Source organism: Lynx rufus, unplaced genomic scaffold, assembly GCF_022079265.1.
Source record: "Lynx rufus isolate CCGP_SWC_20201006 ecotype Redwood Valley unplaced genomic scaffold, mLynRuf1.p SCAF_3, whole genome shotgun sequence".
Lineage (NCBI taxonomy): Eukaryota > Metazoa > Chordata > Mammalia > Carnivora > Felidae > Lynx > Lynx rufus.
Genome location: NW_025814845.1, coordinates 63,548,642 through 63,620,730, shown reverse-complemented (window position 1 = coordinate 63,620,730; position 72,089 = coordinate 63,548,642). Strand labels below are relative to the sequence as shown.

The window sequence follows — 72,089 nt, the reverse complement described above, 5'->3', positions numbered from 1 at the left end:
TCAAACAACTAGGAAATGAAGGTATTTGCAGAAGGAATCACTATGTAAATATCGGCTGTTCTCTGGTGGCATGGTGGCATCGCTGGGTCCTTCCTAACGGTGGCCAACTGGAGGAATGAGACAAATCGGGATCTTTTTACCCTCAGAAGATGTCAACATCTTGAGCCACAGAATGCTTCCAAGGGGAACATCTTGCCTGACCCTGTAATTAGACCACCTTGAACTTTTGTAAAACCTATTTAAACTCCTCTTTTGTTGCCCAAGTGCAGCCATATTGAGTCATTTTTCACTCAAGAAAAAGTGTCACATTTGCAGTTCTGCCCCTTCTATTTTGATGTTAATTTTAGCATTACCTGTGTGGATTGCGGGGTTTTGATCCAAAACAAGCCCTGCTTGGAATAGAACAGAGGCGGCTCTCTGACTCACTTAACAGTTTAAAAATCAAGCATGTGAATAGCTTTGCCATTTCTCAGTGAACAGATCCTGGCAACAAAGCCTACTGTGGTGTTCTTTCCTAATAATTTTCTGTATGATGATCTGACAAATTGCCTTTCAAAAATCCACGGCACAAAGATGGCATTTGCCAGCGAGTCTTTGGGAAGAATTTGCTATTATCAGAAGCAAGCATGATGCAAATTGTCCTCTGTGTTAGTCAGGGGGGGCTTGACTTTGCCTTTTCATTCTAAGTCAGTCCCTTTAAAATATTAACTCATCCCGGTGAGCAAAGACCTGCCTTTTTCTGAACGTTCACTTCTCACACCGCCTCACAGGCAGGCGTTTTCTTGTTTTTCTTTTCTTTTCTTTTAATGTACGATCTGGCCTGTCTAAGGAGACACCAAAATGCCAGAGCAGTGGAGCGAATAATCGGCATTTACTCTGGGCTCTGCCGCATTTTCGAACCAGAAGGACGACAGAGTTGAATGAGTGGGGGTCTCTCTGCATGTGGCTTTGTGCAGCCGGCCTGCCAAGCATTGCCATTCTAGCCCTGGAACCTGTGCCAGACTGTTAATGTCTTAATGCTTATTCAAGTGTCAGGGAGCGCTGGCAGATGTCAGACAGAATGGGAGGCTGTCAATAAGGAAATTACTTACATTCACAGGGTGATTGCCGCAGTCTGGCAGGTAGCGTTTGAAAAGAAGGAAGCAGAGGGGAAAAAAAAGAAGGTGGCACCAAACAGCTTTGGGGGAGGGTCCTTTGTATCTATATCTAAATTGTTTAAAGATATTTTATTTTCCTGTTGTTTCTAGAGCCAGACTCCAGATACAGTGGTCTCAGGTCGATAAATACGCAAGCAGTTGTTTTCTGTTTCTGGAGACTTAAACAGAAGAACTGCACCACTGGGGCCTTTTGTTTTTGACACACGACAGATAATTCAGGTTCTTTCCTGAGCAGCAGAATTCCTTTCGCTGGTCATTGGGAAACACACATATGGTTTCTCATACTTTATATATTTCACTCAACACCTACTTACGACCTACTATATGCTAGGTGTGCTAAATAGCCCAATGACTAAATGTACACAGGAGATTTATTTTATTTGTTATTTGTTGAAAGTTTATTTATTTTGGGAGAGGGACGGAGTGAGTGAGTGGGGGAAGGGCAGAGAGCGGTGGGGAGAGAGAGAATCCCAAGCAGGCTCTGTGTTGTCGGCAAAGAGCCCGACTCGGGACTTGAACTCACAAACTGTGAAACTGTGACCTGAGCCAAAGCCAGGACTCAGATGCTGAGCAGACTGAGCCACCCAGGCGCCCCAAGAAATATATTTTAAAACTCATTCGTTACATTTGAGGGAGGAAAAAGGCATCCTCTTTGCTGTGTGGTTTTAAGATTAAGAATTTGAACTAAGTAGAATCCCGCCCATGCAGATCTAAGCGTGCCTGCCTGCTTCTTTGCCTGCATGATGAGGGGGACTTGAGGGCATGGATCTTCTGGAGAAAGAGGCTTGCTTGCAGGCAATCTTGCCTTTAAAAGCTTCTCTTAGTTCTGGATTTGCCATGGTGATTCTATTTATTGCCTCCTTATGCCTGTAAAGCTCTTTTCCTGCCCTGTTTCTTTACTGGGCTTTACACCCCCACCCCCAGCCCCACTCCTCTACGTATGTATGTGTGTGTGCTTGGAAGGGGAGGGGGCAGAAATATCATTGGCATTAGTCAGTGCTCAGACGCAATGGTCTCATTACAAGGGGAAAAGTGCACATGTAGTTACAAAACGTACCTTTTAAATGAAAGGTCAGGACCCCCAGAATCACCCTGGAAACATGAGACGCCTCCAGTGTTTATCTCTGATGATGACAAAAACACCATTGCATTTAAAGGGGAGCATGGCAATTATATTCATAGTTAATGGTGGCTTTTGGAGCTGTCTACACTTAATGTCCCATATCCCCTATTTAACATAGCTCCCTTTAATAATTCAGAATTTCTCCCAGAAGAAGTAGAAGAGAGGAAGTCAGGCACATGTGTTAGTTGCTTCTAGACTACCTAAAGGAAAGCAAATATTTTACTAATGGAAACTCCAGGACTACAGGTGCCCAGGAATATAGGCATTGAGGACAGAGAACTTTTTCCCAGAGCACCTGAGTCAACTGAACTCCCGAAAGATACTGCTGCCAGGACTGGACTCCATGAGAATCAAACCCCAAACCCACTGGCTTAAAGGTGTGTGTTTTGGGGGGGGAAGAGGGGGGGCAGCTACAGGCCAGACTTCATCTGGACAGGGAGGTGGCCCTGGCCGATCCCCATGGACCCCACTCCCCACTGCCTTTCCTGGTCAACATAGCTCCTCTCCCTGCCCACAGATGAAGTGGTGTGGAGTTTGGGTTCTGGATGAGAGTGTGCTCATGGCCACATCAGCACAGCCTCCCATGAGCACCCAGCCTCCCTGCTGGTCTTGCTATGTACTCATGGATTGCCAGGGTGCACACCTCCATCAGTTTAACACTAGTCCTGGATGAGGCTCCCGGCCCTTTGAAGGGCCCCCTGACCCTTTGAAATGCCCTCCCCAAGAAGGCAAGGGCAAATTTCTGTCTGAAAAATCTGGTGTCACATAACTCATCACAGCTTTCCTTCTTTTCCTTGCTAAGCTGAAGCAGAGAGTAATCAGGCTGGAAACTCTCTGTGGCCCACATACTAGCTTTGAAACATCTTTCCTCATTAGAGCTATATGTTCTCCACCCACACCCTCACAGTCCTTACCCACCTACATGATGTCAGTCCAACCCTTTCTCCTATATGCTGCAATATTAAACTCTGAGTAAAAGAGCATGCAAATCAATCAATCAATCAATCAATCCAATGCCTAATGCTGAAAGAAATACTTAAAAACACAGAGAAACATGCCATCAGCCAGACATAAGCAATATCATGACAAAATCCTGGAGCTGTCGGGAAAACACCACAAAGCATTAAGTTTCCTGTATGCATTTATTTTCCCAGTTGGTTACTTACAATATACTGCTCATTTTGCTGAAGCACTCTATTTTTTTAAAAATTAAAATCCATAGAGGGGTACCTGGGTGGCTCAGTAGGTTGAGCATCCAAGTCTTAATTTTGGGTCAGGTCATGATCTAACGTTTCTTGAGTTTGAGTCTACATCTGAGCTCTGTGCTGACAGTATAGAGTCTGCTTGGGACTCTGTCTCTCTGTCTCTCTCTCTCTCTCTCTCTCTCTCTCAAAATAAATAAACTTAAAAAAATTAAAATCCATTGCATTTTCAAGTTATTTTCTTTTTCTCCTCTATCCTTTCTACTTTTATGCTTGCTAAATTTATTATTCTAAATCTTTATGTTTCCTTTATCCTATTTTTTAAGTGGATACTGGTCAAGGAGTAATGAGAAAATTAAAAATAACAAGGCCATAACTATCATTAATTAAGTAGTTACTAAGTGCTGGGATAACCTTGTGAACCATTACCCCTATTTTACTGGTGAGGATTAAGGTTTAGAAATGTTAAGCAACTCTTGTTTTGTAATCCCAGCTCAAAGGTCAAAGTTCCTCAGGAACTACCCTCAACTAGGACAGATACCTCTTTAAATGTTCGTATAATCTTGTAACATCTTGTACATTTCCTTCATACTTCTTAGGAGAGTTTGTAACGTTACATTTATTTGGATAATTAATTGATTCAAGAATTTCTCTCCCAAGACTCTGAGTTAGAGGATAGCAGAAACCACGTCTGTTTTTGCTGTTACTGAGCCTGATACACAGTAGGATTATAACACATATTGAGTAAATGAATATTGGAAGGACTTGCTTAGTGAGTAAATGAGTTCTTATCTGTCCAATTCCAGAATTCAAGAGGTTTAGTGTAGGCAGCTAGGCTGCTGTTTTAATGAAATCCTAGGTGACAGAATATGCAAAGTTCTATATAAAGTGCAACATTAAGTCCTGCTAGCTGAACTGCCTGGGTTTAATCCCTGACACCAGTAGTGGATTTTTTAGGCTGTTTCATCTTGGACAAATTACTTGACCTCTCTGTGTGTCGATTTTCTCATTTGCAATAGAAATAATAATGAACTCACCTTATATAATTATGAATCTTAAATAAATGTATAACTCCTCAGAAGAATACCTGGTATTTAGAAAGTTTTGTATATGTGTTAGATATTATTACCATTCAGGAATTTAGCACAGGAAAAAAAAAACTCATTCAAAGAGTCCTATGTGATAGTATTTATTCATTGACTCAAACCCCCAGTTCTTGTCCTTCCTAAAGGAGGATCCTAGAGATTTAATCTCAAAGATGTAGCTCCAGGTTTTTCACTGTCAAACGGAAAACACCCAACATGAGTCCATCTTGAGATTTTTACTTTAAAAAACAAATTTTTTTTTTTAACATTTAATTCATTTTTGAGAGAGAGAGCACGAGTTGGGCGGTGGGTAGGCAGAGAGAGAGGGTGACACAGAATCCAAAGCAGGCTCCAGGCTCTGAACTGTCAGCACAGAGTTCGATGTGGGGCTTGAACTCATGAACTGAGAGATCATGACCTGAGCCGAAGTCGGCCGCCCAACCCACTGAGCCACCCAGGTGCCCCAATTACAAATATTTTTAAAAAAAATATCTAGTATCCTTCCATTGGGCCCACATGCTGCACAATCTTTATCTGTAGTGTGGAATGAGGCAGAGTGATCAGGGGCCTGACCCAGAGGCCCTCAGTCCCATATTTCATCACAGCCTGCCCCTTCTTGACTGTCTGGTCTCTGGGAAGTCCTTAACTAGTTTTTGTCTTCTTTCCTCAACTAGAAGACAGAGATGACTTCAGATTGTTGCAATGGTTAGATGAGATAAAGTTCTAAAGAACCTGATAAGTCAGAAATGCTTAGTGAAAGTTGGTTTTCTGTTGCCTCCTGCCTTCTTATTTTCCTTTTTATAGCTACCCAACCAGGACTTAACCAATACTCTGCTGTCCTTTTGTGCCTCCTCTGATCATTTTTTCAGATGACCCTTCCTATGGCCAGGGCCATCAAGTGGCCCTTTCCACCTTCACATTTTCTAGGTCCTGCCAAGGCTCGAAGTGATAGAAGCAGAGTAGTAGAAGAGTTAGACATTCAATCAAAACACCTGAGTGGGAATTTGTCTCCAGTTCTGCTTCCGAGTGGCTCCTTGATTTTGAGCAAGCTATTTAACCTTTCTCTGGGTTTCCTTTCAGGCATCTGTAAAAATAAGACTCATTCTCCACGATGCATATTTTGGAATTGTGTCTTCCTTCCTGTGTCCTATCTGTTCGTATCTGTGTCATAATGGCAGCCACAGTGGTACTGTTTTCAGTTTACCCTTTTCAAAGCCTTTCATATCTATTGTGTTATTTGGTAACCGTATCGAAATTGTGAGGGATTCCAGGTGGGCTGTCATCTGTTTCCAGATAAGGAAATTGAGTTAAGAAAGAGAGAGGATATATGACACGGCAACATCACAGAGAGCCTAGAATCCAGACATATTGTACTGTGGCCTGTCAGACTTTCCGGGGATGCATGTCATTGGGCAAAGTGCTGGCAATGCAGCAACCGTCACCTACAGTCACCTACACAGGCAAAGGTAACTGATAACTAAAGCAATAGATGCTGATGAGTAAACCACAATTCCTTTTCATTTTATTGATTAGTCTGCGAAGAAAGAATCCCTTTTTCTTGGGTGGAATTCATTGTGTGAGGTCGTCCCATCTCTTACATGAAGAGCTTCGTCCCATTCTCTTCCATGAAGAGCTTCATGAGAGAAAGAGATTAATTTTACTTTGACATCATTACTTGAATTTTATGTAAGCACTAGCCTTGGGATGGATGTCTTTCAACAAGGGTTTCTTTAGATTCTAAATTATTCATGTTTTCTGGTATTCTAAAATTTTGAAATTCTGTAGGACAACAAAAATCAAAGTTGGAAATTAGCTTGCTAAGTTTCCTTCTGAATCCATGTTTTAGGTCTGGGGCTATGAGAAGTACACAGAGTTTCAGTTTCATTTTTAGTGAAATTGAGACATAACAGAATTTACTCCAAAGCTGTGCAACAAGAATAAGAGAATAAGAATGTCTGGGTTAGTTTGTATTTTTCAAAAAATCTACATTTTCCTAGGACTTTTGACAAGGGCTTTAAGGAACATTCACATTTTTAAACATGTGTATTCGCACAGTTTAAACATTGATAAAATGGGAAAAGGTGTCTGTCGTGTGAGAAGTGTCCTTCCTGTCTGTCCCTCTTGCTGTATACCGCCTACCTACTTCCCATCTCCTCCCCAAATAGCTAACCACTTATCAGTTCCTTGTTTATCTGCTTAAAGATCTTTTTCACGTACGAAATAATACAGTACAAATATATGTGCCTTCTTGTTTTACCCTTTTATATACGTTATGGCATACACTGCATAATAACCTGTACCTTCTTCCACTAAGTCTATGAGCCGTGCATATCAGTACATCGTTTCCTTATTCTTTCCTATTATCCTTGCAAACTGTTTGATTCTGTGAATGTATCAGAACTTACTTATCCAGTTCTCTAGTGGTGGACAGTTAGTTACTTCTGATCTTTTCCTTGAGGAAATGAATAGCTTTGTTCATGCGTTATTTCACATAACGAAAGGAGCGTATCTTTGGACGATTTTCCTTAGCTGCTATTGGTGGATCGAAAGGAATGTGCATTTGTAATCCTCCACAACAGTGGATTTTTGCTAATCTGATGAGTCAAAGAAGAAGATATTTTGCTATAGTTTTAATTTACATTTTTGTTAATATGAGTCAGATTGAGCATTTTTCCTTTGTGTAAAAGCCTTTGCAGATACAAACTCGCGTGCTTGATCATTTGCTGATTTCCTCTTGGTTGTTGATTGTTTTCATTTAGTGCAAGTACAATAAATAAGCATATATTTACCATCTCTAAAGTTTGCTATGGGGTAGGCTTCTCTTTGAGGAGAAAGTGGCCATTCTTATCTCCCTTGTATTTAAAGCTACAGATGATTAGTTTTGGCAAACCCTAACGAATCATGCATCTTTTTATCATTTTTAAGATTTGGCCAAAGTTGAATTGGAACAAATAGAAATATAACTATACCCAAAGTCCTTATCTTTCCCCTGCATCCCCCCATATGGTTGAACTTTTCTCATTATATTTCAAAGACACAATTACAACTGAGACAAACTCCTAGTCTTTCTTCCTTCGTGAGTAATTTCAGAATCATTTCACCAGTCCTTATGAGAAGAACTGGAAGAACTGATAATGTGAAAAGAAAAAAAAAAAAAAAAAGGAACAGAATCTGTCTGCAACAGAATCAATCTAACACGACAGCTAAATGATTGCTCTTTTTTTCCTCTCTTAGATATTTGAAAACAATTATTTTTCCATTGATATATTATTTTCAGAAATTTGAAAAATTGTGGCATGTTCTGAGTTTGCTGAACATGCTATAAAATTAGCCTATTGACTTCCCAAGACATTAATTAGAAGAAAAGGGAAAGCTAGAGTGTGAAAGGAGAATGAGACTGCCTATGCACTGAATATTAATGAATTGATTGATTCAGCGTGTATTATTGAGCTGCAGTTATGAGCCAGGCTTTCTACCGGACCCTGAGGATGTGTATTCGTAAACAAGAAGGGCATGCCCTTCTCAGAGCTTGTGTTCTAAACCAGTCCCTCTGTATCCTGATTACAGTGAGATTCACTTGGGGAAGCTTCACAACAGTCCAGTGTCTGGGCCCATGACAAGAAACTTCAGGGGTGCGAGTTGGGAACAAATATTTTTCAAAACTCCCCAGATGACACTAAGTGAAGCTGGAGTGGAAAATCACTGGTGAGCTATACCCCAGAGATGGCTGCGAAACCACAAAGTATTTTGAGGAGGAAGTGGTCATGGAAATTTTGATATGATGTAACGTGAGCTGCATAGCAGCGACTTTGAAGCGTTCTTGGTACAATGTTTAACTTATAAGCAATAAAGCCTTAAGACCGGCATTCCAACTTAGAGATAACTTGGAAGATAGAAGAACAGGTTAAATGACACCTCCAGGAAAAATATCAGACAAACCCAGATTGTGGTACTTTCTCCAAGACTAATGGCCTGGTTTCTTTAAAAAAAAAAAGTCAATGTTGAGAAAAGCAGAGACGTTTGGGAGTGAGATGGGGACTGATACAGATTAATAGAGAATAACGAAACAACCACCAAATATAACACCTTGATTACATCCTCATTCAAAAAATCTTTGGGAATAAGTTTTGGGGACAATTTAGGAAACTTAAGTATTTAAATATATACTAGAAGATAAATGATATTAGTTAATATTGTTGATTTTTCATAGGTGCTTAGATATATTATCTACATACAAGAATGTCCTTATTTTCAGGAGATGTATGCTAAAGTATTTAAGCATTTAAATTTAAGGGTATCACAACTTTCATGTGGTTTTTGAGCAACACATATAGATAAGCAAATATAGTCACATTTTTTTTCCAAAAAATCTTTTTTATTTATTCATTTTGAGAGAGAGAGGGGGAGAGAAAGAGAATCCCAAGCAGGCTCCACGCTATCGGTGCAGAGCCTGATGCAGGGCTGGAGACCATGAACTGTGAGATCATGACCTGAGCCGAAATCAAGAGACTCGGTCGTTCAACCTACAGAGCCACCCAGATGCCCCATCATCACACTTTTTTAAGGCATTTGAAAGAAAGTGAAGTATTAAAGATGAGACAGGCTGCTGCATAGTGATGATAATTTAATTAACTACCATTGATTGTATGTGCCAGATATCATACTAATGACTTTATATGCATATTAATTCATTTTAAAACAGGCATTATTATTTTAATTTTACAAATGAGAAAGCTGAAGCTTGTAATAAGGAAACAACTTAAGTTCACACTGAGCCAGAATTTGAACCAAGTTCTTCCTGTTTCCATTGTGGGTGATCTTGATTATTAGGCAGCATTGCCGCACCTCCAAACTGTGCTGTAACCACTTATGTGGTAATGGAAAGCACACAAGCTTTGAACTTTCTTCAATTACAAGAGTTGTTGCAATGCATATCCATCTAATGTTTATGTGTCCGCTCTATGGACTGGGTCCTCCTTAGTTAGACCATAGTTAGGCCCACCTGGGTCCAAATCTTGGATCTGTCATTTGTTAGATGTCTGTTCTTAGGCAGTTTTTAAAAACATCCCTTGGTTTTAGTTCCTCTTCTGTGAAGATGGAGATAATATTAAGCGCTTTGTAGGATTTTTATCCAGAATAAATATATACAGAAAGCACTTAGCACAATTGCTGACATACAGCCAATCCTTAATAAATGTTGGTCACCACCCATCCCTCTACCTTTTTAAAAATTTAGTTAGAAATGGGGCGCCTGGGTGGCGCAGTCGGTTAAGCGTCCGACTTCAGCCAGGTCACGATCTCGCGGTCCGGGAGTTCGAGCCCCGCGTCAGTCTCTGGGCTGATGGCTCGGAGCCTGGAGCCTGTTTCCGATTCTGTGGCTCCCTCTCTCTCTGCCCCTCCCCCGTTCATGCTCTGTCTCTCTCTGTCCCAAAATAAATAAAAAACGTTGAAAAAAAATTAAAAATTTAGTTAGAATTAAATGACTCATGGTTATACGGAAAAACTCCTCATGCTCAACGTGATTGCCAGGGCTGGATCCTGCAATCATTAACTATCAATTTGGCATCAGGGACCATGGCTTTGAATCTCTAAAACCTGCAACAGAAGAATGCAACTCATATTCACAAATATGTGCTTATTAGTATTAAATCATCAGCATAATAGTCATTCTGATTCATTTATTAAGGCCGTGAGTTATCAGACCTCTGCCTTCTTTTAATTAGTAACACCACAACACTGATAGAAGCAGGTCGTCATGAAGCTGAATACTTCAAAACGAGCTCTATCTGTCCTTGACTTAGGTAGCTGAGCATCTGACATCTTATGAGTCTAATACATGGGCACAGAGCAAAGGAAAGCCCTTTCAAAATCTCTCTTGGAGCCAGCAGGCACACACTGGCTCAGAATAGCCCTGGACTGTTCCATGTCCCATAGGATCTATAACTCCACCTACTTTATGGACAGGCTGGTTTGATAAAAGAGGAATATTTTAGGGAAAGTGGGTTTGGTGAACTACATAGTAGATCAAAAGGTAGCAATCTTTTCACTTATTTATTTATTCAATAGGTATCGAACACTTACTATATACCAACTATTGCTGTGGGCATTGGTATTATAGATAAGGTCTTTGATCACACGTACTTTTTAATCCTAATTATTCTAGTAAAATTTTTATTCCAAATTTAATTCCAATAGTAATTACATAAACGGATAAATAAGATAATGTTAGAGAGTGATAATATGATCCTAAGGTTTCTTTGAGGGGCCTCTTCATTGTTAGAAACGACCTAGAATTAACACCTATACTGGCAATATTCATGACTGACTCCTTGGCCTTCAGGTCTTACTTCAAGAGAAGCCTTCCTTGACCCCCGCTCTGAGAAGGCCCCATAGCTGTTCTCCATCTTAGGAATGATCACTGTCTGTGATGATTGGTTATTTCCCTGTTTTAAGCGTGTCTTGCCCACCTGGAAGGAAGTGCCATGATAGAAGGAACCTTGTCTGTTTTGCTCTCGTTGGGTTCCCAATGCCTCTTACAGGATCTGGACTGTGGAAGTTTCTCAGTAAGTATCTGTGAAATTAGGGCAACCAACCATTCCAATTTGCCTGCAACTGAAGATCTGCCCAAGACTTATGGTTTTCAGTGCTAAAACCAGCACAATCCCAAGAAAATGGGCATGGTTGGTCACCCTACATGCAATGCATATATGTTGAATAAGAAATTAGTCCCAGACCTTCCATTATTGAAGTTGAATGTCAGGTCTCATTAAACCAGACCCAGAGCAGAGGTGTCACTATGCTATGATGCGATTACTTGTAGCCACTGCCTCCAGTGTGGCCACGGCTTAGGGAAAAGTGAAAGAAGCTTCCCAGGGACTCTCAAATGTCATAGTCACTATAATAATGTGCACATTGAACTCCAGGGAAAGGATATGCCCATAATCATAATGTTAGTGGGGTTGGGTCAAGTCTTTCACTCACTTCTGATCCTCTTCAAGCCTCTTGGCTAGCTGCTATCTAGATGGAACTAGTCTAAAAACTAATAATTAAAAACTTAATATGAAGGAGCATTTGACAGCTAGAAAACACCTCTGAAATCATCTCATCCAATTCCCTCATTTTACAGTTGAAGAAACTCTGAATCTGAGTGTTAAGTTCTTTAGCGGAGAGCCAAGCTTTATAGGATTCTTTTTCTTTGTTCCCACGCTAACGAGAGTCCTTTTGAAATATTGGTCACTGCTCTTGCTCTCTAGGTGAGAAAATGTGTCCCTTCCACTGTTTGCTTTCAACTAGCTGTCCTGTTTTGCATTTCTTTCCTCATTTTATGTGCTCTGGAACAGCTTCTGCTTGCCCTTTTGGCAAATGACTTTTTTCAATATACTGGTTGTTTCTCCTCAAAAGAATTCCTATTTAACAGGTTCAAATATTCCCTCTTCCTTGAAGCATGGGTTGATTACTCTGAGATTTGGAGTGAAAATTTTTCAGCACTATGTGGTTTGAAGAAGGAAGAAAGAAAGAAAGAAAGAAAGAAAGAAAGAAAGAAAGGGAAGGAGGGAAGATGAGGAAAAGGAAGGAAAAAGGAAAATCTAAAAACTTCTGTAAAAATTTCTAGGGCCTAATAAACAACTTACTTGTCAGGTGAGAATTTCCTGGAGCTTATGTCATTGAGATATACATTAAAGGATTGGCTTTGGCATTATATATGGGTTTTTCCTTACCAAGGGAAAGACATAGATCAAAATTCACATTCATTTTTATTTTGTTTTGTGTTGTGAATCAAAAAATGATAATATGTCTGCCATTAGCCTTAATGCAAGACCAGGGGCAGGACTAACCCAAGTCGCATCTATTTAGAGATATTTTAAAAACATTCTGTCCTGGTTCAACTATTTTGGGAAAAGAATACAACTTAATGTTAGCATTTAAAAATTTTTTTTAATGTTTATTTATTTTTGAGAGAGAGAGAGAGAGAGTGCAAGCAGAGGAGGGGCAGAGAGAGAGGAAGACACAGAATCTGAAGTAGGCTCCAGGCTCTGAGCTGTCAGCACAGAGCCTGATGTGGGGCTCAAACCCACAAATTCAAGATCATCACCTGAGTCTAAGTCTGACACTTAACCAACTGAGTCACCCAGGAGCCCTAATGTTAGTATTTTGGAAGTTAGAAAGTTTGGATTCATGACTGCCTTTTGTAATAGCTGGTGTTTAACTTTTAACTTAGGAAGGAAGGACATTTCAAAAGGAGTTTATGAAATCTTTAAAAAATCACAACAAAACAAAACTTAAGACAAATGTTTTATTTATCTGGGGAAACTTTATCCAGACTGAGATATTTTATTTGACCCTCTGTTATACATTTCATGCTATGAGAGGTGTGAGGTTCATACCTCCATAGAGAAGGCCTTGTGTTTCTCAGGCCTATTTCCTTACAAGCTTTTTCTTAGGAGATAATCTCTTTTAAATTGTTGAGCAATAGTCTGGACCAGAGAATTCCTCTTCTTTTCCAACTCTTCCCAAACTCCACATCTATAAGTAACAGCAGTGTCCTTCCACCCCATTGACTCATCCAAACACATCTCCAAACACATACTTTGACTCTCTCAATAGACCTGAAGTAAATGGACCAATCCACGAATAGGGAGACCTGTCAATACATTCAACCTCCACTTTCCTTTATTTCTTGACCACTCTTCAGAGGCAGCTAATTGGAGACAATTATGTGAATAATTGTAGATTCTAAAATTATCACTAGTTAATTCCAGACCCTGGAAACGTTAATCATATGCTAGTGGTGTTAGTCTGCAGGAGATTCGACTTTAAAGCAGGCTTCAGTCAAGAATCAAAGCTCTTTTGTGTGTTTACTCACAATATGCATCACCGTATGAGAGGGGATACATGCAATTACATCAGAAAGCAATATCAACCGTGTGAGATGTATAACATTATTTACCAAATTTTTCACAACTTACACTTTTGTATAGTGAGACCAAATGAAACTCTCTGGACTTTTGGTTGACAGTTACACTTTATAAATGTGATTACTCAGTGCACAAAACAAGGTAAAACAATAACTTTACCATTATAGATTTCCTTAAAATGTAAGCTTTAAATATGGACGTTTAAGGTTATGCAGTATAGCCATATGAAAATATCCAGCTTTAATTACAAAAATTGGGGTTTTTTTTGAAAAACTTAAAAAATAAAATAAAATTATAAAACTTGTGTACTCACCACCCACACATGATAATAATGGACATTTTGTCATAGCTGCTTTACATCTTTCTTTATGAAAGAAATCAAACACTATACAAAAAATTGAAGCCCTCTTTGCCTCCTATCCTAGTCCCCTCTCTACCCCTTTCCAGAGACAACTGTTCTAATTCACTAGTGAAACACACTGAAACTATATGATCTGTTCTCTTTGTTTTTGTGCAGAAAATCTATTTAGCATTATGTTTTCTATAACAATATCTAAACATATATATGGAAATGCTGGCTTTACTATGGAAATAATATTATTCAACTGTCAAAATAAATGTTTGGATACTTTACAAAATTAAACTTCACAAAATTATCTAGAAATCACAACTATGCTGTAAATATTTTTAAAAAAATGATATAGTCTTATGAAAATCAATCATTTTAGTAGATGAAAGAGAAAATACCTTAGGTGTATGTTTTCATAATGATGACAGTAACTGCTTATTAGAGAAGCTTTTTTCATCGACATAATTTCTTTTTTTTTTTAAGTTTATTTTAAAGAGAGGTAGAGGGGCACCTGGGTGGCTCAGTCGGTTGGGCGGCCGACTTCGGCTCAGGTCATGATCTCGCGGTCTGTGAGTTTGAGCCCCGCGTCGGGCTCTGTGCTGACAGCTCAGAGCCTGAAGCCTGTTTCAGATTCTGTGTCTCCCTCTCTCTGACCCTCCCCCGTTCATGCTCTGTCTCTCCCTGTCTCAAAAATAAATAAACGTTAAAAAAAAATTTAGAAAAAAATAAATAAAGAGAGGTACAAAGGGAGAATCTTAAGCAGTCTCCATGCTCAACACAGAGCCCGATGAAAGGCTTATTTTCACAACCCTGAGATCATGACTGAGCCAAAACCAAGTCAGATGGTCAACCAACTGGGCCACCCAAGCATCCTGATCAACATAATTTCTCGAATATACTTTATGGAGTCTGATTGATAGTTTACAACATGGTTACTTTAAAGATAAAGCAACTAAGAGTTTACTATTTTATTATCTTGAATATTAAATAAGACAAATGGTAATAGCAATATTTAGAGAATTCTAATGAAAAATATGAGCAATTTCTAGAGAATTCTCCTTTATCATTTCCTCAAGGAGAATTTAACAGAGAAAGTTTGTCATCAATATTTGAAAACAAATTGTACTTATACAATGTCAAAGTAGCTTCATAGATTTCACCCTTGCAGAAATAATTAGGAAATAAAATCGTGTAGTTTTTGAAGTTTTGGGCTTATCATCCAGGCTCTTTGACTTGCATAACTTTGTTATTATCTTGTTGGATGGTCCTGGAGAGATCATTTAATCTCTCCAGAATTCAATTTCCTTTCATAAATGCCTTGGTTGGTGGCATTGGGGTGGGGAAAGATTAAAAGAGATGGTCATTAATATTTCTACCAGTTCTAAAATTTTATTATTCTATTATTAATTTTCTCCCTTCTCCTTTCCCATTCAATGTTCTAGGACATAGATTGGTAATTAGTCAAAACTGAGGGGATCTTCTAGCAAAATAATCAGGCTTAACTTTAAAGGGTAGATGGGGCACCTGGGTGGCGCAGTCGGTTAAGCGTCCGACTTCAGCCAGGTCACGATCTCGCGGTCCGTGAGTTCGAGCCCCGCGTCAGGCTCTGGGCTGATGGCTCAGAGCCTGGAGCCTGTTTCCGATTCTGTGTCTCCCTCTCTGTCTGCCCCTCCCCCGTTCATGCTCTGTCTCTCTCTGTCCCAAAAATAAATAAAAAAAACGTTGAAAAAAAAAATTTAAAGGGTAGAAAAATTTGAAACAGAAAACCTTTTCTTAATTCTTTATAAGATCAACTTATTCACAAGAAAGCAGACAAAAACCACTAGAAAGAAAAAATAGAAATACATTTATATTTACTACTCACTATAAAGATTTTATAAGATTAATACTTATCTAAATAAATTCATGTTAAACAAAGTTGAATTTATACTCAAAATAGCATTACAGGGGCGCCTGGGTGGCGCAGTCGGTTAAGCGTCCGACTTCAGCCAGGTCACGATCTCGCGGTCCGGGAGTTCGAGCCCCGCGTCAGGCTCTGGGCTGATGGCTCAGAGCCTGGAACCTGTTTCCGGTTCTGTGTCTCCCTCTCTCTCTGCCCCTCCGCCGTTCATGCTCTGTCTCTCTCTGTCCCAAAAATAAATAAACGTTGAAAAAAAAAAATTAAAAAAAAAAATAGCATTACATCTTGTCAAAATGATGCACGTTGCAGGTTATGAAATATTTGTGCAGAAAATAATAAGTCACTATATATTATGTAACCAATGGAGATGATGAGATTGTCTCATAACCTTATGATCAGGCCAAGGTATATTATTTCTCAATACCAATATCCCTCCTGAGGGTATTAGAAATAATTACTTCGTATGAGTAAATGAGAATTGGCAAATGAGTGAAACAGTAATGCTGATAAAGGAAAAATAATAACTTTGCCTTTCAACAGTTCTTATCTAGTATAAATGAAGATACCGTAATTTTTTACACCTCCCTAGGGGATTTTGAAAACCTGCTACATTTCCCATGTGGTCGTTACATTCTTTTGTACAACCTTAAGTAAGGTCTGGGAGATAAAAAGTCATGGTGATACAGGATCACATGGATCTGTGGAAGAGAGTTCCCTGGAGTTATCTTTTCTAGTCAATTCCTTTGTCCTTTGGAGTATCTTCTTAGCAGAGTCGAATGAATGACTATCGTTAATATTTTTGGTGATCCCAGGAAAGGAAAATATATGCCTCTGCAATGACAACTGTCAGAAATGAATGACCCTCACAGACCCAATGTTCTCCCTAAATGAGATAATGGATATGAAAGAACATTGTCAACTATAATAAATGCTGGGAATTACTATTGAGATGACCATTCCAAGACTGACCCAAACATGTGTTTCATCACAAAAATCCCTTCTAAATGGCAGGGGGTGAAGGTGTTGACGGAGCGGGGAAGGGAGGGATTCGGAATCTTGAATATCTACATCTTTGTGTCTTGCCTTCATCATCCTTCTCCCAGGTTCCAGGGAAATGCATGTACACAGGTCAATGCCAAACACATACACACTTTGCATTACTATGAAATTCCAGTGTGGTCCCCAAGTGAGCTAGGTTGGCCCACAGACAGAATTCCTTTTTCTCAGGGTAGAAGTAGGAAGAAGGTATGGCACCAAACTTGCCAAGCAGCGTCCTTCACCCTTTCACTCTCAGCAATCCGATGATGAGGAAAGGGAAATCCAGGAAAATCACACTGAAAAGGAAGGGGAAAATAAGGGGTTTTCTCTGAGGTCTGGGGCGAGGCTGATCTAATTTGTCTGCCCAACATCTTGCACAGTAACTTATCCTACCATTGCAGCCACGTGGAAGAGAGAGTCCAAAGACAGGGGATCCCCAAAAATGAGTCCTATGCCTCCAAAATATTTTTGTCTTGACTTAGCCATACCACTATAGTATTTCATCATCCTGTGTAAAAGGGGTGGGGATGGGGGGTGGGATAGTTATATGTCGTATTAACAGACCTTGCTTAGGTCATATTAACATACCTTGCTTAGGAACTGTTAAGTGATGGTTTCCAAATTGCATTTGATCACTCTCAATGTTTTGCTTTATAAAATTCTTATAAATTTTTTGGTAAAATGCAAGATAGACAATGTACATCATACTTAGTGGGTTTGTCTTCCTTGGTTTTGAAAGTGAGAAGGCCATGGTTGTGGTCTAGATTGACTATTGGTAAGTAGGGTGATCAGTGCCTTCATTTTCTTACATGTATAAGCGAGGGCTAAAAGTCCTTATCCTTAAACTGTTCATCTCCATATTCCAGATGACATTGAGAAAGTGAAATGAGAGAAAATGTCAAAGTGTTTTGGAGAGTTACTCGGCCATTTCACAAGGCCTTTTAAGATCCAGAAAGAGGGATTCAATGCAGAAAAAGGCTGCTTTTCTACCTCAGACATCTTTAATATTTTTCTTACACTGAAGCTGTGACCTGTTCCTTTATTCTTTTCTCTCTTTAGTCTTATTTTGCGTTATGCAGCCTCATTTTTCTTTCACACGGCAAATTTTACATATTTGAAGGCAGTTCACTTTGTGAGATTTTCATTTAAAGTTCAGGTGTTGGGGCGCCTGGGTGGCTCAGCTGCTTGAGCGTCCCACTCTTGATTTCGGCTCAGGTCATGATCCCAGGGTCAGGGGATTGAGCCCTGCATCAGGCTCCGCACTGAACATGGGGTCTGCTTAAGATTCTCTCTCTCTCCCTCTCTCTCTCTCTGCCGCCATTCTGTCCTCCTCTCTCTAAAATAAAAATAATAAATAAAGAAAACAAAGTTCAAGTGTTTTAAGAAAATATTAAACCACAAATAATATTAAACTTGTGTCTCAAATAATAAACATTGCTTTCCAATGAAAACACTTGGCCTCTAGCTTAAATACATATATCTACTAGTTTTAACAGCAATATCTTAGAGATGTAAAATGGGTCAAATTAATGGTATATTTTTTTAGACAGGATTTCACAAATCTTATAGTAAGTAATTAAATCCATTTTATTTTTTAAATTTTTTAATGTTTATTTTTTAAGAGAGAGAGAGAGAGTAGGGGAGGAGCAGAGAGAGAGGGAGACACAGAATTGGAAGCAGGCTCCAGGCTCTGAGCTGTTAGCACAGAGCCTGACTCGGGGCTCAAACCCATGCACCTCAAGATCATGACCTGAGCCAAAGTCGGACTTAACCGACTGAGCCACCCAGGTGCTCCAGTAATTAGATCCATTTTAAAGGGTAGGAAGATGGGAGCACTGGAATCAGAGAGATATAGGTATAATTTATGGCTTCTTCAGCTGTACGGCCACGGTAAGTTATTTACCTTCCTCAGTATCATTCCTTCATCTCAGAAATGGAGAAAATAGTACCTACCTCTCAGAGTTTGGGCAAGGATAAAAGATAATGTAAGTTAAAAAAATGTAACACAAATATGGTGAAATACTCAACACAACGTAAAAGGAGTGAAAATATCAACATGTATCAACATGAATAGATGAGCAAAGTCAAATGTTGGAGGGACAACATTGAGAAACATAAATAAAAGTAAGAGTATATTTAGGTAAATACACTCATGTGGTACTCACATAAAATAATACCATCATTGTTCATGAAAGGTGGGTTGAAAAACACATACTAAATACAGTGTGAAAGAGTCAGTGCTTTTGGGATGGTGGAAATAGGATTTTAGATGGGAAATAAAGGAGACTAATGATATAAAATAAATACATTAAATATAATAAAATTTAAAAAAGAGTATTGGACATGAATTAGTCATGATGATTGCTCTAATTTTGTGCACTTGAGATCCAAGAGGAAGGGAAGAGAAAAAAAATGTTTAGCACAGGGCCTGCCATATAGTCAAAGCTTAATATAAGTGGCTACTTTTATCATTTGAGTATCCTACTCAGCAGGGCTTTATTTGCATCAATTTGACTGGTATTATTGAGCTTACCAACATTTACAGGGATAAGAATTGAGCCAGTGGAGTCAAAAGACCAAGAAAGAAACTATGGGAAGTAGAAAATGGAAAAAAAATATCTTTTCATGATAGAGAATAATTGATACAGAATCATAACAGCGATTATTTATTGAATACTTACCATGTACTGGGCATTCATTAAGTCAACCAACACATATTTATGAGTGCTTATTGTGTTGGACATTATTCTAGACATTGGAAATACAGCAGGAAAACAACAACTACAATGACAACAACAAACCATGCTGTTATGGGGCTTATATTCTAGCAAGGGGAGAGAGGCAATAATAAGTAAAATATACAATATGTTAAATAGTAGTAAATTCTATAGAGGAAACAACAACGAAAGATATGGAGTGAGGGTTAGGGAAGGCTTCTCTAAGGGACATTGCTCCAAACCCATTTCACATATTATCTCTTTTAATTAATCTCACACACTATGAAGAATTTACTTTTATAAACTATGATTGCTACCTTCATATGAGTAAGTTGGGGCCCAGAGTCCTTCAGGATCTCTTGTAAGGTTTGATAACTGGCTAAATGATAGGACAGGATCAGAGTTTGGGCCACATAGCTCTGGAGCTGTCCCTTCATGTATTACTTCTCATATGGGGAGCTAGAAGGGGCTCTGGGAGATCCACCAGTATGGAGAGCAGGAATGTGGTTTGGTAAAACATTAAATCAATATTACTGTAGTGTCCCTTTTAGGTTTGAGAATCTAAAGTAAACATTTTTTGTTTTGGTGGGAAAAAAAAAACTTAAGAAAGAAAAACTGGGCAAACTCTTCCAGGGTGGGGGGTGTATCCAGAGGTTATTAAGGCTATGTCAAATATTTCCACTAAGAAATCCTGATTTAGTCCAACCCTTTTAATTAATTGCTACAGGCCAGGGAACCTCAATATTGTACATAACTTGCACAACCGCAAATGGCTTGTTTGTTACAGAACCAGGATGGGAAAACTGATCTTGAAAGCCAAAACAACCAGCACAACCACAATAGTTAGGCTGGGCAGCCAAGAGCCTCTGTGGCTCTCTGCATGGCCGCCTCCTACCGAGCTCTTTTGGCTGAATGGCTTCTCCTTTAAACTTCCGAGAGGCTTAAAGTGAATTACTGAGTTGGGGAGACCCATTTGCAGAAGAAAAGGAGAACGTATAATTAGAGGAAGAGAAGTGAGAGGAGGCACAGATGAAGCTAAGAATAGGCAAGGTGAACTTCAAGATGACTGTTTCCACACTAGGAAGGAGGGGGAGACAAGGAGAATGGGGCAGGGACACACAGGGTTCCTCTAGCTCAGTAATCCTAATTATAGTCCTATAAGACAGGTATGAATAGTGTTGTTTTTTACATATAGGAAAACTGAAGCTCAGGAAAGATACTTTACTTACTCAAGGTCATGTAGCTAGCAAGAGTCTCCTGATGTTTCACATTTTTTTTCTTTCCTTGAGTCTTTCTCCCCTTATTTGTTTCCATCGTTTCTTCCCTTCAGTCTCTTTTATTTGTACAAGGTGAAGCATTGAGGTTTTTACCCTTTTTCTAAAATAGTTATCAAGTATCCAATGATAGAGTATGTGGTTACCATGACAACACAGCCTTCACTGAGGACTGGCCTCCCCTTTGCCTCCAGAATCATATTTCATGGCACAGATTCCCTTCCTTTGTGGAACTTATAACAGCCTCAATTTTGTATTTTGTTTGGGTGACCATTTGCTTAACGTTTGTCCTCCTCTAGACCGGCTGGAAGCTTCACAATGGCAGGGGCCAGCCTACTTTTGCCTGGAGCCTGCCCCCAGCGTTTTGCACAAAGCCTAGCATTCGGACTCTGCGTAAATATTTGCTAAGCAAATGTTCTTGTGGTTTCTCTCAAGCTCTCTTCTGAAAGTATATGTACAGTAACCTTTAGCTCATGATTATGCTAATAGATACTGTATAACGAGTCGGGCCGGTATTTACAGGTAGTACACAGGTAAATGAACACACACACACACACACACACACACACACACACACGACTTCACAAACAGCCCCGGGCAGGCGGACTCAGGAGGAAACGCACGCCATTCTGAGCGGGCCGAACCGACGCAGGTAAACAGCGCTGAGCCCGGCTGCACGGGCCTCCGCATTGTAGGAGGGCACCCGGGCGACCGCGCCGCGGGAGTCCCCAGCGCCCTGCGCCGCGTGGGCCGGTCCCGGGCGCTGGAGGCGGTGGCGGCGTGGGCGGCGAGCTGCGCCGTGATTGGTCCGCCCCTGCCGGGGCGGGGCGGGGCTGGCGGCGGGAGGCGGGCTCGGAGGGAAGGGGGTGTGCGCCGCGGCTGAGGCCGTAGTTTCAGTATAAACAAGGCACCCGACTGGTCGGGCGGAATTTCTTTTCCTTCTTCGCGCGCGCTTTAGCTCCCTTTTCTTTGGCCGCGCTTGTGGGCGCGCGGCAAACAGCCGGGAAACCGAGGACCCGAGGTCCATCTGCAGGTGGGTTGTTCCCTGGCCAGCCAGTTCTCCCGGAGGGGCCTGAGCCTGGCAGCGGGAACGCGCGGCGGTGCTGTCCTCTGCGCTGTCCCAGACGGCCCCGGAGCTGCGCTCGTAGCGAGCCCGGCTCTCAGGCGCCCCGGCTGCCGGGTGCGCCTCGAAGAGGCGGGAGAATCGGGGCGACCAAACGCTCTCTGGCACAAAGCGCCTGGCAAAAGCTAGAAACCGAGGGAGTCGCCTGCCTGGCGGCCGAGGTCGCCTGGGCTGCCCCGGGAGCGGACCGGGTGCCAACAGGTGCGGGGCCGAGCCGCTGGGGCGCGGGCAGGGGCAGACTTGGGTTTTGCTTTGCGTCTCTCGCCCGGATCCCGAAGCTAGGCCTTTTCTTTGACATGTTGGTAGTTTTTGAGGATTTGTCTGAGTTCTAGTCGCGTTCATCCTTTCTTCATTCTCTCCTCCTTTCCTGTGCCCTGCTAGGTTGTTTCCTTCTACTTCTTGGCTAGTTTTCGTGCGTGTTGGGGGTGGGGTGGGGAGATTGTTTATTTTTGGTGTCGGTGCCCTATAATCTAAGGTCTGATTCTTAGGAAGGGACAGGGAGCAGAAGTCATGTGCTCGCCACTGACGAGGTGATATTTGTTCATGCCTCCGTTCACCTGGCGAATTTGGGACACACCGAGTCTCCCGGCACTTGCCCGAGCTCAGGTGAGTCGCCTCGAGACACCTGGCTAGGTTGTAATAACGTGAGCCAAAAGTACCTAGGAGCCTTGTGGCAGCTGGCATAAAAGAGGCTCCACTTTCTAGGGGAATCGTGGGGACAGCTTCAACGCTGTACAAGGGAAAAGGGGGGAAAGGGGCTGGTAGGTGCACACCTGTGTATGTGTATCTGTCTGCGTACCACTTGAGTATTGCTTCACACCTTACCCCAAGCAAATTGACGCAGTTCAGGCGAAAGCAAGGTATCCAAGTCCACTCACAGTGTCGAGGGTGGCACAAGTGAGGTAAATAGCAGGAGGAGATCCCTGGGCAGCGACTTTCTCTTTGATTGTGGATGTGCCCATCTTCGCCAATGAATTCGGTGGGCACAGTGTGTGTAGATGAATATGCACACAAATTTGTGTATGTGTGTTTGGGCCGAATACGTCTCCAAGGAGTCCTTCGTCAGCAGCACCATGTGACCGCGGTCAGGAACTGCTGGTGTGCGTAGATCTATATTTAGCCCTGGATGATCTCCAACGGCCGAGGGAGGGTCTCTGAACTGGGTGCATAAAGGGGAAGAGTCTAGGGCTCAGGGTGTTGCACTCTTGAATAATGTCTGGTACAGTCAGACTCAGATGGGGTGAATAATTATTCTTTCCTCCTGAAAACAGTAGCCAGAGCTTGGCATGTGATAGCTATGTCTCAATTTAAAACGTAGTTGGACCACTGTGATAAAACCTATGCTAAGAAACAAGGAGGTTACAATTAACCAGATTGTAGGTGTGATTGGACATTTGAGAGGAATGCCACTGGTCAGATGAGGTTTGAGGCAAATGTAGAATTGATTTTCAAAAAGAAATAAAAGTAAAAAATTTTGGCTGTTGAGATTTTTATGACAGAATAAAAGAATGACAGCTTGTTAGGTCCTGTCATTAATGGTTATTTTATATGGGGTGGGGAGGTGGGACAATGGTTGGGGCAGTGAGGACTCTGGGGTGCTTTTGACAGAGATCAGGGTTCACAAGCATTGCTGTATTATCCCTTTCAAGCAGATTTTTTTTCTGGCAAAGATGAGAAGATCAGTCAATGATTAGTAAGTTTCTTGTTGGCATTATTCCACTACATGTAGGTCAATCCTTTGTTTTCCTGGAGGTGGCAACATTTCTGGCTACTAAGCATACTGGCCTCCTACTTTCCAGTTCTCTAATGAAGTGTTAAATTCTTAGAATTTATTTCTCCCATGGTTCATTTTCAGTCTTGCTCCATTTTATATACTCCCCAAGACATTTTCTCCAATACTACCACACCTAATACCTGGGATAACAGTGTCTTTTGGAACAGAAAATCACTGGAAAGCGTTTACATTTATTGTCTTTTTCCCCCAGCTTAGCATCTAATCTAATGTATTCTTAGGTATATATTACTTACTGTTTCTAAATATGTATTATTTCTTACAATACATATTTCTTATATTATTGGTAGCATTACGTTCTTACAATCTAAAATTAATCACTGGGTGAGTTTCTGTGCTAAGTAAGGTACGTAATTATGGCACATTAAATGATAGAATCGACATTATCAATCTCCAAAGGCTACCTGGAAGAAGTGGACTTTGGAGAAGCAATTTGGATGGCTCTGGAGAGTCTTCCCTGAGACAGGAGATGGGGAAAAGAGGGCATTTCTCCCTTACTTAGGACAAGAATTTGAAATCCCTGAAGCAGGGATTGAGAACCTGGCATCTTGATTCTGATGCCACAAATAATAAATGGTAAAGACATTATAATGTATTGTGAAGTCTTACAGAGACAAATGGTGCTATTGAATATACCGCTTTAGATTTATGGCATTTTTGTGGTTAGTGGTCGAATTCAGGTATTATCTCCCCACTCCCTTCACTTTTCTAGAAATACAGTTGTTCTGTTTTGGTTCTCCAGTTAAACCTACAAAAAAAAAAAAAGATGTATACAACCCTTGATTATCTTGAAATAACAGATATTGTAGCCCAGTGCTGTGGGCAGATATCTACTCTGGGAATAGGGAGGTGCGTCCTGTCTGATCTGGAGCCCTAACCAGTCATTTGTTCTCTCCTTCTACCTGCAATATCTGTAAAGTTGATGGGGTATTGAGCTAGATGATTTATAAGTTGCTTTTAGTTCTTTGACCGTGGATTTATTCTGCTGTACTATCACTTCGTGCATTTGCATCCTAAATGGGGTGGAAGATTGGGGATGTAGTGTCTGCAGTTAGATGTTCAGCTACTTTCTGGGTATATGAAAATGAAGCAAAGAGAGTGAAGTTTCTTTCTATTGATAAGCACTATGTAGAGATTTAATATTTTCTTGACCTGCTTTCTTTCCCCATAAGTGTATTAGAAAATACTAATTATCAAAAAAGTTGAGTTCGAATTTTTTTTTTTTTACTTATTAAGTCAGTGTTAACATTTATGCAATTTCTAACCAGTCTTTGACCACTAATTTTTTTCCTTAGGTTAATTTATTTATTATTCCATTTCAAGGTATGCCTGTATCTAGAAGTCATTCGTTTGATTCAAATTTTATTAGGAGGCCCTGGTATGAAAGTCAGTTTTACACAGCGAGAGTACAAATTAACCTTGTAAGGGAGGAAAACACTTTACAGACTGCCTGTATCTCTCTATTTATCAAAAAGAGAAGGGACAAACATAGTTTTTCAAGAACTTGCAGCTAAAAAATAAAATTATTCCAGGAATCATGTTCCATAATAAAATGTAAATGGAAGATTCTGCTTGTTTACTAAGTGTCCTCACTAAGTATCAGGTCATTTTCCTGCTGAAATGAATTGGGTTTAGAAGAATAAACCCTTTCAGTAAAGGATGCTCCCTGTATGATACTCTGTAATTTGTCTTGAGAGCTTATGCTATAAATTTTTTTTAATGTTTATTTGTTTTTGAGAGAGAGACAAAGTGTGAGCAGGAGAGGGGCAGAGAGAGAGAGAGAGAGAGAGGGAGGGAGACAGAATCTGAAGCAGGTTCCAGGCTCTGAGCTATCAGCACTGGGACTGATGTGGGGCTCAAACTCGCCAACAGCGAAATCATGACTTGAGCCGAAGTCAGACACTCAACTGACTGAACCACCCAGGCGCCCCCGAGAGCTTATGCTATAAATGATGACTCAACAACTTTATCTGTGCCATCCAGTATGATAGCCAATAGCCCCATGGAGATATTTAAACTTCAGTTTAGTTAAATTAAGCAGAATTCAAAATTTAGTTTCTTAGTTATGCTAGGCACATTTTCCATGCTTAGTAGCTAACTTGTGGCTAATGGCTGCTATGTTGGATAGTGTAGAAGAGGAACATTTCCAATATCCAGGAAGGTTCTTTTTGACAGCATGTAATTAGATAATGATGATTTTGATTATCCAGAAGATCACTTTTACCCCTCTGGGAAAATGAAATAATTAATTCTCATCATAGATAGGCACTTAAGACCTAGGAGATAAGACCAACTGACTTTTTCAGCCAGTATTTTCAACTGTACAACATGAACAATGCCACTTTCCTAAATTCAATCATATGCCAAGATGACAAACACCGATTTCTTAGTTTTTATTTCACCCAGAACTCGAATTGTCCTTTTACTTTTCTAAACCAGCACTCACCCTTACCACTGGAAAGCACCAATTTTTACAAAGACCAGGAACGTGGAGTCATCTACTGGTAAGATAAGGAACTACATGGAAGTTGTAGATGATTCAAAACAATGCACAGAGATTATCAACCTGTTTGTTCTGTGATCTGTGCCCACACAGTAAAGATTTATCTTGTAGAAAAGTTTTATATGACCCTCCAGGCCCATTTAGAGTTGCCATGTAGTGAAATATCATTTTGTGCTTTAATAAACTGTTACCAAGATATCTCCAAGACAAGAGACAACAAATTTTTGCTTTGATCTCCTTCCAAGGAAACCAAAGATAGTCAGTATTTGAGTTACAACCCTCTTCCTCCATCAATTAGGAATTAGTTAAGATTTCTAAAGTAGCATCCAGAATAAATCAAGCAAAATGAAATAACACCTTCTTTAATAAAAAAATACCGACTTCCTGCTCCCACCCTGGTTATAAAATTTACTAAGCATTTGGGGCTCAGTTTCAAAGAATGTACCTGTCTGGGAGCAAGTTACTTTTTAATCACATGCCAGAGAAGTGAGTTGATTCTGAGTTGTCTACTCTGCATTGTTTGCTCTCTCAGCGACCATACCTCTTTTCTCAAGGAGGTCAGAAGAGCATTTCTACAGTTTCCAGAGATGTTGCTAGAAATCTCTGCCTTTAGGACTCCCACTGGCCCAGGAACGATGCGAGAGGACAATCTAGACATTTTCAAGCTCAAAATAAGCCACATTTTAGACAGTGTCAGAAACGTGACTTTTACTTTCACCCTGACTCAAAAGCCTGTGCAGCTACACTGTATGAGCATGAGGTCAGTCCTTGTATTCTGAGATCCAGAAGTGCCAAAAGGAGGCTAGAAGCACTGGAGGAAACCAGCTGCAGTAAAGCTGAAATATGTGAATGTGTTCTCCTGCAGCTTGCTGGATCCTCAAATGAAAAAAGGAAGAAGGTGCATCTCACCGAAGTGCAAAGTTCCTTTGGAATCTAGATGGGAACTGGGAAACCGGTAATTCCAGGATATTAAATTAAGCCTCTGGTCACTAAACAAATACACTTTCAAAGTTCAGCTGTGATAGGGAGGCCTTCCTCTACTTCAGTGGGTTTGTTTGTTTTCTTTTTAATTGGGACACATGCCTAGCATTTAAACAGAAGCTAAAAGATAAGCGATCAGTATAAAGGCATTGGATTTGTTCAATATTTCACCAAAGTACTCTATGATGAAATATGGATTCAAAGCCCCTTATACCTTTTTTTTTTCTTTTTCTTTTTTTTTTTTTTTTTTTTTTTTTTTTGAGTCCTACCTTTTCTAGCTCATTCTCTTAAGTGTACAGGAAATGCTGATTTGACATTCTGGTAGAGATTTACCCAGCACCTACAGCAGATGTTGAAGGATAGCTTTTGATTTAGTTCCCACACCCATCTTTACCTCAACCTCTTTTCCAATTTGAATTGTCACCTGAAACCACCTTATCCCGGTGCACCTGCCTCATCATAAATAACATTGTGCAAAAGCAGCCGCTAATTCAAACACAGTCTGCTGTTTAGAAAAAAGCAGCTTTTCATCTGGTGCTTTCCTTGGTTTGAAACCATTAGGCATGCCTTTCAAATCCATTCATCCCTTAAATCACCCAGAGCTTGCCTCCTTGCTTCTGGATCAATGTCAGGCTGAACTTTTTCAGAGTCCTTGGAAGAACATGATCTATCTTCGTGACTGAATTAGCTTCCCCTGTAACATATCTTGCCTGTCAACCAACTTTTCAGCTTACCAAGTTAATTTTAAGAAAGAACATTCGTCTTGTATACCTGAGTTGGATATATCCTATACTTTCCTTTGGGAAGTTTTCCGACAGAACTTGTAATCTGTATGCTAATTTTCATGGCTCTGAGCTTTCTTTTAGCCTGGTTCATTGTTTTAAAAACCAAAATCTGTTTCCCGTTGTCTCACGGCATCTTTCCCCATCCCAAGGTACCATCGCAATTTAAGGGAAAGAAAATACCTGTTTAAATATCTGTACCCAAATCAGAAGAAGTATCATTTTAAAATTCTCTTTAACTTCATTTGATCGGTACTAACTGCAAATACAAGTATTCCTTAATATCTAAGGAGCCAGGCTTGAACGTGTTAGACCAAGTTAGACGAGTAGATAAGTTGTATCTAGGCTCTGTGCAGGCCTGCACATGTGCTTCCTAACCTGGGGTCTGCACTCCCTCAAAGTATATGCAAACTTGTAGGTATATTTCTCTGAGGGCAGTGTGGGGAGAGATTTGTGATCTCCCTAGAAAGTTAAGAGCCACTGGCCACATAGAGTGTATTCTGAGTTTCCAGGAAAGGATTTACAAATGTAACTTTGGGAGAATTGCTTAGGAGATTACCCTGTCCTCTGCCTTATCTTTCTGCTAGTGATTTGAATAAAGTCAGCAGTTTTTCCAAGTATTTCATATAAATCTCTTTTTCTTCCCAAAGGAATTAACTATTTTGAAGTTTGACGTAATAGTAAAGTAATGCCAGTATTTTACCTTAATGCTGTCACACATTCTAACTTGGGGAAAGTCAGTTTTTCCTAAACACGATTTGTGGTTAACAGGCCCCCACAGTTAGGTGTATTGGACGGGGTGAAATTTGTGCTAAGGAAGGGAGGTAGGCAGTGGAGATGTTGGTTTTGAGATTATGTTGCGAAGGGTCAAGGGAAGTAAATTGAGAGTTTAAAGGACGCCAGGGACAGAAAATATTAATTCTGAGAGCTGTAAAGGGAAGGTTTGCTACAGATAAGAAATCAGAACTACACTGAGATGAAATAAATAAGTAAATGGAATCTCTGGGATGAGAGCAGCCTCACCCTTTGCCCTTCTCCCACTACAGAAACCATCAGCACATGATTCCTAGAGTTCATAGTGCCTGGGGACAAATACTTTTCTGGATTCTCGTGTCCAGGTCTCGGATGTTTTCTTTGTTTTCTAAAACAAGAACCAAGCTAACATTTTTGAGCCTCATTTTTCAATTCCAGAACTGAAGCAGGTAAAATTCAAGTCTTGGATTACAAATCTGAGTAATACTGAACAAACAGTAGCTCTTTTTTCTTTGTTTTAAGTTTGTTTGTTTGCTTATTTATTTTCAGAGAGACAGAGAGAGAGCATAAGCAGGGGTAGAGCAGAGACAGAGGGAGAGAGAGAATCCCAAGCAGGCCCCACTCTGTCAGCCCAGAGCCAGATGTGGGGCTTAAACTCATGAACTGTGAGACCATGACCTGAGCTGAAATCGAGTCAGTTACTTAACCACCTGAGCCACCCAGGTGCCCCTGAGCAAACAGTGGGTCTCGATGTGGGTAATAACAGGGAAGAAAGATACTTGAAAGAAAACCTGCTGTGTTTATTCTTAGGTATTTAAGGTGCGCTTCCCAAAGAGTACTTTCTGTACCATTCTCCTGACCTCCCCTTGTTTGCCAAATGCATCTGTTACACAAGGCAGTTGTTCTTTCTAGAAAATGGCTAGACTGGCCACTTGTTAGAGATTGTCCAGAAATGGATTTTGAATACTGTGATCCATGATCTTTATTTTGGTCATTTGTCTCATTAAGATTTTTTACTGGAAATGTATAAAGTAAGCAAAAGCAAATATGACTGCATTTAACTGAATCTAAGATGCCGTCCATTGTAAGACACTTTTATTTCATGTATCACTAAAAAAGGAAACAATATAAATTATTCTGATAACTTACAAATTGGAATAGACTGGTGGACTTTTCGTTTTATGGTTAAATACTAAAAGTTCAAGGAAGACCATTTGCAGTATAACATGACATAGTACAATACATTTTGAACCTGGAACTTGGAGATCCAGGTTTGAAACACTGTCCTATCTGTCCCTTATCTGAAGTGTAATCCCAGTCAGTTTTGATAGTTCTTCTAAACCTTAGCTTCTTAGGTAGTCAAAACAGAGTGAGGATGTCTGCCAAACAGGGTAGCTGTAAGAATCCCAAAAGGCATTTGTAGGCAGTAAACCTACACAAACAGGAGCTGCTGACATTCCCAGAGCCTTCTTCAATGTGTATGTAGGCATTTCTCAGGTTAGCAGCCCTGAAGGGGCATCACAGAAGTAAAGGAAGGTAAAATGTGGAGACCTTTCCCTGCACAAAGGAACCCATAGTAGCAGAATGCACAACTGAGGAAGGGAATAGGCCTTAGGGCCAATACCTTAGAATTGAAAAGATGCTATCTTGAGTTTAAGGCAAGGTAGAAAAATATGAGCATTGTTCACAAATAAGGGGCTGGGATCTCTTAGAGTGACTTGAATCTCAGCATTTGATTGCTGCTGTGTGCAAGTTCAACAGTCAAGATAGTTCATGGGAAAATGAAATCAGTTGATTAGCAGAAGGTAGAGCTGATTAGAAGGCAGAAAATGACCTGTGACGGTCTCTCTTCTTAAAATTGACTTTATCTCAGTTTGGTTTCCATTGCTATTTGCAGTATTTTCCTTGGTGCTTGGTTGGAAGGGATTATCTAAGTGTTGATATGTCATAACTCCCCAAAGAGATCCTGTGAGTGATACAGTTTCCAAGGGACAATACAAAAACCTTTAGCCATCATTTCTCTAATAATGCTCTAAGAAGAACTTTGCTCTAAAAGAATATGATAGTTTTGTTATACTTTATACTTTTGGAAGGAGTGAGCAAAATTGGGAATAATTTTCTAAATAAAAAAACCTATGTGGGGGGCAGTGGAGGCGAATTACCTTCTGAAGTCTCCACAGCTACGAAGCACCAGATTAGGGCTTCATTAAATCTGAGTGCTTGGGGGCGCCTGGGTGGCGCAGTCGGTTGGGCGTCCGACCTCAGCCGGGTCACGATCTCGCGGTCCGTGAGTTCGAGCCCCGCGTCGGGCTCTGGGCTGATGGCTCAGAGCCTGGAGCCTGTTTCCGATTCTGTGTCTCCCTCTCTCTCTGCCCCTCCCCCGTTCATGCTCTGTCTCTCTCTGTCCCAAAAATAAAAAAAAAAAAAAAAAAAACGTTGAAAAAAAAAATCTGAGTGCTTGGTCAAATCTGAGTCCTTGTGTGCTTCGTGGGAGTGAATAATTGAGAAGTACACATACTTGGTGGCTTTTGGTGCTGTTTCCTTAAAAGGGGACTGGATGACCCTTGACTATTGTTGGCTAATGCTTACTGTCAATAACAGAAGGCAGCAGGAGTGCAAGATTCAGGGGAGTCCACTGGGGTCACTTGATGCTATAGACACATCACTGTGAGATCTTAGCGTGGTTACCTCATTTCACCTTCCAGGTTCTTAGTTCGCACATTTATAAAAGCAGGAGACTGGAGCAGATTGTGATGGCACTTGGGCTTTGGCTTCTTCCATGGCCATTTTTGCAGTCATTGCTAATCACTTAGGACACACATTCTCCCACTTAGTTACAGCCTTTCAATTCTTCTTATTCATCCTCTGGCCTCCAGGCACCCGCTTCTAATTACAGTTGGAAAATGGAATGAAATCTATTTTTCATTCTTCACCAGATGATTTCAGTGGTCCTTCTGAACTCTGAACATTTTCTGATTTTCTGAAATTCCCAAGTCTTTTGGCCAACCATCTCCCAACATCATTTTATTAGGGATGGTTTGAGTAGTGATGAATAGGTAGAGAAATCAAAGAAAATCCTTGGCAAAAAGTACTTGGCAGAAAAAAAAAAAAAAAAACACCCCAAACAAGAACCAACTGCAAGGGCATGACAGAATGAGTTTCAACTGTCATCCTGTTTGTGAAGGACAACACCGTGTGGTTTTAACCATCTAAAGCTTTTTTAAGCCAGAGGTAGGTAACCAAATTCAGATGGACAGTTCCCCCCAGGCTGTCAGAAGTATCTTTTAGGTGCGTCTCATCTTGGGTCCCAGAGTTTCAGTTTAAGGACATTTTGAGTTTCTCAGCAAGGTAGATGGGCTCTTTTTTTTTTTTTTATCTTCCCACCAAGGACAACTTATTTGCAAAGATTTTATCGCACATGAATCGTACTAATAGAAAACTAGCAATTTGAAGAGGACAGAAACACACTTTGTCCACTGTCTTATAAAATGTTAACATTGAGTTATTTATTAATTATTTATATGTGCAAGGTCTTACCAACTACATACGGAGTATTTGTGTTACTGATCCTGTGGCTGTTACAAGTATGTCCTGCCTCAGCCCGAGGCGTGGCAGTGATGGTGCAGGTTGTGACCCCTCTCCCGGCGTGATTCTCAGTAATCAGCTTCTTCCTATTCGTGGCTTTTGCTTTTTGCATTCTCCCTTGGCACTGGTTTGTGGATGGGATAGAGTACAAAATGCTGAAGCTGGTTTTCTATTTCTTTTTCTTGATACTTCCTTCCCTAAATGCTGTTTTCACCTTCCAGGTTGTCCTTATAGTGGATGTGTTTTGTTTTGTTTTCTTTTCCCTAACACCCAACCCCTGACCACTCCTGCTGAGGCACGTGCACGTGTTATGATGCGGTGATCCCCGTTAGCTGCTGGAGCTGGAATAGATGTGCTAGGAGTGAAGGATGTGCCTTCTCAGGCAGGCCTCCACTCCCCTCCCCCATTCGGATGCAAATATCTTTTGGCATCTTGAAAAGAAGGATTAGCCCAGGTTGTGTCCTCCTGCTGCCTCCACACACCCTGTCCCCATCAGTCCAAAGCCTTCCTTCATTGTTTGCCTTCTGCAACTCTCAGTCTGGCAGCTCCTGAATGCCTCCATTGTCCAGACGTGCTGTCAGAAACCAAGAGTCTATTCTCAGGGTCGGGAGCTCTGTCCCTAGGAATCCAAGTAATAACTTAATAGCTTCTGGCCCCTACCGAGCACCCTCCAAACAAGGGCTTTGTGAGCTGCAAAGCACACAAATGGAGAGGACCATCATGGGGCTTCTTGTTCCCCAAATCAGGTGCCTCTCAGCCCACGTGTTTACTGAGCACCGAGGCTTTACAGAGCCCCCACCCCGAAAGAATTTGACACAAAGGGGCAAAAGTCAACAGCATCCGCTCTTCCAAGGGAGCTGGAGTCAGCATTAACTCTTGATACGTACGTTTGGAAACACACCTGCACTTCACGTGCACGCGTGCACACACACACACACACAATTCTAGGCCTCTCTTACAATTCCATTTGTCCAACTTCTGTTTTGGTTGTCGCCTACTATGACCACCGTTACTCTGATAGTTCTTACTTGCTATGTAATTCTTCCTAACCAGCTGGGAAGGTTTGTTCGTTTCTGCCTCTGGATAACACCTGACTCAGTCAGATAAAGCAATTGGAAGCCCAGTTCTCTTCCTGTGAAGGAGGGATATCTAAACGCGGCAGCCAGAGATTTGACTCTTCAGTCCAAACTGGGTCCTTTGATCTAAGCATTTTATGGCATTTGACTGAATGACATGGGTACTCAAAAGTATGCATACATGTGTTACTCTAAGAGCAGTTTGCTTTCTTGATGGATTCTGATATTGGATCAGAACCTAACCTATTTTTAAAAGTATTTATTCCCTCGTTACTATGAAAGCCTACTTTTCTTTTGGACTGCAAATGACTCACACTGTGTTTTCTCCTTTTTTTTTTTTTTTTTTTTAATTCATTTTAGGAAAGCATGCCTCAGACTCCTCCCTTTTCAGCAATGTTTGACAGCAGTGGTTACAACCGAAACCTCTATCAGTCTGCAGATGACAGCTGCGGAGGGTTGTATTACCACGACAACAACCTCCTCTCTGGGTCTCTGGAAGCACTCATCCAGCACTTAGTACCTAATGTGGATTACTATCCGGATGTAGGTATCGCTGTTGCTGTGAAACACATCCTTGGTATTCTTCAGAAAAAATACACTGTAGCAGGCAGGGACCCTAGATGCTATTGAATTATATCTGGGTTGCCGAGAATTTTTCGAATAAGAAACTGCATATTGATTATTGAGTATTTTGAGACCAAACTGAGCCTGGGTATGATCCAGGTTTTGATTATTGTCTGCAGTTTGGTTTCTATTCAGGGTTGGTACCACACTGTAGACAGTCAGATACCATGTCAATGAAGTATCTGTAGCTTTAATCCATGCATATACCTTGGTCCTTGCATAGACATGCTAGAGGATGTTGGATACTCCCAGAATATGTAATGCCTTTTTGGTTTCCAGGCCCATCGCTATGCTGAGAAAAGTGAAGTTCATAGGCGGAAAAACTTCATAGAAAGGAGAACAAGAGTTATATTCAAGATGCAATTCTTTATAGATTGCTAATATTTTACTTTGATAGCCAACATTTATATAGATAACGCTTTCTATCTCAGGAATCCATTTACATTTTCTCAGCCTTTATAGCAATTCCAGGAGGCCAGGGAGGAGAACACCAAAATTCAGAACGTTGAGTAATCCACACACAGCCTCAACCCCTATCCGCAGTCAAACCTAGATTTTCTGTTTCTGGGCAAGCGGTGTTCCTGCCCCCCCTCCCCCTTCCTTGTGCTACAGCTGCCCCTGTTACTCAACAACAGCTGGTTGTTGATAAAGATTGCATGAAAATATCTAGACACTAGATTCATGTTTTTACAAATATAATAATGACCTTGGTGTGTGAAGGATAGTTTGTGCTTGCCACTGTAATTCACCATAGTATTCCCTCTTGAGTTCTCTCTCTGTGTGTGACTTGTTACATAGCATTTTGAAATATGTTGCCACACAGGGAAAACTTGTAATCAAAAGTAAAAGGAATCCGTTGTTCAGTCGTGTAAGTGTTTATGAGCTACTAAAGGCGCCTAAGGGGGGTAAAAAAAAGAAAAAAAAAGAAAAAAAAACCTGGAATTTTTCTTTTCACTGGGAGGCTGAAACTATTATAATAAATAAGCTCTACTTCATTACTGGCTTCTTGGGAGACAATGTAGTTAAAGAAAAGTATATAGTGTGATATTGTGTTTTATCAAATTGCTTAGCTTTTGGGCAAGGAAATAGATCACTTGCAAGCCCACCTTTGAATGTTCTGGCACAAGCATACAAACACTACATTGTGCCACCCTGGAGGCACTGGAGAGTTCTTGAGCTGATGTGGGTTGGTGGTTTTTTTTTTTTTGGTTTCCATTGAGTTACCATAACATTTGGACCCAGAACAAGATTCTGTATGGGTGATATATTTAAGTTAGATCTCTTTCTCTGCGCTGAAGTTCATTCCTCTTTACTAAAATGAGTTAGGTGTCCTGGTATACTGACTCCAGAGGCTGGACATGAAAATGTGCTTTGAATAATTTCGGTAGATAAACTTACCTTGTACTTCTGGGTTTTTTGGTGTGGTTGAAGGGAAGAGATACATCAGAAGGCAAAGGAAAAATCCATCGTCAGGTGTTTTACTGCTAAGCATTACTTTTGAAACGGTAGTATATTAACTTTGACCCAGAGAATTTAATGGATTAAGATGTATAATATATGGGAAAGATACTAGTTTCGCGGAGAATGTAACTGTGATGATTTTTTTTCTCTCTTGCCACAGAGAACATACATATTTACCTTCCTACTCAGTTCTCGGTTATTTATGCATCCATACGAGTTAATGGCCAAGGTTTGCCACTTATGTGTTGAACACCAGAGACTAAGTGATCCTAATAGCGATAAGGTAATGATATATTTTGAACTTTACAGTTTTCTCTATTAGTATGCTTTCTCTTTTCTATTTCTATTAGGATTGGTAACTGTGTGGCTTAGATTTTGTGAAGTTGGTTTCCTTATCCGCAGGCTGAGGGGCATGCATGGTATCACGGCTGTGCAAAGGGAATTGGGAATGGTATAAAGGACACAATATAGGGTAGGACGCCAGAATTATTAGTGTTCATTTTCATCTAAGATCTTTATTTCTCTACCAGTCTTGGTCCTATTGAAACATTTCAGTATATAAAAATACTGCCGTGTTAATACCCGGGAGAAAAGCCATCATAATGTGTTTGCTGGTCATTATGAGCAGTATGGTACAGTTTTTTTAAGATAAACTGTCATGCCCTTCATGTCAAACAAACAAACAAAACCCCACAATATAAATCTAATGCCATGGAAGACCCCTAGATCCTGCCTTAAGTTGGTGGTACTTGGCATTGACTTAGGGGAGGGGGACTAGACTTCTTCTTTAACCCTAAAGACTTTGCACTAGAAGTTTACCAGTGACACTGTTTGCAATTATGTGTTTGATGCAGTCCATGGTGATAGACATCACTCAATGAGATTTGCTTTTTCTCCCCAGAACCAGATAAGAAAAATTGCACCCAAAATCCTTCAACTCCTGACAGAATGGACGGAAACATTTCCTTATGATTTTCGGGATGAAAGAATGATGAGAAACTTAAAAGATCTGGCTCACCGAATAGCCAGTGGCGAGGAGGTTGGTATCCTGTATCTAGCAAAACCACTCGAATTTCCAGGCCAAGCCTTGGTGGGAGCTGGTGCTGAATTATGCATCAGACTCTCCACTGCTTCCTTTCTGTGTTGCCTTTGGGCACGTCTTCGACATAGCACAGTGGTCTGTTTGGTGTGTCAAATGGGGATGATTGTACAATCCCACTTCAAAGGGACATCATCTGGAGTTTTATGTGATTAATTTGGAGGTATGTTCATGTCCCTTCATGCATAAGATTCACACTGCAAGTGTGTTTTAGTTTTACTTATACTTTCCTTCCTTCTAAAAAGATTTGACATAGCAAGTTAGACATAAACACAAATAGGTATAAAATAAATAACCTAGGAAGATATTAACAGATAATAAGTTGTGTATTGATACATCATGAATAGAAATAGACAGTTCGTACCGTGGAAGGAAGAAAACAAATAGGCTAATGTTGAGAAGCAGTGTAGTAGGACAGGACTGCTGTGATTTGAGTGTAAACTTCAAGTAAAAGAGAAATACAGTTGGTTATGAAATGTTCACTGTCAGAAAAGAGAGAGCGTACTGATTTTTCAGGGCATTAAATTAAATGAAATTTTAAAAAGTTTATTTTTTTAAATGCCTATTTATTTTTGAGAGACAGAGCGTGAGCGGGGGTGGGGCCGAGAGAGAGGGAGACACAGAATCCGAAGCAGGCTCCAGGCTCCGAGCTGTCAGCACATAGCCCGACGCGGGGATCAAACTCACCGACCACAAGATCATGATCTGAGCTGAAGTTAGACGCTTAACTGACTGAGCCACCCAGGCGCCCTAAAAACTTTCTTATGGAGGAGTTTATATAGGGGGCATAGAATGAGATCAGGGAAACGGCTCCATATGGTTTTTATAACAAATGCTCCTCAATGAAAACTGAGGCTATAAGATTAATGTATAATTAGCAAAGGTCATTCTTTGGGAGAGGAGAAGACAAAGAGAAAAAAATACAAGTCTTCTGGTGCCCGGAAGCAGATTCAAGGCTAGCACCTAGGATAGGTAGAAAAAGAAAGTAAGTAAGGTTCTTGGATAATCTTTCATAAATATCACTACCCTCAATTGAGCCTTTGATAAGAGCTCACTCGCTGTGAAAGATTCGAGGTGATCCTCTTTGAAGCAAGCCTGCAGGGCTGATATTTTGTGTTGAGGCTTGTTGGGCAAGGATGTCTTTGTAGTTTCTGTGCTGCCAGTGAGCTCCTGGGAACAAGTGACCTAGGCACAGACACCACACTTCTGCCTAGGAAAAGACTGACAAAGCATTTGGCAGTTGCAGAGATGTCTTGTTTCATTTGTCTTAAAATGCATTTTTTCCATTACAAATGACCTTCCTTGAGAACTCATTCTTTCAGTGGTATGCTATAAAGATCACGTAACATGATACCCTGTCTGTTCTCTCTACTTCGGGGTGAATCTATTTTAATACCATTTCCCCCAACTTAAAAAATTATATGAGATTTGCAGTTGACAAATTTGTACTTGCTTCCCTGCAGTTATGCCCTCATGAAAATGGAATTAACCCTTTTACCCTTCCCTTATGACATTATATTGAACCCTGGTGCTCAAGAGAGCCATGATTTATTTCTGTAAGGCTGAACGAGTGGTTTCCTGAGTTGTTTTGCAAGTTATGACTGTTACCATCATTTTGCCGGTTTGCATGTAACAGGTTCTAGCAAGGTATGAATTGGTAGGTCCTTCACTCACAAAGGCAAAAGTTAACTATCACCGGGCAGTTTTGTAGTAAATCTTACATTAGTGGGGTTATCTGTTGGGTTGCTAGGCAGAATCAATCCTGGCTCAGTAAACTTAGCTTATGACAAGATGCTCAAAAGATTAGTGGCATCGTAAGGACTTTTTCTTGTATGAAGGCTGAGTCCTGAGTTAGTGCTTTATTTTAGCTAAGTTGTTTAGGTACTTAACTTGATAGGTCAGTCAACTTACCTTCCCTCTACTGCCTTTTTAAAAAGTAGAAATGGTTGCTTGATCCTCTCCAAAGGAAAAACCTTAAAAATCTTCTTCAGATAAGGAGTCAGTGTTCTGAGAACTCCAGATGAGTGGCCTTTTGTTTTTCTTGTCATGGTAGTCAGTGAGGGAGATCATTTCTATCAGTGTTGGCCAGACTGGATCCAGTCTTTTTTTTTTTTTTTTTTAAACAGGATCAAGGCACTCAGGGGTCTGGTGGGACCAAAAAGGGCCAAACAGCCTTCTAACCTGGCTTCTTATCAGCACTCCTACGTTAATAGCAAATCCATGATAAACCTTGAGATTTTCCCATGGTTTTGAGTGTGAAAAGAGGAGACAGGAAGCTAAACCAAATCAAACCAAGGAATTGATTAACCTGGGGTTGAGCAGACCAGTGCCACCTGCCTTGGTCAGGTTGGGTTTTACAGTGACCTGTTGTTCCTGTGGCTACTTGAGGCCAGTGTTCTGAATCAGGTTCACACTTGGCAGCTGGCTGATGTGAGTATGCTTTGGCAAGTTCCCTAAATTCCTTGCTTCTTCTTCATTTCTATAAATCATGGAGGTAACTGCCCTGTGTTAATGTCCCTGTCAGCTCAAAAATTCTGTGATAGGGGCGCCTGGGTGGCGCAGTCAGTTAAGCGTCCGACTTCGGCCAGGTCACGATCTCGCGGTCCGTGAGTTCGAGCCCCGCGTCAGGCTCTGGGCTGATGGCTCAGAGCCTGGAGCCTGTTTCCCATTCTGTGTCTCCCTCTCTCTCTGCCCCTCCCCCATTCATGCTCTGTCTCTCTCTGTCCCAAAAATAAAATAAAAAAAAAAAAAACAAAAAAAAAACGTTGAAAAATTCTGTGATAGATGCTCTTTCCTCAGGTCTTTGCTTGGGAGGCCACATATCTGTTATGTGCTTAAGTGTCCGTCCTCAGAGAGACCTACCCTCACCACCCCAACCACCATCCCCCTCAACCCCTCTCATTACTGGCTTTCACCACTGTTTTCTCCATAACACTCTGTGACTAGTAATTACTTCATTTTTTTTTATGACTTGTTTTTCCTGACTCCTTGCTGTGCCCCCTTGGTTTGTCCTAGATCAGTGCCTGGCATTTAATAGGTATTCAGTAGTGTTTGAATGAATGAATGAAGAGATGAACGAACAGACTAACCAGTTACTGGAATAGGAAAAAAATATATATTTCCCTCCCCAGGAAGGAGTGTGGACTTGGGTTGAGACTTGTTGCTTCTTGCCTGGGACTTTAGGGATTTTTTTTTGGCAGTCAGTGAATCCAGGTGTGCCCTATATATAATTTTGTCGGGTTCTGCTGAATCTGCTAGGACACTTCTGCATAATTTGGCTTAATATGTTTCCCCCTGGGGATTTGCCCAAAATGAAGTGGTTTATTAGGACTTGCCTGCAAGAAACATGAAATGGAGCTAATGATTGAATTACATGACAAATGGCTATAGTGGGTAAAATGCAATTTTCTCTTCCTTAAGGGGCTGGTCTTTATTCTATCTTTATTTGCCAGGTAATTACTGTCACTGGCATTTGAAGTTATAAAAAAGAATAAGTGCATATTTAGCAATTCATGACTCAGTAAGGAAGCATGCTTAACAACACAAAGCTTGGAATGGAGTCAAATGGCAGCAGGAAACTTAAAAGATGTCATACATACATACTCTATTTCTCTGCGTGTCTCTCTGTCTCTCTCACACACAGCTCTACCCTATAGCCTGTCATATATGTTTTCCCCTTACAGTTTGCTGCTTTTTGCTCACTAGCTGAATCCTTGACTATGTATCCCTCTACCTCTCCCCCCCCACCAAAAAAAAACTTTTTAAAGTGTAAAATAAGAATCTTTCACCAGATATGCTAGTAGAACATTGATTCTGAATCTTTGCTACATATCAGAATCACTGGGAACATTTATTATGATATTGGGACAGGGGACTAAAGAAACCATTTTAAGTTCATAGATTTTTAATGTAGCTCATGATTATGAAAGTAGAAGAGCAAGGGAAATAAGGACAAGGGATTTATTATATTTTTGTTTTGTTTTTATTGATTGTTTTTATTGAGGTATAATTGACATATAACATTAGTTTCAGATGTACAACATCATGATTCGATATTTGTGTATATTGTGAAATGATCACATTCTGTCTAATTGACACCCATCAGCACACATAGTTACAGAATTTATTTTTCCTTGTAATGAGAACTTTAAGATTCATTCTCTAAGCAACTTTTTAAAAAATGTTTGTTTTTGAGAGAGAGAGTGTGAACGGGGGAGGAGCAGAGAAAGAGAGAGACACAGAATTTGAAGCAGGATCCAGGCTCTGAGCTGTCAGCACAGAGCCCGATGAGGGGCCTGAGCTCACGCATCGTGAGATCATGACCTGAGCTGAAGTCAGACACTTAACCGTCTGAGCCACCCGGGTGTCCCTCTGAGCAACTTTCAAATGTGCAATACAGTATTATTAACTACAGTCACATGCTGTAATTAACACCCCTAGGACTTACTTATTTTATAACTAGAAGTTTGTACCTTTTGGCCACCTTCACCCATTTGCCCCTACTTCACCTCTCATGAGGGATATAAAATAGCCCTTGATTCAATCTTGAACTGCTTCCGATTCCAAAGAAAAAGGCATTTTCTTCGAGTGACAAGCATATTACCAAATAGATAGCATCTTCTAAACTGATAACCGTAATGCTGTGTGGAAGATAGGTTTTTTGAAGGTTCAATTTTTTGAACACTTAGGGATTTCATTAATGATTTAGGGTGTCCTGTGAATGTAGAGAGAAAAAAAAAAGGTCATCTAGTGGACCAGTTTAAGGAACTGAGTGGAATATACACCAGACAAGCAGAGAAGAAGAAAAGAAAAAGAAGGCTGTGCATGCTTTTTGGCCTTGCCTGAATAAGAATCGATCATTTCCAGATGCATTTGTAATTGTCCTTAAGTATGCAAATACCTATTCATCTGAGTTTTTGTAACTTTTGCTCTGGTAAACCAAATTGCCTTTGTAAAATAATATGGCTCTTATACTTGTAGGTGAGATGCCATTCAGTTTTCAAATAATTAATTTCAGAAAGTAACAGTGTAGTACCTTTTAAAAAGGGGCTAAGCATGGAGCATGATAACCATAGGCCTTTCTAACATCTAAATTCCCTGTCCTACTTTGGAGGTGTTAAGGACCGCGTTAGCATATGTACCTTTCTCTGGTAATTTACCTTCAAGGATGCTTGTCATTTGTTGGGCAATTTGGGGCTAGAAAAGGAAGAATGAAAGAAGTCCATAACTTACATCATGATAATAGTACCTTAGGATGGATAGGTTGTGAAGTTATTTCTTTGACTTAATGAATGTTTTGAAAATCAAGAGAATGACGTTTATCTCTAATACGTGCATTGTTTTAAAAACCAGTGCCTCTTAAGTGTTGTGGCAGTAGCATGATGCAGTAGCAAACAAGGTGGCTGAGGGTAATAGCGGGCAGCGGGGGGGGGGGGGGGGACTGCCACGTGGAAGACTTGGGTCGTGAACATTAACACTGACTCACGAATGCAAAAGAAATGGACATGAGTCAAATGGACGTCAGATACGAAAAATGAGTATCCACTTCCTAGTAATCCATGTTACACGTGGAAGTCAAGAAGGTGGTTGGGGGGTGAGTGGGAAGTAATGGTACTCTCTGTCAGGTTGCTGTCTGTGCTCCTAGACTAATGAGATTGGGCATGATAGGAGTGCAGAAATCAGGAAGGTGACCGTAAAGAAAAAGGGTTAGGAAAAGGATGCTCTGAGTCGAGATCAATGTATTTTAACCAAAAGTAAGCAATACATTCCTGTACCAGCCCAGAGAGCATTTAGTCGTATACAGTCGCTAATCTAAGACATCACTGTGGGGCTTTCATAGCCTCGCCTAAATTGTACTTTCAAGAGCAGCCTGAGAGAAGAACTAAATCTTACAGGTCTGAAAAGATTTAGTTACGTGTCTCTCGTAAACTGTTAGAGCTGGGCCGAAGCCTCCTGTAACTGGCCTGGTGGCTGTCCAACATCCAGGGAAAAACACTTAAGTACATAGGCTCTGAGTTTGCACAGCGGTGAAAATAGACGGGCAGAACAGGGATGTAATCCTTTGCTTGTTCCCTGACAGACATACAGGAAGAATGTCCAGCAGATGATCCAGTGTCTGATCCGCAAACTTGCCACACTCAGCCAGTATGAGGAAGTCCTGGCAAAAATCAGCTCCACATCTACAGATCGGCTCACGGTTCTCAAGACCAAACCACAGTCCATACAGAGGGACATCATTACTGTCTGCAGCGACCCTTACACCTTGGCCCAGCAGCTGACTCACATAGAGCTGGTAAGGTCGTTGTCTACCCTGCCCTTTGCGACCGCAGATCTGGTTTGCTGTGGCAACCACACAAGTTGTTTGTCAGCGGTAATGTCATAGGAGAGGCTAGAATAATCCAAATGGGAAATAATCTGTGAAGTAGCTGGAATATGTGTGGCTTAGACATTTGAGATGAATGTTTCTGACTTTCTGGGAATTCACTTTAAAATAAATACTAAGCAAGACTGAAGAGTTTATTGAACTTCCTCATCTTCCCCCCTCTACTTTTCCATAACCTGCTCAGCCTTTCACTATCTTGCATAGCACTGACCTATGAAAATTGTCTCTGCTCAGATCTTGAAGATGATGACAACATTTAGGGTTAAAGGCTCATTTTACAAGCTGCATAAAAAATGGGGGCGGTGCCAAAAGTCAACACAAGGAGTTGACAGTACATTTCTTCTTGTTTCCTTTAATACTGTTGACCTGTTGGTTTTGTGTTTCAGGAAAGGCTCAGTTATATTGGGCCAGAAGAATTTGTTCAGGCGTTTGTACAGAAGGACCCTTTGGATAATGACAAGGTAATCAGTCTACCCAGAGATCAGCCCTGAAATTAGAAATGGAATTTCTTAGTCTGTAATAGTGGGTACAAGAGGCAGGAATTGGAACTATTTTGTCTTAGGTTTTAAAATCAGAAGGTTTTTTTTTTTCTTTTCAGGCCACCTGGGTGGCTCAGTTGGTTAAGCATCCAACTTTTGATTTCGGCTCAGGTCACGATCTCGTAGTTCATGAGTTTGAGCCCCTCATTGGGCTCTGCACTGACAGCATGGAACCTACTTGGGCTCCTCTCTCTCTCTCCCTCTAGAGCTCTCTGCACCTCTCTCACTTATGCATGTTCTCTCTCTCTCACTTATGCATGTTCTCTCTCTCTCTCTCAAAATAAATAAATAAACTTAAAAAAAGAAAGTTTTTCATTAGTCATGTCTGATTCATTGCCATTTTTCTTAAGCCAGATCTTCAAGTGCCTTTACCATATTTTACCGTATCACAAACCTTTAGCCTTTTCTTCCTCCATATTGGGAAATTTAATAAGCAAGTAGATCCAGGATTTGTGATGATGAGGTAGGAAGTAAAAGCATAATGATTTTAGCAGATTAAATCAGAAAGAAAATACAAGAGAATGTTCTGCTCATGACTCAACAATAACAGGGGCAGTAAAGACAGGATGCACATCCAGCCACTGAGTAAGGGGCTTTACTGTTTGCCTCTTGTTATAAGGTGAATCCCTCATGACAAGTTTATTGCCTAAGTGAAGCTCACATGTAAAGAAAATAACACTGAGCATGGACTATATAAAATCAGTGTACACACATAGGAAATTTCTTCCCCCAGGGACCTCCAGAAATATTTCGAGTTGTTAGGCAAAGACTGTATCACCCACTAATGAAAGACCCCCTTTGGGAGTTAGGGGCAACAGCTGTTTTCCGGCCTTAGAACAGCTTCCCTCAGTACAGGAAGTGAGGATTAGGTTTTGCAGTAGAAGGCTAGCAGACTTTTTTGTTTATTTGTATCTTTTGGAAGGAAGGAAAGAGGGGTGTAATTAACTTGTTCAAACTTGGCCTTGAACTCCGAGATGAGCTTAACTCCTTTTGCTTTTTTTTTTTTTTTAATGTTTATTTATTTTTGAGACAGAGAGAGACAGAGCATGAATGGGGGAGGAGCAGAGAGAGAGAGGGAGACACAGAATCGGAAGCAGGCTCCAGGCTCTGAGCCATCAGCCCAGAGCCTGATGCGGGGCTCGAACTCACGAACCGTGAGATCGTGACCTGAGCTGAAGTCGGACGCTCAACCGACTGAGCCACCCAGGCGCCCCATAACTCCTTTTGCTTTTGAATAATGTGTCATTCACCCTAAAGACCATGATGGTGTAGACTTCCATTTACCTACGTTGGAAGATACTTAGTTTCTCAGTATATGATGCTCCAATATTTTGTCCTAGAGTTAATTTTAAGAGAAAATGTTCTAGTCCCCTGCTCTCTTGGCCTCTTCTTTCTGTGTTGATAGCAATTGGTATTCACACCCTATTAAGAAGTCAGGAATGTTTAAGAATGCAAGCAAACCCCTCCTTTGTGCTTGTGAGGACAGTTCCCACTGAGAGTGACTTAGGGAAGGGCACCATCTTGAATGCATCAGAGTATATTTCTAGATCTTACAGGTGTCACCTGACTGCACTAAGAGATTTTGATATTTCTGTGAAAGGAGTCAAGAATGTTAGTGGTTTTATCTCTCTGTGTCCCCACCCCCTCATTTTAGAAAGCTGTCTTAACCCATAAATTGGAATAAAGGCCCATATCTGACAAAGATGAAAGCCTGATAAACTCTTGTTTTGTCTCCAACTCATGGTCTCACTTTGCTCTCTCTGTAGAGTTGCTACAGTGAACAGAAGAAGACACGAAACTTAGAAGCTTATGTGGAATGGTTTAATCGCCTCAGCTACTTGGTTGCCACAGAAATCTGCATGGTGAGAAAATGAGTTTTCTCATTCTCCTAGCTCCCTCTATTATTTTTTCATACTTATTGGGTCTGTTGGATCTACATGTTGGATAACTGCCCCCTCCCCCCTTTTTTCCCCCACTTCTGTACAGCCTGTAAAGAAAAAGCACCGAGCAAGAATGATCGAGTATTTCATTGATGTAGCTCGGGAGTGTTTTAACATTGGCAACTTCAACTCCTTGATGGCGATAATCTGTGAGTGTTTTCTGGAAGATACGTGTCCTTTATTTTTATAGGTCCTATGAAATATGTCTACTAAAAATTTACAAATAGTACAGTTTTATTAATGAAAACTCTACTTTTTAACCCTGAATTGTCTTAGAATGTTCAGAATGCTTTAAATGTCCAAAGTCACATAAGTATGTATACTCTTTTTTAAGTATATAAGAATTCATGGAATACATTCAGTTTGTCCTCATCTGAACATTTATCTGTAAAAGCTCATAAGTGAGGTACTTTCTAAATGAAGGATTTAAACAAAAATATTTGGGCAGCTTGTGTATCAAGCATTATAGAGATGCCTGATCTGAGACTAAATTTTGCAATTCTGTCAGACTGGAGATGAGGGGACCCTGAGAAATTGAAACATTTTCTGACTGCCCATGTAATACTTACCACCTTACGGCACCTTATTACCCTAGTACACCAACTTTGCTCCTCCTTTATATCCTGGGGATTTTAACACCAGTGACCATGTTTCTTTTTATTGGTTTATTCATTTCGTTCATTTTATACTGGTTGTCATGCCACAAGTATTGATAATGACTCTTTCATTTAAAAATACCCTAATTGATAGGATAAATTATATGGTTATCCTACACATTGTAGGTATTCAATATTTACCTGACTCTCTAGGGTCAAGGTCAATTTGAAGCCAGAGAATCCACCAAATTTAATTCAATCCCTTTGATCCTGATAAATCCCCCCTCTGACCCCTCTCACCAATTCTGTTTTCCATTTTCTTTTTGTTGTAATTTTCCTTGTCTTCTCCCTAAAAAATACTTGCCAAATTTCAGCTTTTTGTCTGGTTTACTTCATGATGATGCTGAACAGATAGATAGATCATAGAAATCAGATACCTGTAAGTCCACAGACTATGCAATAGAAGATTACTTAATTTTCCCCCTTATCCCATTAAGAAAATGTCAAGACAAGCCATGTCATGGGAGGAAGTATTTGTAATACACATAGCTGAAAAAGAACTTGTATCCAGACTCTATAAAGGACCCTAAGAATCAATAAGAAGAAGACAAATAACCCAGTGAAAGAGGGGGCAGATACTTGGACCCTTCACAAAAGAAGATATACTAATATTCAATAAGTATATGAAACGGTGCTCTGCATCATCAGCCATCGGAGAAATACAAATTCAAATCGCAGCGTAATACCATTTCACACACTGGAATGACTGAAATTAAAAGGGCTGGTTGAACCAAATATTGAAAATGTGGAACAAGTGGAATTTTCATTTATTGTAGGTGAGAGTGTGGAATGGTATCACTACTGTGGAAAACTGGCAGATTTTTAAATAAAGTTAACTTACACTTAGTAATGAGCACCTTTTTAGAGGATAACTTCAAATGACTTATTTCTCCGTTTCAACTTTTTCTCCCTCCCCCTTTCCCCCATTTTAATTGGAAAGCTGGCATGAACATGAGCCCAGTCTCTCGACTGAAAAAAACATGGGCCAAAGTGAAGACTGCGAAGTTTGATGTTCTCGAGGTATGTGAAGCTGATGCCTTGCTGTGAAGTAACATTTTATACCCGGAAAGTGGAACTCTTCGGTGTGAGCTTGTCTCTTGATCAGGGAGTGCTACAGAGAAGAAAGCCCATCTCTCCTTATAGACACAGGAAATGGAAGGGTGTTAGAATTGGCAGAGGGGAGAATAAATCAGGTTGCAGGCCACCCCTTTCCTAGACAGAGGTGTTCATTTTAGGGTGAACTCACTGAGGAAATGGTGACCTGTCAGTTACATCCCATTGTATGCCAGGATGGACTCTGGATCCTGAACCACTGGGAGTTCTATTTCAATGTGGGCCTACTACCTTCATTTATTTACAGTGTCCCAGGGGAGAAGTTCCCATCGCTAAAGAAATACTCATTCACCATCCTTTCAGCAAATTTAGCTAACCTGTGGAAAAGCTCTTCTGATATAATTCTGAACATAGTAAGAATTGTACATGAAAGCATTTGTGTTTGGGTCATATTAATGTCATTATTGCCTTGGTGTGTTGGTGCTTTGAATCAGCTGTCTTTGGAGATAATGTGTTCTTTCCTAAGTTTTCCTCCAAATTGGGAAGTATCATTGGATATGTTGCATTATGCTTTTATTCACATTGTGTAATAAATTTCTTCTCCTTCTTATAAGATAGTATGCTTCAGTTGCTTATGAATGATTTGCTAACAAATGCAAAGGATAAGTTCACTACAGAGTGTTGGATCATTATGCATGGCTAACCATCAACTGACCCATTAACCTTTAGATGAAACCAGGAATTGGTTTCCTATGCTGGGGTTTCATTCTTTGTTATCAGTTTTAAGTGTAATCTCAACGGTGAACCTGGGAAGAATTTGTTCTAGGTTTGACGTGATCGAAGCTGACATACGCTTGTTTAAATAAGGCAAACCTCAAGAAAGGAAACATTTGTGTTCTGATATGTTTCATGCCTGTGTGTGTGTATGAGAGGGGTAAATCCTATTCTTAATGAGTTCCCTCACCTAGTGTGATTTTTTTTTTTTTATGTAGAGTTAATAGGATCTTGCAAACTTTCTGCAGATGAGAAGTAAATGGTTAATACTCTTTTCTCTTTTGTGGACAGCATCAGATGGACCCTTCAAGCAATTTCTACAATTACCGAACAGCTCTTCGTGGGGCAGCACAAAGGTCTTTAACTGCTCACAGCAGCAGAGAGAAGGTGTGTACTTAAAGGGGTTTTATTCATGGTAGAGTTCCCATGTTGTTGCACTGAAATGCATAGAGAAGGAAAGTGCTAAAGAAAGGTACCATGTTATTATCCATTATAAATGGATATTATTGTGTTGTTAGTGCATTACTTAAATGATCATTTTGTAATATGTCTTAGTTGTTTTTCAAGCAATAAATTAAGTACTATGTTAAGATGACTGATAACATTAGAATAATTTGACTTCATGGAAAATAGACATTTTAGCTCTGCGCAAGATAGCTAACTTAATGTAACCTTTTTTCTTAAAAGAATTAGCTTACCTCCCATGGTTAAGTCATTTATTTTCAGAAAGTAGGTTACTTGCTGTAGCATTAGGCCTGCTGTTACTAATTGGATATGCGGGCAGCAGAAAAAGAATGAGGGTGATGTCTGAGAAATTAATGGTCCTTACTCTATCTACCCTCACCTTAAACAGTTTAATGCTACATACCCTTGATTCTGAGGGTCCTGTCTTGCCCATTTCAGTGTTCTGTTTCCTTACATGGAAAGGAAAAGTCATTTCAACATTTAGGGATCATGTTATCTGCAAAGTTAACCCGTGGTGATGGTAAATGGGCTGATGAAGTTGTTTGATGAGAGTTATTTTTTGCATAGATTCTATCATCTTGTAAGTTAAACTGTGTCTTCAACAAATTTTTTAAAATGAGGGTAAAAGGGGCGCCTGGGTGGCGCAGTCGGTTAAGCGTCCGACTTCAGCCAGGTCACGATCTCGCGGTCCGTGAGTTCGAGCCCCGCGTCGGGCTCTGGGCTGATGGCTCAGAGCCTGGAGCCTGTTTCCGATTCTGTGTCTCCCTCTCTCTCTGCCCCTCCCCCGTTCATGCTCTGTCTCTCTCTGTCCCAAAAATAAATAAACTTTGAAAAAAAAAATTTTTTAAATGAGGGTAAAAAACACTTCAGGGCATCTCAATCACTTCCACAAAAAAGCTTCAGCTTCAACGATCTAAAATAAAGACAAACACAAAAAGAAACTCCATCTTCTGAAAATGTTAAATTGGTTCTCAACAAAATCCAAAATATCAGTTCGGATAACATTTGAGAGATACTGTGAATAGGTTAATTTTTTTTTTTTTTTTAAATAAAGAAACAAGGTCAGAGAGGGGATAAAGCACAGAGAACTCTATTTAGCCCGACAGAGTGTACCAGCTTTTACACTTTACTTGCTCAAATCCCAGCACACCTGTGACAAGATTGAAAAAAAAAAAATGAATGAGAAGTTTCTTAAGGTTGAGCTTCAGAAAGTCAACATGTGGGGGGCTGTCTGCATCTTCTCATTCACCCTCCCAGTTGGATGCAAGTTTCTTTCTGTGGAACCCTCCAGGAGAGCCAGGAGACTATAGAATCCTGTCTCTAAGCAGGGAGCTCTAGTCCTGGCCAAAGACATTCTGAAGTCCAGCCCCCAAAAAGATTATACTTGTGGGACTCTAATAGCCTTTTCCAGAAAATAGTCCAAGGTATTTACCCTTTACGTCATTTAATAAATTCTGTCTGCTTCAGTTTTGTTGTTTTTTTAAACTCAGTTATGCGTAAGCATATAAGTTATACTCTCTAGTTCACAAAACAAATGAAATCACCACTGTTAAAAAAAATTCCATTGCTTTTTCACAATTGGTCTCAAAGGCTGTGAATGAAAACATCTCTGGGTAAAACACATCTTTTATTCAAGAGAATTGAAGTGAGGGTAAATTCTCTTTATTCCTAAGTAATTTAAAAATCTTCATAGCAACGTGATTAGAGTAATAGTATCTTTAATATTCTTTCAGATTTTAAGTTTATGTGGCCAAAGTGGCACATCTCTAGGTACCATATCAAGGTACAAATCAACTCTGTCTTCCACACAGAGGCCCTTAAATGATCTCTAAATAGCTGTTTTTCCTGTGGGTACTCATGCCTCCAGGTTTTTAACCATTCCTCATATGATTACATGGTTTTAAATCCTTTTACCATTTCATTTATGTTTGTGGGAACTTGTTCCTGCCCAACAGCATTCATTTCTAGATTTGAAACTGATAATGAGGTATATTTACCAAGTCTCTGAATTAAGAATATTTTTAAAGGGGGGCACCTTTCAGTTGGTAGAGCATGACTCTTGATCTTGGGGTCATGGATTCGAGCCCCACATTGGGGGCAGAGATTACTTAAAATATATAAAAATATATTTATATATTTCTATTAATATTTTCTTATTTATATTTATAAACACGTTACATATTATATTATATAAATACATTTATAAATAATTTTTATGTTTAATTAATATTTATTAACATATTTATATATTAAAAATATATATTAAAAAGTGAAAAAAAGAATATTTTGAAAGGAAATTAGAAAACATTATTACTTGAGAAGTTCTCCCATTAAAGACATCATTGGCAAGACCTCCCAGTAACTGAAGACTTTTGCTCTCTCCTCTTGGTAACCCATACATCCACCTTAGTGCCTGGAAACCCAAAATCCTTAAAACTTTCCTGATTTTTATCATGTTAGATTTGTTGTAGGGGCTACAGGTATGAAGAGAACTCTCAATGAGTAAACTAGAATTTGAAGAAGCCTGTGAGACTTCTTTCTGGCATGTGGGCATAAGGAACAGAACAGTGAAGGGAAATTACTTAGATTTCTATATTCTTGGAAGAGTGATTCAAACCATTAATAGTGGATCAATCCAACAATTCCACTTCTGGGTCTTTATCCAAAGAAAATGAAAAGATACATGCACCCCTAGATTTATTGCAGCATGATTTAAAATAGCTAAGATATGGAAACAGCCTTGAGCAGCCACAGATGGATGAATGGATAAAGAAATTGTGGTGCATATACACAACAGAATGTTATTCAGCCATATAAAAAGAACGAACTCTTGTCATTTGTGACAACACAGATGAACCTCCTCAAGGACATTAAGCTAAGTTAAATAAGTCAGACAAAGACAAATACCAGATGATCTCTCTTACATGTGAAATCTCTGTTTCTCTCTCTCTCTCTGCTCTATGTATTTATATGATCGTCTTGTAGGCACCACGAATGTAAAAATTAAAGGATAGCCTCTGTGCCTCGGCCAGAGGCACGTGACAGGAAGTTAGGAAAAGTTTAAATATCAGTGTGAGAATGGTCAACACCACGTGAATCTCACTGCCCAGCACTGAGAATAGAGTGCAGAGATAAAATTCTTGCTTAAAAGCTGTTACACTATGCAAACATTGCACCTTGATCATAACTTAATTTTCATTTCCCTATGATGGTATATCCTTATTGTCTTCTAAGTGCATCAATAATAGTTTTCCCTGTTTATGGGCCTTTTTGGTTTTTTTTGGCAGTGCTTAACCGAGGTCAGACCTAAATTATTGAATTTAATCCTCACTACAACTCAATAAGGTTGATTTCATTTTAGGTTCCATTTTAATGTGAGGAAACTAGGTTTTTTTATACCAGGGCTTGGTGAACTTTTCCCATTAAGGGCCAGATCATAAATATTTTAGGCTTTGTAGCTCATACAGCCTCCATTGCAACTAGTCAACTCTGATGTGGAGGCATAAAAGCAGACATGGACAATATGTCGATGAGTAAGTGAGTATGGCTATTTTCCAGTAAAGCTGTCTGGCCACTGTAAGTTGAATTCCCTATAATTTTCATACTCAAGAAATATTATTTTGATATTTTCCCAGCCATTTAAGAATGTAAACCGTGTGGCTCCTAGGCCATACCAAAACAGGTCCTGGAGCTGTGCTGGGCTATGGGCCTCCATTTGTAGACTCCTGGGTTGTGCCGCCAATAAATTGGGGGACCACATTTTAAGCTGATTCCAGTGGAATCTAGAACCCAGACTTACCAATTAGAGGAGGTCTTTCAAAGAAATGAAGTTCAGGTGTGCTTTTATGCTTGTTACTCTAGCTGTTTCGTTCTAAAATAATAGAGAATTAGCCAGTAATATTTGAAGGAGGGGATCGTTACTAACTTGGCTTTAGAGACTTCCACAGACAATAGTAAATGCTTAAAAGTATATTCAAAGACACTATCAAAACTGAAGATTCACTTTGGCTATTTCAGTGACCAATGAAACAAAAATAGCCAAAGCTTGCTTTTTAAAAATGACTTTATGAGGAAATCCGAATTTATCTCTAGAGGTGCAAACTGATACTTCATATTTGTGTGTTTGAGCCCAAAGGTATGTTTTCCAGACCTCCCATTCATTTAGGATAGATGCACCCCATGAGTCATAAGCTTAGGGAAACTTCAAAAACCTGCTCTCCAGTAAACAGCTGAGGCGCACAACTGGTGTTTGGAACGTTATTTGCATTGTAGCAAATTTAGTCTTCAAAGACTTGTTGGCATTTGAGTAAAAGTGGAAGTTACTATGTCAGAGCTTTGTTCTTTGTTCGTTATGGACTTAACAGGATTTAGGATGCTTTCTTAGAGATTATTATTTTAGGGTAATTAATTAAATACCACCTCATCAAATCAAAGACACGAGGTAAAGAAACCTTACTGGAGGAGGTTTATTGTTTTTCAAACAGACATTCTAATTTACACATTTATATTCCTCCTTCACTTGTACACATCTCCCAACATATTGTGCAAGGTACTGCTTAGGTGATTTCCCATGAGGACAGGTGCGTACTTGTTCTGTTCCATTAAGGCCAGGTTTACTCAAGAGGAAGTATGTAGCAACTATTACCTAAAATCCTGACCTCTCCCATGATCTTGAGCAATGAATGTTCATCTAACAAGACATTCCTCTAGAATGTAGAAGTTTCAATGATCTAACAGCACAGATTGTAGCGGGGAGTTGGGTCACGCATCTTGAAATCTTGGGACCTGCAGTGACAGGTATTCCGTTAATATTTTGCTCTAACTAAAGGGGTTGCTAAATGAAAAGCAAGAGTCCTTTTAGATCTCCCCTCCTTTGATGGCTAGACCTTTTAGATTTATTATACGCTGTTGCAATGGGAAAAACTGCAGAAACTACCTGAAGCCATCTACTTCCTAATGCCTATTGTCTCTGCTGCGTTTTGGTTAGTAATAGCATTTGCATCTTAAGCAAAATTATGTAAGGGAGGAAACTAATGTCATGGGAGGTAAACAAAACACTATCTTAATTCATGGTGGCCTTTTATGTAATCCGGAACTAATGTTGTTCATTAATTTCTTGTACTGTTTGATGAGAAGCTAAATATTTATTTACCCAAACAAATGAAAATCTTTTGTTTTCTCTAGATTGTGATACCCTTCTTCAGTCTTTTAATCAAAGATATTTATTTCCTCAATGAGGGCTGTGCCAACCGCCTTCCAAACGGCCATGTCAATTTTGAGGTAAGAATAGGCTGCAAGAATCTGTGCACAGAGAGGGTCCAGGCCCCCTTACGTTACATCTCGGGCCAGGCAGCCTAAGCGTATTCTGAAGTACTAGAAGAAAGTTTTCTCTTTATTGTTTTGTAAAAAAATAACAATACTGGGGCGCCTGGGTGGCTCAGTTGGTTGAGCATCCGACTTCAGCTCAGGTCGTGATCTCACGGTTCATGGGTTTGAGCCCTGCGTCTGGCTGTGTGATGACAGCTCAGAGCCTGGAGCCTGCTTCGGATTCTGTGTCTCCCTCTCTCTCTGCCCCTCCCCTCCTCATGCTCTGTCTCTCAAAAATAAATAAACATTAAAAAATTTTTTTAAATGAAAGAAAGAAAATAACAATACTGAGTAGAAGAAAGTAGCTGCAACATGATTATTCATTAATATCTAGAGGTACATGATTACATTTATACTTATTCCTCACAAATACCTATAGCGAGTTTTTATCAAATTAAGAAAATCATGTAGTTCAGTTGATTAGAAGCCAGAAGGAAACATTAAATGGAATACTCAGGATTTTTGACGGCTGCCTTTAAATGCACTTCTTTTATTGTTTCCTAGAAATTTTGGGAACTGGCCAAACAAGTGAGTGAATTCATGATATGGAAACAAGTGGAGTGTCCATTTGAGAGGGACCGGAAGATCTTGCAGTATCTGCTCACAGTACCAGTCTTCAGTGAAGATGGTGAGTAGGCCTTTCGGCTGGAACTGCCAGCAGCATCCACAACCCTGCAATTGGGAGATTCCTGTATACATGCTTGGTGCCTGGTTCCTCCTATCGTAGGAGGCCTATCTTCTGACCTACTCTACTTGAGAGTTTTCTGTTGAACAGGAAACCATATGATTTATCCCTAAAATAGTTGAATCGGTCACTCATTCTTCACCCATAAATAGTTTCTGTGTTTAAGCATTCTCTATAATACTAGATCTGCAAAGCTTTGGGCACAAATGGAAAGTCATTGAAGGATTTTTTTCCCCTTGTTTGGACATGCTTCATTGGAGAAAAAAGGTGTTTTGTTTGTGGTATGTTGATATTAAAAGTAATTTGAAAAAAGCAAAAATAAAAAAATAGTGGCTACCTGCTGCTTTTTGAAAAAGTAGTGGAAAATCTTGACCCGTTAAAACATTAAGGAATTTGGGGGGCTCCTGGGTGGTTCAGTCTGTTGAGTACCTGACTTCAGCTCGGTCATGATCTCGCAGTTTATGAGTTCAAGCCCCACATCGGGCTCTGTGCTGACAGCTGTTTCAGGTTCTGTGTTTCCCAACTCTGCTCCTCCCCCACTCACGCTCTGTCTCTCTCTCTCATAAACAAATAAACATAATTGTTTTTTTTTTAATTAAGGAATTTGAGGCAGAAACAGTGATTGTCTATACTGAAAAAAAAATTGATTGGAAGAGAGTTAAAATTTGTAAAAGACTTAGGGATTTGTTGTACTGATCTTTTATATCCTAATATTCTAGAAATCAATAGTATTTTTCCCAGTAGATTGATAGTGTTTTTGATAATGACCGAAGTGCATTTTGCACTAATATTACACATTCCAGAGGGGGCTTGATTGTTATTAATCTCTACAAATAGGATTAATAACACACTTTAAAATCATTGCATGAGTTTCCTTTTGATTTACAAATAAAAAAAAAACATTAGAGGGGTGAAAATTTGACCTAGAAAATCTGGCTTTTTAGCTTCTAAAGGTTTTTTAAAAATCAAGGCTACCAGGAAAGGATCTCCCTCCCCTCCCTGTCTTCATAAAGAACATAAACGTGAGCATAGGATAGCATCGTGCGGCTTGCATTTGTAAGCTGTTTTGCCTCATAAACCCTCAGTTAATTAAGTGCATTTTTGGCCTAGAACCCCTTGGGTTTTGGGTCTGAGATGGTCAGTCAGGGGCAAAGTGACATTCGGTGTTCGTAATGAAACTGTGATGCTTCTCAGTTGTCATTGGATATTTTAAAGAGTTTTGCTGTAGGGGTGGGCTCCGGTTAAACAGGAGATGGATGGGGGCGGGGGCAATACCAAGAGAAGGCCTCAGTGTTAATGCATTCTTACCTGTGGTTGATTGTAGCACTCTACTTGGCTTCCTATGAGAGTGAAGGACCTGAAAATCACATAGAGAAGGACAGATGGAAGTCCCTAAGGTGAGTCTCCGTGCTTCTCGTTGCTGGTCTATGGGCCATGTTGGGCGTACCTGGGGAAAGCCACGTGCTTTTCTGTAGGAAGTCCCTCCCTGTGTGTTCTGAGTCCTTTCTGCTGCTTAACTCTTGTCAGCTGGATTTTTGTGGCTTAGAGTCCTCATCATTCAGTTTTATCGCCTTTCACTTTTTTATACTGTCAGATACATAGTGGCTCTCCTCTCCTTTCTTTCTCCCGTTATTTTATGGAAGAACTGAAATTACCCCATGGTACGGTCTAAAGAACACTGACTCTCCTCATCATCTAAAAAAATAACAAGTTCAGACTATATTTCCGAATAGTTTTAAAAATAAATTTTATTTGACCTCAGATAAAGGAGATCCAAGTACCAGTTGGCTCAGTAAATCTAAGCGTGTCACTCTTCTTAGTGACTGGATCTTGGTCCCCACTTTGGTTTGAGAGAGAGGAAGCTGGGACTTAAAAGACAATCCAGAACCTATTCAAATTAAAAAAATCGTGTTAATCTATTGGCATTTTCAAACAAATGTATTTTCTAAAAGAAAACAACAAGGATAGCTAAATGTATATTTTAACTATTTTAGATATTTTAATAGGTAAAATAGGCCAAGATATAGTAATCATGTAATCAGAATTGCTCTACTTGTATTTCTACTAAGAACCTCTGGGAACACGTGCCTTTTTGTACCAGGGTGGAAAAGCACGGTCCTGTTCTTCCCAGAGTCATTTGAGAGTCTTCGTTTTGCTCGGTATTGGGCTAGGTTTTGCGAACCAGGGTGTCTGAGATATATTTGGTTTTGTGTGATTTCATTTGTTTCAAAGGAAAAGTTAGGTTTTCTTTGTACGTCTCAACGCGGAGGGATGAGGTACAGAGGCATTGAAAATATCAGCCTTACAACACGTCATGGTGATGGGTAAAGGACTGGACACGTTTTGGTTTTTGTTTTTTATCCCAGACACAGACGTAAAGAAGGTGTGGCCAACACCTGCAATCAGGGGATATAACAGGGCTTGCTGGGTTGGTGCTCAGTTCTATTTTTAGTGACATTGTGGACCTGCCAGTGGCACATTTCTATTAAAACTTTGTATTACTCTGTGCTGGTATTGAAGGGTATTTACTGCACTCTTCAGCATTATTCATGTGTAACACATGAGGCTCATAGTCCACATCTTGCTGGAAAAAGGATTTGGGAATTACTCCTTGTCCTCCTAATTGTTAGATGAACTTTGCTTTCCATGCTTCTCCTCTTCATAATTCTTTCTTTCTTTCTTTCTTTCTTTCTTTCTTTCTTTCTTTCTTTTAATTTTTTTTTTAACGTTTTATTTATTTTTGAGACAGAGAGAGACAGAGGATGAACGGGGGAGGGGCAGAGAGAGAGGGAGACACAGAATCGGAAGCAGGCTCCAGGCTCTGAGCCATCAGCCCAGAGCCCGACGCGGGGCTTGAACTCACGGACCGTGAGATCGTGACCTGAGCTGAAGTCGGCCGCTTAATCGACTGAGCCACCCAGGCGCCCCTTTCTTTCTTTCTTTCTTTCTTTCTTTCTTTCTTTCTTTCTTTCTTTCTTTCTTTCAAGCATGAGGTTGATATGGCCCTTGAGCATAGCTTAGCTCTGGTTACTTTTCCTAGAGACTTTTAAAAAAACTAGTAAGCAGATAAATTGGTTGTACAAAAATGATGCCTGGTGTCCGTGTGACCCATGAAATCCAGACACATGAAAATAGTCCAAACCTACCACATCCTTCTTTTCCAGTTGTTATTCTTTTCTGATTGTTATTCTTTTATGCCCTATTCCTCCTGATTGGTGGTTAGTTTGGAGGGGTTTGTAAGTCAAAGTAAAGATCGAATTGTACAATCTCTTCTCCTGTTTGTATGTATTATACAGACAGTGTACAATACCAGTTAACATTTGATTGGTTGAAATGTGACCAAAGAAGTTAGTGGAGAATTTAGAAATGCGAAGTGAAAAAGAGGGGCCCTGGACTGGCTTAAATTCAGGCGCAAATCCGTGAATCCGAGCTGAGCTGTACTCAACTCAAATGTTCAGTAATAATACTTCTGAGAAGCATTCATTGAGGGACTGGCCCCGACACAAATAGTGTGACTGGTATACAGGGAAATATGTATATAAACACAGTGAAGATGTATTTTTGGTATAAAATACTAGTTTCACATGAAAAAAAATTTTTTTTTAATTTAAGTTTATTTATTTTTGAGATGGGGGACGGGGAAGGGCAGAGAGAAAGGAGAGAGAATCCCAACCAGGCTCAACGCTGTCAGACGTGGTGCTCGAACTCACAAACTGTGAGATCATGACCTGAGCCGAAATCAGGAGTTGGACGCTCAGCCGACTGAGCCACCCAGGCACCCCAACGTGAAAATTGTTTTTAAGGAGCCCTGAAGACCAAACTGCCCTTTGCGTCTGGGTGTAAGCCACGCACTCTGCCCTTTCCATATCCTGTGTAATGTCCACGCCCCCCCCCCCCCAGGGCCTCCCCCTCCCTGACTTGTATCTCCCCAGAAAGAGTCTAAGGCAGTTTTCTCCTGTTACAGACCAAGGCGTTTTTTTGTAGTGCACTGCTGCTTGTTTCCCCTACAGTGTAAGCCCCCTGAAGGCAAGCACAGTCTTCCTTGTGCTCCTGCAGTGTTGGGTTACTGCAGGAGGCCAAGGCATAGCAATCACCAAGAGGATAAAGAAGGGGAAATAGGCTATGAGCGTTTGCAAACCCCCTTGTGTCAAGTGGGTACGAAGACTAATTGTTCTAGAGTGATAGTACCTACCTGAAAACTTGTATGTACATTAGCTTTGAAGGCAATAAGATAATTTCACATAGACGCTTTTCCTGCTCACCCTAGAGCCGTTCATCCAGACACACTCAGCAGTGGCAATGACAAATGTACCTCCGAGGGGAGACACCTTTCTTGTTAAGTACTCTCAATGGACATGTAATGTGAAGACGCTTCTATTTACTGAGTAAACCCATCTGTGATAAGAACAGTGCAGACGCGAAAGCTTTTTATAATTAATGACTTCTGTTTGTCTTTTTGTTTTTGTTTTAATATAAAGCCACTCAAAGATTTACCTGAAAACAAAGCTTTTGCCGTCTCCGTTAACATTTATTTGAAGTGACTAGCAAGTCACTAGCACAAAAACAGATGGACTTCAATGCTTCGTATTTTTTTCTTTCTCTTTTTAATTACATGTAATCAAACTTAAAGCCTAGGAAAGGTGAAACTAGTATCAGACAGGGCCCTTGAATCCTTACCGAAATAATCTGCCACTTTTGTTCTCATCCTGTCTTCTTTATTTACAACGCAGGTCCAGCCTCTTAGGCAGAGTTTAACCAACGGGGGATGCTGACTGTCACTGCTGCTGCTGCTGTCGCTCGGATCGCTGAAGGGCTGGCCTTTGTTTTCTGGCATCTAGTTCTACAAAAAAACATGCTAAGTCCCCGCGAGCAAACTCACTCAAGAGCAGATGGGGGACTTGTTTCCCACAGCTGACAGATTGACTCGGATTTTATGAGAGACTGAAATGTTCGCTGAAGACACTTGAGAAAGAATCCTCTACAGATCCCAGCTCTGCACATGATTCATCTTCTGGAATTTCCATGTGAATCACAGCTCTGCACCTGGATGGAGCTTTCTTTTGTGTGTGTGTGTTTTTTATTTGGTTGAACATTTGCTGCTAATGGGACTTGCCCAGCTGAGTGCTGGCTCTGAGGAAGCCCATGTTTCTTTGTTAACTTAAATGAAAAAGGGAGAGGAGGGAGGGGAGAAAACCTTCCATGTAGATCCCCGCTCCAGCCCCGTGGTATCGCCAGGAGGGGTAAGACTGGTTGAATGCTGACTCTGGACTTTGTTTCCCCTTAGTGTGTGCTGTGTTTTGAATTCCTCTCCTCCCTCTTCCTGCAAGATTTTGAGTTGGCTGCTGGTTAGCAAACTCCTTTTTACCCATATAAGTTATTTAATATAATGAAGCTCAACACTGTGGTAGGAAAATAGCCACTAGGAAAAAAAAAAAAAGCAGAGTTTGTCACTGGACTGCTTAATGTTCTAGAAGGACTTTTTGTTTTCTCTGCCCTTCTGAGCTGTTTACAACTGACCACTGTGTTCTACAGATGTATTTTGCCATAGTTTTTTGTTACTTAGTTTTCCATCATGCCAATTTTGTTTTCCTCTTGTAAATTTAAATTATCTGACTTTAAGGGTCTTGGAAAAACCCACAGCCAAATTACAATTTAATTTCTTGAACAGACTGATTTTTCATTATGTTTTTGGAGCCTGTCGGTGACTAAACGTGAATAAAGAATAAATTGGAAAGTGACCGGCCCCCTCCCCTCCACTGCAGCAGTGAACGCAAACAAATGGAAAACATCTTGCCGTTAACTCAAAGGTCGATCTAGTTGTGAAATAGTTCGCCTTGTTAAACATCTCAGTAAGGGTGTAGTTGCTCTGCAAACAGCCATTCTATTTATTTACTCTAGGAGAAACTGTAGAGTAGTAAACCGCGCTGATGAACAAAACAAAAACATCGTGTTCAAAACAGAGATGTATTTGAGAACCTCATGACATGGTTTCAAAACACAGAGCATGTATATGTATGCTGCACGCCGTCTCTGCAGACCTGAAATGTCTCCAAGCTGTCCCTTTACAACCATCAATATATTTTACACTCTGCGGCCAGGACTTGTGGCGTCTCTCCTTTCTTTTATGGATGCGACTGTGGGGGTGGGGTGGGGGTGGGGCTGCTGTCAAAGGAGTTCAACTCAAGTGACTGGCTAGGAGTGCGTCTGTCCTTGAGGAGGTGGCCTTTAGTAGGAGTATTTACGTGGGCATTTGCTTTCTGGAACTGGGTCAAAGTAAGCATTTAATGAACTGCACCTGCCAGGCACTTTCCAAGTGTTTAGCATGGACCAGGATCCTCCCTTTTTGGTGCATGTTGGTAATAATCATAATTTGTCTAAGGCCCATAGCTAATGAGAGGCCCAAAGATTTGAAAGAGAACTTCTTTTTTTTTAATGTTTATTTATTTTTGAAAGAGAGAGAGAGAGTGTGAGCAGGGAAGGGACAGAGAGAGAAGGAGACAAAGTCCGAAGCAGGGTCCCGGCTCTGAGCTGTCAGCACAGAGCCTGACATGGGGTTCGAACTCACAGACCTCGAGATCATGACCTGAGCCAAAGTTGGACGCTCAGCTGACTGAGCCACCAAGGTGCCCCTGAACAAGTCCTTCTGATTTCAGAGTCCAAGCTTTAACCATGCTGCCAAGCGTTCTCCAAATCCAGTATAACCTCTCAGACTTGCAAATAGCATGGACATCTTGGTTAGGTGCAGATTTGGATTTGGAGGGCTGGGGTGGAGCCCGGTGATGCTAATGCTATTGGTCCTGGAATCTGCTTAGAGTTGCAAGGCACGCCACAATACTGCTGCCTTGCCCTGAGGAACGCTCCTCCCTGAACTCCAGGCCCCTTTAATGGTTGCCATGACAGCAATGATGTTTATCTCTCAGCCACCTACATCCAGGGTCAGCTACCTCTGGGCTGCTGGCCAAGTCTGCCTGTTTCACAGGGCCCACAAGGTAACAATGGTTGAAAAACATCAAAAGAATAATATTTTATGATATGTGAAAATTATATGAAACTTAAATTTCAGTGTCCGTAAATAAAGTGGGACACAGCCACCCTCATCTAGTCGTGCATTTTCTTGTGGCTACTTTTTGCTGGAGAGTTTTATAGTTGTGGCAGAGCCTGGATGGCCCACAAAGCCTCAAATATTTACGGCCCTTTCCAGAAAGTTTGCTGACTGACCTCTGATCTAAAGTGGTCATTTTGAGCATTATGTAAATGAATTTGCAAAAATGCTATAAGGTCTCTATGATAGCATTAGATACATAAAGTGGCTGTGGAAAAAATTTTACCGAAGTGGTATTAGGCTTATGAAATGTGATTCCAAGTCTATTTAAACAAAAAGTTTTCACGGAAAGAATTACCATTCTCACACAAACCCTCTTGTTTCAATATCTAGATAAAGCAGCGGTTTAAACTGTGTACTTTAGTCATCTGTGGAAATCATTTACTATTCTCCTCTTTGTGCTGTGTGAGTATTTGGACTCCCCAGCAGGTGATAGATACATGTATAATTTATGTGGCTGGATGTAAGCCTGGGTAAACACAGCATAAATAGCACCAGGCCATGTCAGTCCATAGGTTTCAATTCATGAGGTAATCTGTCCGGGCACGCCAGACATTCTGTAGAAGCAGGCTTGGAGCTGAGGCCTGGAGGGAGCCTTAGAACAACCTGGATTTGATAGGGAAAGAAGAACGTACCTTTCTCTATGTGAAGCGTCCCCTGGGTTTGTAGATACAGGCTTGAGCTCCCCAGGGGTGGCCTGCCTTTCATCTAACAAAGAACATCATTGGATATGATTGCCTTGCCTTTGTTGTTGAAGGTTTTCAAGATCAGCTTTCCCTTTCCACTTGGCCTGGCTCTGGCACCCCTGCCCACTTTCTTACCCATCTTGTAATTTTCTCCTAGCATGCTTCTTTCTGTGCTTTTCTTTTTCTAACCGCTGCCCATATGCCCCCTGCACTTAGAATCTCCAGAAAGCACACCCTACCATTGGAAGCTGAGTTGCTAAACTATAGAGGAATGTTGCACTGTAGATTATTAACATCTTCTACCTTTCGCTGGGGTACATTTTGTTGACTCTGTGACCTGTCTCAACAAAACACAGTGTCTCCCTCTGTTCCAAACATATCTCACTATCCTGATGGAGAACGCACAACTGGGGGTAATTTTCTTTTGGAGCTAAGGGTTCAAAGGAATTCCTAAATTCATTTCCGGGGGGCGGGGGGTGTGCGGGGAATGTGGTTAGTTACCTGGAAACTACTAACTAAACGTATAGAACTCAAAGTTATTCTGATAACAAATCCATCAGCTTTACCCTTAAGACATTTTTTCTTATTATTTTTTTAAGATTTTATTTTTCAGTAATCTCTATACACAACACGGGTCTTGAACTTACAACCCCAAGATCAAGAGTTGTATACTCCACTGACTGAGCCAGCCAGGCACCCCACCCTTAAGATATTTTAAAAGGAAAGATGTTTGCCAGAAAATTGAGGCACTTCCTGGATTAAGTCAAGCCACAGTTTTTTGTTTTTTTTTTTCCTGGATTTGAATGATCAGATAAATCCCTGAGTTCTCTGCTTCATGTAATCAAGAACACCAACTCCACTAAATGCTAACAAGAGATGTTGGGGTTTGATGTTTATGTAGCAAAACCTAACAGGTTAGGGACCTAACATTCAAAACTAGCAAATAACGCTTGCTCCATGCAAAATAGACCACTGTCCTAATTCTATATTTAAAATTAACTCCTTCTAAAGGGTATACATATCTGCCTTTTTTTTTCTTTTTTCTTTTTTTTTTTTTTTTTTTGGGTTAATGCAATAAGGAAATTCCCAGGTTGCTAATTCCCTTTTTGGGGTTAGCAGGCTTCAACAGGCTTAATTCCCACTCTGAAAGCCTAGAACCCTGCTTCATTTCTCTACAATTTAATAAGAGAAGAAACATCCAAATGTGTGTGATCACATTCTGGACAGTATGAGGCATCTATCTTAGAATATTGTTAACTGTTAGCCCACTTAAGTGTAAATATGTACACAATCAAAGATTTTAGGATTTCTAGGCAATGTTTTATAGATCATAATTTAGGAATTAAAGAGGAAAAAGGGAACTGATATTTCTTAGAATCAAGAAGAAAATTATGTACTTCTCGAAGGGTGCCAAACCCATGGGTTTTCTACCAGAAACAAAGTTTGCATTCTTTTCCTTTTTTCCACCTACACCACTTGGAGAAAATCGTAGTGTGAAATCCTCTTTCTCTGGATGAACTACTCTGGGAAAGTAAGTTCAGCAGAGTATATTGTCAACCTGGTTAAAACATGGCAGTTGGAGGGACTGTGGGCACTATTAGATTTCTTGCAAAGCAGTTACGAATTCTCGTAAGGGCAGGTGAGCAGTGTGGGGAGTTGTGTGTTGAGTGTGTTGAATGCACGAGCAAGCAAATTATCAGTCTGGTTACTGGAGGTCTTTGCTTCCTTTGGGTGAAACAAATCTCAAATGTACCTCTAAGACATTTGGATTTTGGAAATAAGTATAAATTGAAATAATTATGATCCATTCTTATGGGTAGGCCTATGCCCAGAGATCAACAAGGGAAATCCAAAGCACTGAGGTTTGTTTTCATTATGGTGATTATTAATTAGACTGTTAACACTCTCCTGTGCATATTAGTACCTATAATCATAACAAGAAATCCATCTTTAAAAATAATATTGGAGTCCATCATTTAAAAAAAAATCCTGGGATCCCAAGATTGCTTAAGATTCTGGGATAATTTGCAACCACTATGAGAGCATTAGATGAGTAGTATGAGAGTCAAGCACTAAACCTCACTGTGCTTAGATTTGTAGGACTTTGGGGCAGTCTCCCCACCTTTCCACACCTCGGTGTCCTCATCTGCAAGTAATAGGTCTGGACTAATTGCCCAGGAATGGCCATCCCAGATCTAAGAGACTGTGGTTTGGGAAAGCACTTTCTCAGCTTGCATGACTGAAGGGTGAATTAGCAAGTAAATACAGCATCCTGCCTTTGTGCCTCCAACCTTCTCTCTTCCTGCCAGCCTCTTTGGTGTTTTGTTTAGTTGTGTTTGAAGAGGGAAGGGATCGGAGGCTAATTGCTACTCCGTAGGAGACACAGGAGTGCTGTAGGCTCAAGTCACCTCTGCAGTTGTGCCTCCCTTTGGGATAGAGTTTCTTTACAGCGAAAGATGACCATTCCTCACACCAGAGACCAGCAAACACCCTTTGTGCGGGATCATTTGAATGATTTCAGAGGTGCTAGATTAAGAAGGCACCGTTTCTGAAGACTATAAAAATAGCTTTATGTGTAGACTACTCTCTGCCACAGCAGCTGTTGTAATTGTGCTTGTTTATATAGATAAAATCATACATAAATTGCCTGTTCACACCTAGTCATTTATAAATGAATCACGATTTGGCTTAAAAGACCAAAATTCAGACAAGTGACGATCTGAGCGCACCTGTGCATTTTGTCAACTTTCATTTCTTGGACCAGAAGGGGCCCTCCTCCATGGGAAGCTGACCCACCCATTAGAGGAAGTCCCAAGCTGAAGGAGACCAGAAAGGATGCACATCAGTCCCCTGAGTTTGGACCCCTTCTTGCCTGGAGCTACTAATGCTCCAGGAATCCTAATCCAGGAAGATCTTTGCAATACAGAAAAGATCAAAGGAAGACCGTAACAAGCAAGAATTCAGAAGAGGGAGAAAAATGTAGAGGGGTATGTACATAACAAAGTTTTGGGCAAGTTGAAGAAGAGGTGTGACATTGGCAGAGCTTCTGAGACACCCAGAACATTCAAAATCTAATAAAACAATGAAGCTAGGAAATATGTGTGGAAATAAGTTATTTGACACTAAAATGATACTAGGTAAATGAATAGAACTAGATAAGTAGGAAGATTGTTCTCAGCCATAGTAACTTACTTAACTGATGCCATAAAATGTTTTAAAATTCTGGAAACTGGGCATCACCAATCCCTCTTCCCCTATTGATTTTTATTTATTTTTTATTTTAGAGAGCAAGCATGCATGAGAGGGGGAGAGGGGCAAGGAGGGAGAGAGAGAGAGATTGAGAATCTTGAGCCTCCAGGCTCAGCATGGAGCCTTACACGGGGCTCAATCCCATGACCCTGGGATTATGACCTGAGCCAAAATCAAGAGTCGAATGCTCAATGGACTGAGCCACCCAGGTGCCCCCTCCTCCCCTATTCAAGAGTTGCCAAGTCCTTTGATGGAAGGCAAAGAGAAGCTTGCTGGATTGCTTATCCTCTCAGCCAGTTCAGATGTAGGAAATAAGGATAATCCCTGGGGTTCTTAGGTACCCCTCAAAGAGGCACTGTAAAGGCTTTCTTTCTTTCAGAGTATTCTCTTGGCTTACACATAAAGCAGCCCTGCTGTGATGTCAGGCACACAGTGGAATAAATGGGGCCCCTTACTTCTGCCCTTAAATTTTATAAGACAATGAAGGTGCAGACCTATCACCAAAATATTCTTGCACATGGAACTCCCTATGTTTGGAGAGTTTAGAGTACGGTAAAAACAGTTCTTTGGTTTTTCTCCTCGAGGTATTTTTTTTTTCAGCCCACATCTGTCGATCTGGAACAAGCCTGAAGGGAGTTTGACTCTGCCTCATCCAGCCTCACTGAGTTTTCAGTTCCCAGACTCTGTCCTCAGTGGAACTATGGGTTCTAGCAGAGATGGAAGGAATGAAGGACAACGGTTGTATTACTGCTAAGATTGGCCACCTCTTTTAGCACAATACCCAGGTGCTTTTGGATCTATAGAGCCTCTCTTCTCTTTGCCTTAAAGAGTCCTAGCAGTCATCTCTGCTTGGAATGTGCCCGGGCTCCAGGACGTCAGTGGTCATGTGCTTCCTGGGACTGGGGGATGAATGGAGGACACAGCTTTGCCAACAACAGACAACACTGTTTCCAATAAGGTGGGTAAATTCCCAGCTCCCATCCTACTGCCTTAACACTCTCTGTGTCCTGGGGCTCCCCCTCCCTCCTCTCTCCAAAGCAACATCACTTTTTTCAGGGTTTACTGATCTTAGCTAGCAATTTGAAGGTTTGAATGTGTTAATTAATTCATACTGCTATGTGATTGAGAATCATTTAATGTCAGCTTTCTAAGTGGTAGAATTTTAGGGCATACAATACAGTGAAATTTAAAAATTTAGGCAGAGAGGGCAGAAATGTAGATGAGAAGGACTTGTAAAGCCATGAAATATAAGATCTTTAAGGGTTTTACGAAGCGATTGATTAGTTTCGTCATGAAGCTGGTTGGTGACTGGGTTGGGGCCAGAACCCCAATCTAGGACTGTTGCCTCGCACTAAGTAGATTCCCTCGAAGGCAGGCCAGCCTGCCTGGGACTCTGCCCAGGTTCCCACCCTTAGCAATTCGTGGCGTTTTCAGCTATTCCAGCACTTTTGAAGTTACAGATTCTCTGTCAAAAAAAAGGCGGGGGCGGAGGGTGGTAGAGGAAATCTCATCTGAGATTTACTGAGTCCCTACGCGTGTTGCAAACTGTGTGAACTGCCAGAGATCTTGAGGCGTGATTGAGACCCGGAACCTATGTTGAAGGGCCTCACCTTCTCCTTAGAAAATCACCCTTGTAGCGTAACAGATGGAGAAAAGGTTTGGGCTCTGGGCTGAGAAGGTGCACTTTATCCTAAATGTCTATATGGAGCTACTGAAGAATTTTCAGCAGTGAGGTGACAAGGACGAAAGTGCGTTTTAGCAACATAACACTGGCTGTTCAGTGGAGGCTGAATTGGCGCGGGGACAGGGGTGTGGTCATGAGGACAACTTAAGGGACAGAGGAGACGATGCTCCTCTTAGACCAGACAATAAATTAGGAGAGCCTGAGCCAAAATAGGGAGGATGGAGAGGAGGAGAAAGATAAGTATAATATTGAGAAGGCGGAGAACTAAAGCCCTGGGGGAAGGTGACTGAGTGGGTGTGTGTCCTGGAGGATGAAGAGGAACTAAGTTCAGGGAGCAGGAGTCGTACACAGTTCTGTGTTAGGGGCTGAACTGTGGCCCCAACAAAGATATGTTGGAGTCCAAGTGCTTGGGGTAGGTACCTAGGTCCCAGTCCTAGTCCCAGGAGCTCAGAATGTGACCTCATTTGGAGGGAGGGTCTTTCAGGAGATAATCAAGTTAAAGAGAGGCTAAATTAGTGTGGGCCCAAAAGCAATCCAGCTGGCATCTTTACAAAGGGAGGGGAGCCGACACAGAGACCGCGGTCACCGGGAGAACACCATAGCAGGCAGTCACGCTGCTACAAGCCAAGGAACTACCGGAAGTTGGGAGAGAGACCCTCCCCTGTGTCTTCCGAGGGAGCAGACCCTGCTGACACATCTCCGATTTCCAGTCTCCATGACTCGGGCAGGAGAAATTGCTGTTGTTCGAGCCACTCTGTGATGCTTTGTCATAGTAGTCGTAGAAAATTAACAGTATGTCTCTTGTGACTAAGTGATTTATTAGCTGAAGTCTGCCATTAATTAAACTTCCTCTAATAAAGAGAAGGTTTATAAAAGGGTTAGGTAATACTTCCAACATTTTACTTTGAACTCCACAACGGCAGTCATCCCATTTTCTTGCCAAACATCCTGTTGAGGTTCTATATTTCATTTATTTATTACCTTCAGTTGTATCCTATCGTAATCAATGCAAAATGAATAGGGAACTTGAAAAGTTTACACGAATCCGTGAAGGTGATGAAATACACCACTGATGAGATCCGGTCCTGGGGCCCAGCCCATTGTGAGATGGAATATCTGGGCTAAATGGTAGAGTTGGAAAGGACTCTGGAAAAAAAATATATACTCCCTCATTTTACAGTTGCATATACTGAGGTCCAGAGAATTTATGTGACCCTGGGCTAGTGATTTAACAAACGGGTGACAGGGCTAGCAGTTAACATTTACTCTGTTGACCTGCAGTCAATTCTTTCTCCTTCTGCAGATTCAATGCTGACTTTCCCTTGGAACTGAACTGGTCTGATGCTACCCTAGCTTCTGAATGCAGGTGTTAAAATCAAATGACACGAGACTCTCCATTGTCCCGTAGTTCCAGAGAAGAGACGTCATAAACAGGACTAGTAGCCCATAGGAGAGCAAGCACAAAGTGGATGTTAAGAGGAAAGGGAATTATTTCCTTACTGAATATAAGGAATAAAGGAATATATTTCCTTTGCCTATTGCTTCAGTCTCAAAACACTGTGTTACCCCAGGCTTCAGGGACTCCTTTATTTACTTCATAGGTGGCTTCATTCAGTCCTGTTATTTTAAAATCCTCTATCACCTGAGGTCTTTTCCATTTATGGCTCTAGGCTTTTTTCTCAGAGGTAGATTTACCTTGAAGCTTAAACCTTAGCCCTCTTATTGTATAACCCCTTCTAAGACCCTGGCGCTAATTTTATATTGAGTCTCCAAGTCTTTATCTTAAAGAAGCTTCTCCTAAAATTGTATCAACTCTAGATTCCACAAGTCTGGATCCATGCCTTACTGTCCCCTGGACTTCAGACTTGTACATCATACCTCCACTCGGATGGCTGTGTCCAAAATACAAAAGCAAAAAAAAAAAACCAATTGGGATTTTCTTGCCAGTAGTAGTCATTGGTGCTAGTCACTGAGTATTTCCAACTCTGATTTCCAAGCATGTGGTAGGATTGCACTTCCCATCATCCCCTTTGAAGTGAGGCAGAGCTCTGTGATTGCTTTGTCTGATAAAATGTGAGTGGAAGTGACTTCACTTCCCAGCAGGAGCTTTGGAAGACAGAGTTCAATTCACGGTGCTCCCTTCCGACCGTTGTGGGGTTGGAGGAAGGGTGTCAGGAGGAAGCCTCAGCCCTTCTGGGTCCCTGAGTGATAACTCTGAGAAGAGCTCCCTGCCAACTGGCGATGGACGTGTACTATGAGTGGGAAAGAGGTTTATGTGAGTTAAGCCAGTGAAACCTGGGGGTCCATTTGTTACCACAGCATAGCCTAGCCTATCCTGATTGATATACTTCCCCAAAACGTCCTCCTTCCGGTTTTTCCATCTTGGTAAACACCGACTCAGTCCTCTGGGTTGCTTAAGCCAGATCATTTGGCCTCAATCTTGCTTCCTCTTTCTTCCACTGCACATCAATAGTCCTGTAGACTGTGCCTTCCAGTATATCTAGAAACGGACTACTTATCACCTCTACCCTTTCCACCAGGTCAAGACACCATCATCTTTTCCAACATCATCATCTTGCAATAGCCTCCCAAACTCTGTGGCCTATGTGCCTCATCTCAGCTAGGGGGGTGGTTTAGGACACAGGTCCATTTATGTGGCTCATCCCATTGCCCATATTATCACAATGGTTTCACATCTGGCTCCAAGTGAAATCCAGGGTCCTGTAAGATTTAACCCTGCTGCCCTTCCAGTGTCACCTCCTACCATCCTCCCCTTCACTCATTCAGACCCAGACACACACTCCTTACTAGTCCCTACATACACTGAGGCTTGTCTTAACCATCCCGTTGGCCTGGAGCCTGCTTCCCCAGTCAGGCTCATAGCTCATTCCCTCTTCTTCATCAAGTCAGCTCAGATGTCTCCTTCTCAGTGAGAAGTGGTTGGTCCCCTCTTGTGATATTGTGATTTGTAACAAGAAATATATATTTGGTCTTGGTCCCTTCCTGGTTTCTGACACAGAGCTTCCAAACCCTTGGAATTTTCAAAGCCGGGAGAGTCGGCAAGGAGTCTTTTGTTATGTTAATGAGGCGAGTTTTGGAAAGCACAAAAGGAAGGGCCTGGTTGCCAGGAGAACCAAACACATGGTTAGAGGATTGGAACTTTCACTCCCACCTCCCTGACCTCAGGGGAGGAGAAGGAAGCTGGAAGTTGAATCAATCACCAATGGCCAAATGATCTGATCCATTATACCTATGCAATGAACCCTCCATAAGAAGCAAAGAGCAAGAGTGCAGAGGGTGTCCAGGTTGGTGAACACATGGAGAAGCTGAGAGAGCGGTATGCTCAGAGAGGGCATGAAAGCTCTGTGCCCCCTTCCCCAGACCTTGCCCTATGCTTCTCTTCCAACTGGCTATTTGAGTTATATTCTTTTATAACAAACTGGTCATCTACTAACTACAATGTTTCTCTGAGTTCTGTGAGCTGCCCTAGCAAATGAATCAAACCCAAGGAAGAGGTGGTGGAAACTTCAGATCTATGGCCTGTAGGTCAAAAATTCAAGTTACAACCCGGACTGCCCGTTGGCATCTGAAGTGGGGGCAGTGGGCAGTCTTGTGAGATTGAGCCCTTCACCTACGGGATCTGACTCGGAATTCAGCGGAATCATAGGCTATAGCTGGTGCTGGAGAATCGCTTGGTAGTGTGCCACCCACGTGTTGCAAATGGCGATCAGAACTGTTTCCCCTAAGTCAGGAACCCGCTGCCCAACACTGAGTTGGTGATAATGTATTAAACTTACTACCACATGCTAGGTTCCCTGTTAAACTCCTGATGGAAACACACTAATTTACTCACAAATGTCCTGTGAAATGGAAACCATTCTTATTTTTATTTAAGGGGCAGAGAAACTGTGGCATGGAAATGTTAGAAACTTGTTTGCTGTCACAAAACTGGTAGGTGACACAACTCAGATTGATCTGTATCAGACTATAAAAGTCATGCTCTTATAACTGCTACATCATTAATTGCTATGTCATAGATTAGGAAAATCCCAAAGACGTAAGAAAACTTGATTTTGGCAATTTTTAAAATAAGCATTTATGTCATCCTATTGGTGAACAAATTGAGGCCGTATCACAACATGGGAGAATCCAGAGCTTGCCGGGCAATGGCTCCCGGAGAGTGGGTTAAAGTCAGCACCCGCTCGCATACAGGTTGCTAACAGAATGATGGTGTTCTGATCCTGTCCTCCCTGTGCTCTCATTTTTATCATTGACCAGCACGAAGACTGAAAAGTTCACAAAACTGATGAAGTTTTTGTTTCACTGTGGTGATGAATTAAACCAAACCAGATGAAGCTTGACAGACTGAAGTTAGGTTCAAAAGTCACTCTTATAAATTCAGGTGGAGGAAGGTGAGTCTCATAAAAGTTCATGTAAAGGACACTAGTGATTCTAACTGACATGTGTCTCCACTGTACTAATATAGGTACTTTTAGTAGCCATTTCAGTCTTCTTGAGAAAAATCTTGCATCCAGATGGAGGAAAACTAGAGGTCTAGAGGCAGGGGACTGCTAATTCACATCTGTTTTATGTCATCCTATTGTCTGGTCATCCTATTGTTTTTAGTTCTGAGTGCCAGGCTTGACGAGGAACATTCACAAACTCAGGAGCACCAAGAAGACAGTGATAAGTATGGTGAGGTTTTAGAAATCAAAGCCACGTGAGACTTTGCTGGACCCAGAGTTACTTAGCCGGAAGGGAAGATGTGGTGGTAAGTAACCACAGTCAGAAATCCTACTCTATTGTGTAAGAGGGAAGAATTTGGCCCCAAAAGGGAAAATTACCTGGAGGCAGATTTCAAGTCAATGCAAAGAATTTTCTAATCAACAAATATGTCCTGTGTCTCTAATAGTTACAGGAGATACTCCAGGGAGTAGTAATATGACCATACCCCTGCCTTCAAAGTGC

At 40.9% G+C, this 72,089-nt stretch overlaps 1 protein-coding gene across 2 annotated transcripts; it reads left to right on the top strand.

Moving 5' to 3' along the window:
- Window positions 1-21,670: 21,670 nt before the first annotated feature.
- Window positions 21,671-60,500, top strand: RASGEF1B (RasGEF domain family member 1B). 2 transcript variants are annotated; one of them, XM_047091689.1, is made up of 14 exons: window positions 21,671-21,793; window positions 33,716-33,898; window positions 35,601-35,723; window positions 36,342-36,479; window positions 42,619-42,831; window positions 43,308-43,382; window positions 45,227-45,322; window positions 45,447-45,549; window positions 46,997-47,076; window positions 48,175-48,270; window positions 53,533-53,628; window positions 54,220-54,343; window positions 55,725-55,797; window positions 59,131-60,500. In XM_047091689.1, the coding sequence occupies exons 2-14, from the start codon at window positions 33,722-33,724 to the stop codon at window positions 59,153-59,155; spliced, it is 1,419 nt and encodes a 472-aa protein (XP_046947645.1). In that variant the 5' UTR covers window positions 21,671-21,793; window positions 33,716-33,721; the 3' UTR covers window positions 59,156-60,500. The 2 variants fall into 2 exon arrangements, with proteins under 2 accessions (XP_046947645.1, XP_046947644.1); XM_047091688.1 differs by lacking the exon at window positions 21,671-21,793 and adding an exon at window positions 22,400-22,489.
- Window positions 60,501-72,089: the final 11,589 nt, after the last annotated feature.

Coding starts and splice junctions, on each gene's coding strand:
- RASGEF1B (XM_047091688.1), top strand. CDS start 22,427: ATGCCTCCGTTCACCTGGCGAATTTGGGACACACCGAGTCTCCCGGCA. Junction 48,271..53,532: donor CTCACAGCAGCAGAGAGAAG/GTGTGTACTTAA, acceptor TGTTTTCTCTAG/ATTGTGATACCCTTCTTCAG. Junction 55,798..59,130: donor GACAGATGGAAGTCCCTAAG/GTGAGTCTCCGT, acceptor TTTACAACGCAG/GTCCAGCCTCTTAGGCAGAG.